Below are 51,166 nucleotides of genomic sequence, written 5' to 3'. Positions count from 1 at the left end.
TTGAGGTTAAGGGAGAAAAGGTGTTTTTTCTTCTTCTTTTTTTTTTTTTTTTTTTTTTTTTTTTTTTTTTTTTTTTTTCTTTTTTTTGTTGGGGTGAGGGGGTGCAGCAAGGGGGGTTAAAAAGGCCCGTGAAGTGGGAAATATGTGCAGAATTTGATGTATGAAATTGAGGAGATAGAGGAGTCATCCAAGGAGAAGAGAATAGAGATAGAGTTGGCATTGTTTTGAGTTATGAGGATCCAATGAAAAATATGCAGAGTTGGAGTCTCCGAGCTCAATCCATTTGACTCTCAATTTTTGGCTCAAGAATTTCTCCTCATGGGTCGAGAAGAGACAACTCCAATTGAAATGTACTTCTCTTCAATAGGAAGAAATTAAGGGGTCATAAACTGTGCAACATGACTAACAACAAAGGTAATATCTAGTCATGTATTGGCTAAGTATTGTAAGGCACCAACTGTGTGTCGATATTCAGTTCCATCCACCAAAGGAGTTCCATCCACCAAAGGAGTTCCATCAGTGAGAGATAATAAAGCACCAGAAGCAAGAGGTGTAGCAATAGACTTAGCCTCATGCATCTTTGTATGAGTAACAAGATCAGTGATATACTTTCAATTCGTTGAGACAAGAATAAGCCATGTGAAGTACGAAAGGCTTCCAAACCAAGAAAGTAATGTAAACCACCAAGATCTTTAATCGCAAAAGTAGTTGCCAAGACTTCGATGAGAGAAGAAATGGCTGAGATATTGTTTCCGGTGACCAAAAAAACATCCACATAAATAAGAAAATATAAGGTCACATCAGCAGTGTTGTAGAAATAGAGAGATGTATTAGTTCGCGAGCCAACAAATCCTTGAGAAAGCAGAAAAGTAGTTAGCTTGGTATACCATGCTCATGGGGCTGTTTTAAGCCATAGAGAGATTTCTTAAGTAAACAAACATGAAAAGGCTTAGCCATGTCTACAAAACTAGCAGGTTGTTCCATAAATACTTGTTCTTGAAGATCCCCATGGAGAAAAGCATTTGAGACATCGAATTGACAAATTGGCCATTTATTGGAAATGGCAATGGAGAGAATAATTCGAATGGTAACATGTTTAACTACGAAACTATAAGTATCACCAAAATCAAAACCAAGACGTTGATGAAAACCCTTAGCCACTAAACGCGCTTTGTAGTGGTCAATCGTTCCATCAAGTTTTCATTTAATACGAAAAATCCACTTACATCTAATAATATTTTGAGAAGAGGAAGGAGTTAAAACCCATGTTCCATTTTGAATGAGAGCATTATATTCTTCATCCATAGCTTGTCTCCAATGTTCATTTTTAGCAGCTTGAGCATATGTAGTAGGCACAATAACATCTTCACGAAAGGACAAAAGACTAAGAGGCAAACGAGGTTTTAAAGAGCCCATTTTTGACCTAGTAACCATAGGATGCTTAGATCCAGAAACTATGGTAAGTGTAGGCTCGGTATTAGTGTGAGAAAGCCCAACAGCTGGAAAATCTTTAGAAGACCCAACAGTAGTAGTGTGAGTAAGATGTTGACATCCTGTAGAAGGCCCATTAAGAGTTGAGGAATCAACAAATCCAGAACTAGGGGTAGGGAGATTTGTACTAGTAGGAGCCCGTGGGCCGAGATTACATAATAGATCATTATGAGCTCTACCCTCAACTTGAGTTCTTGTATCAGAATGGGCTCTACCCTCAACATGGTACTTACATCAGAATGGGCTGTACCCCCAACCTGGGTTCTTTCATCAGAACGAGCTCTTACACAAGCATGTGTTTTTACATTAGTGTGAATATCAACAGGAGATTCAACTATGGGCTCAATTACATCATTATGGGCTGTTACATGTGTGCCTATAGAAGACTCAAAAGTAGGACTAATAACATTAGATGAAATATTCAACCATTGGGCAGCAGAATAACATGAAGAATTTGACTTTATCAAATGCTGATATGGAAATTGATCTTCATCAAAAAAACACATGCCGAGAGATGTATGTCTTCCCTGTAGATGGATCAAAACATAAATAACCATTGTATGTTGTAGGATAACCCAAGAAGACACAAGGGTTTGACCGAGGATGAAGCTTCGACTGTGCATAAGGCCTCAGCCAAGGGTAGCAAAGACACCCAAACACTTTTAAATGCTCATATTTAGGTTTATGTCCAAATGAGACCTCTATAGGAGATTTAGAACCCAACACTTGAAGAGGAATACGATTCATAAGATAAACAGCAGTTTGAACAACATAAGTCCAACATGATTGAGGCAAATGAGCTTGGAACAAGAGAGCAAAACCAGATTCCTAGACATGCCTATGTTTCCTTTCAACAACTCCATGTATAAGGACAATAAATTCTAAAAGTAATACCAAGCTTAGCAAACACTTTAGTCAAACCCAAAAATTCAATACCACCATTTACTTGCAATGAACAAATCCTTGTTTTAAAGTGATTCTCAAATAAAACTCTGAATCTATGAAAAACAATTGACAAATCTGATTTTTGTTTTAACGGATATAACCAAGTGTACTAGTGAATTGATCTACAAAGACAACATAATATCTAAAGCCTTCAAGACTAACAATAAGAGTAGGTCCCCACAAGTCACTATGTATAACATCAAGAGGACCTCGACAAGAAGTAACTGCTATATGAAACGGAAGACGATGACTCATAGAGCATTTACATGCATCACTAGTTGCGAATTTTGAAGATCTTGAAAAACCAAACTACTGTAAAACTAAATAGGTCTTAGTAGGTGATGGATGACCAAGCCTCCTGTGCCAAACTTCAGCAGACAGTAGATACATGACAGCAGTCTAAACACAACTTGAACAACTCCTAGCAGCAAGAATTTATCGAAACTTGATAGCATAAAGTCCATTAAAAGTCAATCCTCGATTCAAGATCTGATGACTCTGTTGGTCCTTGATTTCAAAGAAGTTTGAGTGGAAAACAAAAAACACATCATTCTCTTCACAAAATTTAGACACAGATAGGAGATATATTTAATATGAGTAACACACATAACTCCTGACAGTTTGAACACATGATCAGCACATTTAACATTCATTATACCAATATGAGTAATATGCAAGGCATGTCCATTACCTACAACAACATTGCGTAAACCAGTATATGGTTCTTGAATTGCTAAGTGAGCAAGATCTGCAATGACATGGCAATTAGAGCTAGAATCCCAAATCCAAAACAAATCATCCAAAGACTTCAAAGAAGATAACACAACGGAGCAAACAACCTTACCCACATCTGTCACATCCACCCAGCCGGTACCCCATTTGGAATACCCGGGATGTGATCCACAGTCCAAGGATCAATGATCTGAGGTCCATGCCTCCCACATACACGGTAACATAATCATGAACATTAATAATCAATGATAAAAACAATTAATACTAAGTATCATGAATAAGATAAGATTAAATAAATCAAAGTGCAGAAGACAATAACAGTAAAGTATGAACATAATCATAGGGGTGAGAGAATGTATGATAACCACTCTCTCAGGAGCAGCGGAAAAGAAGTGTGATAACGTTAATTACATGTCCAAGTATCAAAAGATAATCCCAAAGATAAGTTAGTTACAAGACCAAAGGTTCCATAAATACACCAGGGGAATGGGGCACTAAGCTAGGGTTTCTTCTATACTAATGGTAGTCTCATCAACAGTACGGATGAAGTAAACCCAACGCTGCCGCTCCCGCACAACTATGGGGCTAACCCTGGTGCGGATAGTAATCCTCCTCGGCTCCAATATACAAATCCTCACCGACGCCACTACCCGGAGGGTAGTATGTGGAATCATAGTCCGCCTCAAAGGAGGTGCCATCGTAGTCCTCGGTACCTGGAATGTAATCTAAAAACATTTGCACAAAAAGGAATGAGTTCGAAGAACTCAACAAGGCAGTTATTCCATAATTAGAAATCATACACATTCATAACATAGTATGATGCAATGCGATATGGAACATATGATGCAAATATGAGTCCAACTCTATGAATGCTAGTCTCTAGGGTAGACATGCTTTAAGTCATAGCACCGTACTTCTCTGGGTCGTCAGTCACTCTCCCATTTCCATATCTTGGGAATGCCTGGGGAAGATCGGTAAAGTCATCAAAAAACCGTGGTAAGGGGATCGGTCACCGCTCTCTCACATCACCATTTGGTCAAGTACTGGCGCATGTCATAGTAAAGCCTAGCCCAGTGCAAGTCATCTACTCAGTCGGTCAAGTCAGATTCAGATACGTCCATTCCTCGCCCTCGGCGATCCTTTCCGGTATCCTTCACACTAGAGTCAGCGAAATCCCGGATTTCGGACTCATCAACCCTATTGGTCATCCACATATAGTAAACGGGAAGCTCTCACGTCCTCTCATGGATTGGTTACCGGTCTTGAGCGTCCGTGAGCCCAAGTCTATCCATATGCAACTCTACCAATAAATGGCCCCTTTCAGGTATCCGTAGCATGGTTTATATCCCCTACCGGATTGGTTACCGGCCTAGAGCGCCCATCCAACCATACACTACCATGGGTTGTTCGGTCTCAATGCCCTTCCGATTCAGGTCTGACACGACAAGGATAGACCTAGCCAACCAACTAGACAGTCCTATGTATGTCATCCAATAACCCGAGAGAGTGTCGATAGGCACCATCGGAGAACATCCCATACTATTCCCTCCGATGCCTAAGGACAGAAGTGTCAATAGAACACTCCCCAATCCCAAGTCAATACGTAAGCAATCACATATTCAAATTCATCATCTTTCATGCATCCAATGCATATCCATAATAGTAATCAAATCATGATATTGAAACGAATCATTATAAACATAAGCAAGTCAAAATGATACAATAACACAACAAGAGTATAAAGATTTAAATGCTACTGTTCTAACACATGTGTAACAGTCTTATAATGATTGAAAGAAAATCAAAAGATTTCATTATTTAAATAAAACACAATTCAATATTTGATGACTTAAATGTTTATGGAGATAACCATCCTTACCTTGGGTTGAATTGATGAATAATTGAGAGTACCAAGAAATAGTCCTAAATAATTGTTAAGGCTCTAAACAAACATCAATAATAAGTTAGAGAAGGGATTAAGAAGATTGGATATCAATTTGATCAAAACCGGCCAAGGTTGCTGACAGCAACAAATTTGGTCGATGGTATCGACCAAAATTCCTTCGGGATAGAATGATGGATTTTGGGTGTTTTCATCCTAAATTGGTTTTCCGGTGTTTAGATCAATCTGAAACTTGGAGGAACACTTAACAACAGTAGTAGGACACTATAAGTCAAGGAAATTACCCAATCCAATGGTCCAAACAAAAAGCCCCAATTTGAGATAACAAGTTCAAGTGATAAACATCATGGCATGAGTTGGAATTGATTGCATTGATGAGGAATGACATGTAATAGTTAGAGGAACTAATAGAAATCCAATTGGAATCATATAGAAGTGATAATCATGAACATAGCATGCCCTACAACTCAGTTTGGTATAAAATGACATGATGTTAATAGAAGAATAGGAGAAAACATAAGCTAGGCATGAGGTGGAGGCATAGCATCAATGGATGGCTAAGAAACTCATAGGTTAATCATGTGTAAACACTTGGAGTGGTGGTTGCAAGGTTGCAGCACCATTTCCAATGTCTCACCAGCAATAAAGGAAAAGAAAAGAGTAGAATATGGTAGGGTAGAGAGTGGAATGGTGATTCATACCTTAGTGTGGAAGAAGTAGACAAGAATCAATAGTAAACAATGAGTTTTTGATGAGGTGCCCTTCACATTAGCCAGGGAGGTGCCTTGGGAAGCTCTCCCCACGATTTCAAGGGAGAAAAATGATTACACAAGGCTCAAGGCTCGAGGTCATAATAAATAGAATAGGAATATTCCATGGAATCTTTAACTTGGCAGACTGGGAAACTTTGGTCGATGGTATCGACCAAAAGGATCGACCAAAATATTTCTCAGCAGAAAAACAGGTTTAGTTTAGCAACTTCAAGTAGGGATTTGAAAGGCTATACAAGATCAATTTGAGTGAGGTTTTCTTCCACAATTCAATCAAGAAGTCTAGTTTCGGGGAATACCTTCGGATTGTGCACAGGAGGTCATTAGGTACATCAACGAGATTAATCTTCTTCGATGCGCAGACTTTCCTTGAACACTGATAATGCATTTAAGCAAGGGTATCATCATCAATGTTCATAGGCTCAGTCTCCGAATCATGATCATCAATCAGAATGGTCCATAGGTCTCTTCTACCACCGCTTCGGGTCTTCGGACCTGAATACAACAGTGGATCCGGGTTAGGGTTAGGGTTAGAACAGGGCTGGATATTACAACATATGCAAGATTAAATCTTTGAGGGCACTGAGCACAGAGATGACCCTCACCTTTATAGAGTTGACAAATGACTCTAGGTTCATTAATAAAAGAAGGTAAAGCACCAAAATTATCAGAACAGAGACCCATTCGAAGGGGTAGAATACCCATTCGGAACAGAGACAGAACCACGTTGAACATAATTTTTAAAACGAGAATTATTGCCAAAGCTAGGAGACTAAGAATTAGAATGATACCTTGACTGGCCACTTGAAGAATTTCCAAAGTACCATAATGACCTCTCTTAGAAAAATCTTGATAATTCTGAACATTATCAGAACTTCGAATAGTGACATTTGCAGACAAAATAGGACTCACTAATTCAGTAGCAGAAGCTTTCATGTGCATTTCTTGAGTGAGGAGAAGACCTTGAAGATCATCAAAACTGACTGGATCTAGCACAAAGAAGGACCGAAGTACTAAAATCACGAAATTTTGTACCTAAACCTCTTAACGTCATTAACACCAAGTCTTCATCAGAAACAGGGGCATTAGCTACAACCAAAGTGTTTGCAATAGAAAGAACTTCAAGAAGATAGTCTCCAATCGATGAAGAACCTCGCTGAATTCGAAAGAGTTGATTCTTTAGCTCCAAGATTCTAGATCTTGAACTGGAAGCAAAGACACGATTCAGCTTGTTCCATGCTTCAATCGTAGTTTTAGCAGCAACTATATGAGGAAGAACTCTCTCAGATACAGAAGCAACCAACCAACTTAAAATCAACTGATCCTGACAATTCCAGAGTTGGTCCGGTGATGAAGAGAACACAGATGCATCAGAACTTAGGGTTGCGGTAGGGCGGGGCAACGAACCATCCAAAAACCCCCCAATAGATCATAGCCTCGCATGAGTGGTAAGAACTGAGCACCCCATAGGAGAAAATTGGACGAATTGAGCTTCAGAGGAAGAGTAGCATGAACGTTGATGCTCACAATTGGCGATGGCACAGACGGCATCGCAGGATAAGAAGAGGAGAAATGAGCGGAAGCCATACCAGGAAAGATTAGGGCAAATGCCCGAAACTAAAAAAACTAACACCATGTAGAATCTCTAATTTTCCATATATGTAAGTACAATTACAATATGTATCCATAGAGTAGAGTATACAAGATATGATACTATGTATCAGAAGTATATAACTAATCATGTATCTTCAACAAGAAGAATAACTCTCTTGCATTTTATCTTGTTTTTTCAGAGTGGTAATGGCACCATTGACAAGATCAAGATCTTTCAATGCAATTCCTCAACCACATGCTATCTTGTATTATTCTCAATTTCTCAAAGAGCCACCAAAGGTGGGCTTATCATAAGCGAAACCACTGGTGTATCGGATACTGCTCTTTCAGAATAAATTCTCAAGACTTTAAAATTTCTGTATGTTATTTTTATTTTCCAAATATAATTAATTATTTCATCTTCTTACATTTCTTATTCTCTTTGTTTGAAGTTACCCGAACACACCAGGTATCTGGACAAAAGAGTAGGTAGAAGCTTGGAAACCCATAGTTGAAGCTGTTCATGCAAAGGTGGTGTCTTCTTTTGCAAGATTTGGCATGTTGGAAGGGTGTTGCACCTGGAATATTCTTACCTGTTGTGGTCGCGAATATCGCCGAATTTGACGGATAAGTTCTGGGCCCGGACCAAGACAATTAAAGAGGCCTCTAGCCAGCTCATCCAGCTCTTTCCTTACAAATGGCCTACGTGGCAAGGGGCCCATGTGCTTGAGCCGGTTATCCATGCAACCTCAGTAGCTAGGATGATTCGAAGCCTCCTCGAGCCCATACACGACAAGATCTTTGTCAAAATCCTGCACGTCGAGGGACGGTGGCAACGGCCAGAATCCTTGTCGCGCGTAGTTGCCAAGAAAGGAGGAAAGGATCCATGATATATTTTGGCCTCATGAAGGAGAGGGGTAAGCTCTACACACTCCAGCCTTCATTATCTTCAGCTTTCTAACCCTTCAAGAGGATGAGCTTCATCATCTCTTGGGGTCTTGACTCCACAGCGGAGTCCCTTATTTGCTGGCCAGAGCTAACTAGATCGTCGGAGGTGGCTTCTCGTCCTCAGAGGCGGCCCACTTTCACATTGCTTTGGTCTCAGGAACAAGGGCTGGATCTGGAGCGAACCAAGGAGCCAATATAACATTTCTTGCACCAACATTACCTTATTAGTTTTTGGTCACCATTGATGGTCCGGTTGTAATCCATTTCATGAATTGTATGTAGAAAATCAACCAAATGGCCTAGCTCCAATCTCTTCCACAGACAAGCCCTTGAAAAGAGAAAATGTCACACCTCCAAGATGGTTGAACACCGATGAAATCCCTCCAATTGTCAATGATTTTAGAGTGGCTATTAGGAATGCAATTGAAGCTGGTAAGGTTTCAGAAATAAATAAATAAAAAATAAAAATAAAAATAAAAATTAGAGTTTCAATGCACCAAGTTCACTCAAGGTTAAATTTCACTTGTTGCAGGATTTGATGGAGTTGAGGTCCATAGGACTCATGGCTATCTACTAGATCAGTTTCTGAAAGATCAAGTCAGAGGACCGAACGGATAAATACGGTGGAACTCTGGAGAATCGTTGTCTGTTCCCTCTGGAAGTAGTTGAGGCAGCTGTTGATGAAATTGAGCTGGCAAAGTTGGAATGAGGCTCTCTCCTTTGGCAAACTATTCAGATGTTGGGGACTCAAACCCAGAAGCTTTGGGTCTTAATTTACATGGTTAAATCCCTTAACAAATATGGGATTCTATATTGCCATACGGTGGAGCCAAGGATGAAGACTTTTGGGGAGAAGAGTGAAACTCGTCATAGTCTTCTACCTATGAGAAAGGCTTTCAATGGTTCTTTCATTGTTGCTGGAGGATATAGTAAAGAAGATTGAGAAAAAGCTGCTGCTACTAATTATACAGGTCTTGTTGCTTACGGTCGTATATTCATCGCTAACCCAGATTTGGCAATAAGGTTTGAGCTTAATGCTCTTCTCAATAGGTATAACAGAGAAACATTTTACTTACCTGATCTTGTTATGGGTTACACTGATTATCCATTTCTGAAATAAAAAGGTCATACACAGTACACAAGGCAAGGCTAATAAATGTAATGTTCCTTGATTGTCCCAGGTTTTGAATTTATTTTGTGAATAAAAATTTGTCTTTCATTTTTTTGAGAGAAGAAGTTGAGGAAGAAATGTATGTGATATTTTTTCTTTATTCCTTTTGTTTATAGCATTGAGTATGCTTGGGAAATGTTTATTTTCGTTATCCAATTAAGGACCTATTTCAAAAATTAATACATTTCAAACCAATCATCCTTTATTAAGGATAAAGAAATCCTTGACAACCCTTCAGCAATAACTCCTCCTATCCCCAAATAGAGAAAACTCACAAAGGCAATGGGTGACTTATAGATATTGAAACATAATAGGTTTGTCGATCATATAGACTATCTAACTAGAGAAACTTTTAAGCATAGGCATTTGGGTTTTGGGAGAGGTATTCTTCCACCAGCTTGAAGGTTCCAATGGCCATTTCTTTAAACATCTGGGTCTCATCTTCGCCCATCACATAATCTCCAATTATGTAGAATTTAGAAGTAGCCTTGCAGGTGGATCCTCCATCTCCACATGGGATGAACTGAACTGTATCTACAACCTTCTCACCGGTAACAACACCTTCAATCAACGTAAAATTTATCTTGAAATTCTGTTCATCAAGTTCTTCGATCCGATGCTTGATGAAGGGAAAAGGGCCATCTGCACATTAGACAAAGATTTCTTTTTAGATCTTCTTATATATAGAAAACCTCAAGAACTAATATTAAAAGTGACATTCTTGTCTATGTATATAGAATTTATGCAAAAAGAGATAAATGAAGAGACAAACCATCACACAAGTTGATCTGTTTGTTGGATCCAGCACCACCATCACCATTAATTTCAATGCTTTTGATCTTGTCAGGAAGGATCTTGGGAAGTAAGTTGTGGGCATCAAGGATTGCAGCCTTGAAAATCCTTGCGGCAGGGAATGGGATATTGAACTCATTGGTAATAGTGGTCACACCCATGTTTTGCTAATAATGCAAGATGATTTGAAACCTCAAAAGGAGTGGTATGTATTGAGGTAGGGTGAAAAATCCATGTAGTTAACACAACTTGAAGGGAATAGTACACATTGTTTGAATTTTGACCTTATTACATGTTGGGGGTGGCAAAGCAAATAAGAGTAGATCAAAAATTTTCCCCCTTTCGGTTCCAGAATGGGAATGTATGTGGATAGGCAAAGACTAAAAGCACCAGTTCCAGCCTCATATTCTAGAAGCCGCCTGACTTTTTAAATAAAATATGAATTATTATGAAATGTTTATGTTTGACTGGAAATTTTGATTTATTTTTCTGCCTCGTTCATTTTGTTCTAAACTGGATGGAAATTTTGGTCATATTCAGACTATGTATACTCCCCAACTTGAAGGTAACCTGGACCTCACTCATCTACACAATTAAGGTCATCTGAACATCAAACAGTTAATCTGGGCCTCACTAGTCTATAAATATCAGACTTCAGTTCCCATCATCACACCATCCTGGGTTCATATATTTCTAGTAGTATTTCTTCTGGCATCTTTAGTTTCCCTCTGAGGTTTCATATTTTCTTGCATTATTAGCAAAATATGGGTGTCACCACCATTACTAACGAGTTCAATATCCCATTCCCAGCCGCAAGGATTTTCAAGGCTGCAATCCTTGTGCCCACAACTTACTTCCCAAGATCCGTCGTGATAAGATCAAAAGCGATGGTGGTGCTGGATCCATCAAACAGATCAACTTGTGTGATGGTTTGTTTTCTCTTCTCGTTAAAGAGATCTTGCTCATGTTATGGAATTGTATGCCCTTATTTATTATTGATAGCGTAACTGAGATTTGGTGGCTGTGCGCATCAACCCACGGGTTTTCGGGGCAGACAGTGATGCCCTTCAGCTTGCCTCAACTGACAAGTAACTCTCGGTTCATTAAGAAAGGAAGGCGAAGAGCTAGATGCAGAACCGCTATGAGTAGAATCCCTCAAAGCAGATACAGAAGCCCTTGCATCATCAGAGTCACAACAAGCATTACTTGAGTTCCTAGACCGATTAATATATAAGAACCAGAACGATCATTATAATTACGCTTGTTCTAAGGACACCTACCAGAACTAGAACGACTTTGAGAAAAGTTTTCTTGATTATGACGAGGAAAACTAGAAGAAGACCTGCGATCTGGAACACCTCTCATTGCAAGATTCGCAAACACGATGGGAGCAGTAGCTTCAGAAGTAGAGGAACGCAGGTGGCTCTCTTGAGTAAGCAAAAGACCTTGAAGCTTGATGAACACATTTACGTGTGAAATCTTAGGGCATAAATCATGCATTTTTAACACTTTGAGTGGAGCTACCTTGGGTTTTATGTTGTTTCTGCAGATTTTATGAATTTCTAGGACTTTAGCGAATATCTGGAGTTTTGGGTATTAAACATGCGGTTTTACTCATCAAGAGGTCCGTTCAAATTCTCAAGTGCGAAAGTGGGCCTGATTTGGAGCATGATAGGCTAGAGATGTAATTATGGGCAAACTCCAGAATATCTTGTAAAATTAGATTAGGATTTTTATTTTATTTTTGTTTATTGTAATTGAGAATTGTATGGGGCCCACAAGTAGTCAAAGACTAGGATTTTCTATTTTTTTAGAATATTTTATTTTGTTAGATTTTATTTATTTCTCTAATTAGTTTTTTCTCTTTCTTCCCACTTTCTATTTTATTTAATTTCTTATTTCCTTAATAACCAACCCACCTATATTTTTGTTAACAAAATATATATATTTTTTGTTTTATTTTATTTTCTTTCTCTTTCCTTCTTCCACTTTTCTTTCTTTCTTCCACCTTGTCTCCACGTGAACTTCAAAAGCAAGTTTTTATTTTATTTTATTTTATTTTATTTTATTTATCCACTTATTCTCTCTCTCTCTCTCTCTCTCTCTCTCTTTCTTTCTAACGAATTTTTTGCTCCTCTTATTTTTTTCTCATTCTATTTTCTCTTATTATTATTATTATCATTATTTTCCTTGTTTGTAAATTATTCTCATTCTTCTATAAATATTACCTTCCTCTTAGGTCTAATACACTTGATTTTCTCTTTAGTTTTACACTTTACTTCTCTTTAGTTTGCTTTAGTCTTGCACTTCTATTCTCTTTAGTTTGCTCTAGTTTTCTCTAGTTCTTTGATTAATTTGTGGGCTCTAGTTCTAGTTTTTAGATTGAATGTTTAGGAAGATTGAAGTTGTGTAATTTTTCTTTATGCAAGTGTAATTCCTTTAGTTTTATCAATTCAATTTCAAGTTCAAGTTCAAGTTTCAAGAGGATTCGCTTCTCCGGGTCTATCAATTGCGATCTAGTTTATCTAGATCGGTTGTTAGGGTTGGTTGAGATTCGAATTGTTTATTCAAGTTGCAAGTAAGTAAGATTCTTCAATAGTCTTCTCCCCTCCATTCCGCTATCTACCCCTCCATATTCTTAATTTAGGATTTAAATTTCAGCATTTACACCGTTCTCCCTTCCCTAGACCTTGATCGAGATGCCTACAGGCCTCCTTTGGTTAATGCCCTTTCCTTTTATTGCTTTGTTATTTACTGTATTTACTCCTGTCATCATTATCTCGAACCACATAACCGAGCAAGCACGTCGCGGTGACGGTGGTGTTGCATCCGCATTTTTTTGCTATTTATGCATTAGTTATGTTTGCTTATTGTTCAATCCATTGCATTAGATGTATGGATTAGGATCATTGGTTTAGTTTAAGTAATTAGTTAACAAAAATTGAACACCACCTCGATTATTATTAAGAAGTTGAATTAGGTGACATACCCGAGACGACGGCACGATCGTGGCTTGGTTATTTTATTTTGCAAACAAAGCTCCAAGAAAGAAACAGGTTTTGCTATCACCAAAACAGAGGTTGAGAACTCTCGAAAATCCTCTCCTAGCCCCCGCAAAGCAGTAAATACCAAATCTTCATCTGCAACTGGGGTATTGGCAGCGGCAAGCTCATCAAAGATTGAAAGACTTTGGAGAATTGATAGAGACGAGAGGAAAAAAGAGGGTTTCAAAAAAGATGTTTTCAGAAGACAGGGTTTAGATCTAGAAGAATGTGCAATTCAGAGGGTTTGGATGAATATTCTTTATTCTTCTTTATGCTTGACACAGTACAGCTATTTATAGCTGAAGTAAAATTGAAGTAAAGCTAATAGAAACTACTAGAAGTGACACCTAGAACCCATACACCTTTTACCCAGTGACTACTCTTTCAATTAAAATCTCATTACATATTATAATCCTTCAAAATGCGGTGGACGAGATATCGGAACTCGCGCACGACCTCCCAAGCCGTGAGTCATCAAGCACCATCTCTCCCTCTTCCTAGGCGTAACATACCGCCGGCAACCAAAGGAACCTTGTCCTCAAGGTTGAAGGCGGAAAATATCGCTCAAGGTAGAGTCGTCAACCCATGTTGCATCCTCCAAAGGTTTATCTTGCCACTGGACCGACGACTGAGAAACACGGTGCTGACCACGAAACAGCAAACGACGACGAAGAATTACCACAGGAACAGGGGCATCCGGAGGTAACAAAGAGAGACTAGGCAGCACCGTTGGCGGGTCGCCAACAAAAGATTTAAGTACCGAAATGTGAAAAACGAGGTGTATTTGAGCCCCATCCGGTAAAGAGAGTTTATACGCAACCTGCCAACACGAGCGACAATTTGAAATGGCCCAAAAATTGCTCGCAAGCTTATGATTCAACCGCCTAGCAATGGAAGTTTGGCGATATGGCTGCAATTTAACCCACACCCAATCTCCAGTGGAAAACTCCAAATCGGTCGGTGCTTATCGGCCTGAATTTTCATCCGCTCTTGAGCCCGAAGCAAACTCGCCCGAAGATGGTGAAGGATCTGATCACGAGTACGCAGGGTATGGCCAACCGCCTCATTCGCGGTGCTCCCAGAAACAAAACGAGTGATGGTTGGTGGTGGCTGCCCATACAGAGCTTCATAGGGAGACATCTGAATTGCAGAATGAAATTGGTGTTATACGAGCTCGCCAACCCAAAACTTCACCCACCGAGATGGTTCGATCTCCACAAAAGCTCGCAAATACATTTCCAAAGTGCGATCCACAACCTCCGCCGGCCGTCGGTTTGAGGATGGTAAGCAGAGCTATGTGCCAGAGTAGTGCCTTGAAGGCGAAACAACTCTTTCCAAAAATTGCTAAGAAAGAGGGGATCACGATCGCTGAGAATCGTTCGAGGCACCCCATGAAGGCGAACAATTCACAGCAAATACCTCCGCAACTCGAGTGCTCGAAGTTCGCCGGAAGCGCACAAAAATGGCTATACTTGGTCAAATGATCTACAACCACCAGAACAGCGGATTTGCCACCCGAAGAAGGAAGACCAGCCACAAAATCGATAGAAATTTCTTCCCATGTAGCTGCGGGAATAGGAAGGGGCGAACAAACCAGCAGGAGCAGCGGTTGTGAGAGGCTTAACTTGTCGGCAAATTGCACATTGAGCCACAAAACACTTAACATCTTGCTTCATTCCTTTCCGAAAAAATTAGCAGCTAGACGTTTGTATGTGCGCAAAACACCGGAGTGACCTCCGACTAGCGTGGAATGAAATTCGCTCAAAAACGAGTCTTGAGAACAGAATCAGGCGGCAACAATAAACAATCTCGGAAAAAATCACACCATGACGGACCCGATAAGCTGGAAAGTCATGAGGAGAATTTAATATGTCGCACTTAACGCGCATCTCCGGCGAAGAAGCCAACTCGGAACGGAGTTCATCCAAAAATCAAATTGAGGTGTAGAAATCAAATATTGCTGCAAAGACACCTCAGGCACGAGATAAGGAATCGCAGCATTATTCTCCTTTCCGTGCAGATATTCAATATCAAAAGAATAGCCCAACAACTTTGTCAACCATTGATCCGCTCCGGCGTCCGAACAACCTGAAGCGTGAGCTCCCCGAGGCTCTTTTGGTCGGTGCGTATGATGAATCGCCGCCCAAAAGGTATTGTCTCCACCTTGCCACCGCCGTGTGATGGCGAACATCTCCTTACGTAAGTGGAGGCGCCGCAACCTTGGAGAAAGCTTTCGACTATAGAAAGCAATTGGACGGCCTCCCCGAGAAAGAACAGCCCCAATTCCCCGCTCGGATGCATCTGCCTTCAACAATAAAGGGTTGGTCAAAATTGGGAAGAGCTTACACCGGGGTTGGGCCAATACCGGTGAAGGGCAATGAAGGCATGTTGGGCCAAGTCGGCCCATTCAAATTGCCCAGTGCGTAACAAATCCGTAAGTGGAGCCGCCAATTTTGCATACCCTTGAATAAAACGTCTATAATAACCTGTTAAGCCCAAAAATCCTCTAACCTCTTTAACACATGTGGGTCTGGGCCAAGACAAAACGGCATCCACCTTAGAAGAATCCACAGCCAACCCATGGGCTGACACGACATGTCCAAGATATTCCATAGATGGGCGCCCAAAGCTGCATTTACTACGCTTGGCATATAACTGGTGAACCCGCAGTGTCTGAAAGACCTGCTGCAAATGCGCCATATGATCCATCAAAACAAACCGGCGAAGAAATGGTCTAAACACCGAGTTCATCATAGACTGAAAAGTAGAAGGTGCATTCGAAAGGCCAAAAGGCATAACCAAGAATTCATAGTGTCCTTCATGGGTCCGAAAAGCCGTCTTGGGCACATCCTCAGGTCTAACCCGTATTTGATGATATCCAGCCCGTAAATCCAATTTGGAAAAAACTGTAGCCCCATATAATTCATCAAAAAGCTCATCAACAGTGGGTATAGGAAAACGATCCCGTATAGTAATAGCATTCAAAGCCCGGTAATCCACACAAAAACGCCAAGTTCCATCCTTCTTTTTAACCAATAAAACAAGAGAAGAGAAAGGACTATGACTAGGCCGAATGGTACCAGCATGCAACATTTCGATAACTTGTTTTTCCAATTCATTTTTTTGAAAATAAGGATAGCGATATGGCTTTACCGTAACTGGTTGGCTACCCTCTTGCAAATGAATCTGATGGTCATTCTCAAGAACTGGAGGCAACCCTTGAGGCTCAGAAAAAATGTCCTCATACTCTTCCAATAATTGAAGCAATTCCGGAGTGTTAGAGTCTGGAACTTGGGAATGTAAAACATTAGCTTCAAGCAAAAAAATAATAACATGCAAATGGGCCTCCACTGTTTTTTTTAATCCTTGATATTGTAAGGGCTCAGGATCGTGGGCCTTATTACCCTTCAAACATATGTGATCCATGCCTTTTCCAAAGGAAAGTAAGAGTTGGTTATAATCAAACAAGACGGGCCCAATTGGGCCAACCATTGGACTCCCAAGATGAGGTCCACTCCAACCAAAGGTAAGACATAAGCACTGACTGTAGTAGTATATTGTTGAATTTGCAAGGGTAGATGTGGAATTTCACCCTCACTTTGCAAACGGGACCCACTACCAACCATAACAGAAATATTAGGAGAGGCCATCACGGTTAAGCCCAACTGGCGTGCCACCTGTGATCGGAGAAAATTATGTGTCGAACCTCCGTCAACAAGAACTTGAAGCGGATGACCATGCACACGACCGGTAAATCGAAGAGTAGTAGCGCTAAGTTCTCCGGTCAAGGAATGATAAGACAGAGCCGGTGTGGTAACCTCCGTCAACATCTTCGAAAGTTCCATCGTGGGCGTCCGCCATTAAAGGCACACAAGGGGTCTCCTCATCATACTCCAACGAAGGAGATGACGCGTTACAACGATGACCGGTACATAACGTTCATCGCAATTAAAACACAATCCGCATTCACGCCGTTGCTGCATTTCGGCAGGCGATAATTTCTTAATCGGAAGAGAAGGCGGCGGTAACGCCAATAATGGTGCCTTCAGTGGCAACACAGGTGTGTTAGGCGTTGGTAGCAGAGGTGGTCGCATAGAAAGCGGAGGTGCACGTAGCCATGGTCGCCGACCGTCGCAAGTTTAGCCTCTGCAAACGAGCCAAACCAACAGCTGTGACATGTCGGAAGGGTGGAATGCCATAACTTCGCAGTGGATATCAGAGCGTAGTCCAGAAACAAAACAACTGACTAAAAATGATGGAGGAATTCCTGTTGTTTGATTAGCTAAAGCCTCAAATTGACTCTGATAATCAACTGTCGAAGTTTGCACTAATTTAGACAAGGAAGCTTGAGCATCACGTAATCGGAAGGACCAAACGTGTTTGCAAGGCTTGAATAAACACCATCCAAGAGGTGAATAATTTCGCAAACGCCATTGAAACACCGAGAGCTATCCATCCATATGAAACGAAGCAATTAACAACGTTGATCATCCGCGCCATGGAAATAAAAATGCTTTAAAAATCCAGCCAACAGGATCGGATCCAGCGAAGCGAGGAAACTCGAGACGAACTGTGCGAGTCTGGATCGTATTCGATGCAGTCGGCAACAACGACGACACAGGAGAACCACTAGTGCGATCGCGTGACTCCGATGCCGTAGAGTTCAACCTCAAGATTTGCTCCAATCGGCCATCCAACAACGTCAATCGAGTCACCATCTCTGTTAGAGTGTGGCGCTGTTCGTCCAAAGCCGAGCGGTGATCCGTCAAAGAGATCTGGATCGAACCGAGACGATCACCATGTGCTGCTACAGTTGTATTCAAAGCTTTAACCGATTCATCAACATGCTTGAATCGAGTTCCATCTGCCATGGCAGGTCGGACCAATGATAGAGACGAGAGGAAAAAAGAGGGTTTCGGAAAAGATGTTTTCATCAAGCACCATCTCTCCCTCTTCCTCAAGCTGTGAGTCATCAAGCACCATCTCTCCCTCTTCCTGGGTCTTAACAAGAATACAGTCAGAAATGTGGAGGATCCCCCTCTGAATAGTAACCAGGCGTTTCTTGAGCTCAAGAATCCTAGAACGAGAGCTTGGTGCAAAAAATATCCCAGAGCTGTTTAGAGGTTGCAGAAACTATGTGAGGCAAAGCTCATTCAGAAACAAAGTGTTGCGTCTAGAACTTCTTCGAGAGCCGAATATTGAGATGACCACCTTAAGAGCTCTCCAACCAAGTTGGAATAACTGAGATGCCTGCACACACAAAGAAAGCAAGAACGATCCGGCCTAGTTTTGGCCGGGGAACCGCCTCCGACTCTCAAATCAGCCTAGGTAACAATAATGGTTCTTGAGAGAGTTCTCAAGAACGTAATGAGTAAGTACTCAGTTGAAAGTTCTCGTTACCTTTCTCCATGTTGGAGGTAGGTTTATATAGAAGTTACCTGGAGGCGGCGATTCCTTAGATTCCGGATCGATAGTTGAGGAGTGAGTGGAGTAGTGGAATAACGGCTCCTTCTTTGTCGAACCTGATAACGCCGTTACGTTGACTCACCTCCCCAATTCTCGGAATAGATATGCTGAGTGTTTATGCGTAACTAACTCTTCTTGACTTAGTCAAGAGAGTCTTCTGAGAAATGCTAGAGTTGGATATTTTTCCCAAGTGTGGCACTTCTCCAACGAATAAATGAACCTGCCCAAGGGGGAGGTGTCTCTCCCGAATGAGGCCCTCGGGACCTTCTTTAGGGATGAGGTGAGCCATCTCACATGGGAGGAGTCTCTCCCGAATGAGGCCCTCGGGACCTTCTTCAATGAAGAAACCAGATAACAAAGAGGGGTGCATCCGTCCCGAGTGAGGCACTCGGGACCCTTTATGAGGGAAGGGATGCACCAGCCCGAGGGAGGTACATCTCTCCCGAGGGGGGTGCATCTCTCCCGAGGGGGGGTGCTTCTCTCCCGAGGGGGGGTGCTTCTCTCCCGAGGGGGGGCCATCGGGACCTTAGTTCCCCACAACACAAAGGAAACCAGCAAGCTCAAATTAACTGGTCTTGACTATCACATGCAACAGATGGTGAAATTGCCGAAACAGATCCATCGGAGGAAACAGAAACAATAGAAGCAGAAGGACGAGAGAACGACCATCAACATAACCCATCATATCATATCCCTTGAGGAGAGGCACAAATTGTGCCCTCCATGAAGATAATTTGCAGTGGTGAGATTAATCAGTAAAGCAGCAGCCACATTAAGAAATATAAGCGGAGAAGATGAAGGAATAGAAAAAGAAGACGATGATGGATTAGGGGGTGTTGCGGAAGCCATGGCCAAGAATCAGAGCTCGCAACAGCGAGAAAAACTCGATGATACCATGTAGAGATTAGGGTAAAGTGATTTTCAATAACTATTCACAACACAATACATGTACTTATGGAGATGTGACAAAAGCCAACTGATTATGCTATATGCTAAGATACGCCTTAGTGCACTGTCCAACTATAGATCAAAGAGTCAAGACGGATTCACATCTTCTGTAATTCCTTTTCCTACAATTTCCTCATAGGGTTGATCCATCTCGCATTTAAGTAATTTAACGGTTACCTAATTTAAACTAAATTTGAATTTTATTTAAACCCACCCATGAGTAACAACTGCAGCTAAAAATATTAGGTATTAGTTGACCGGTAGCTGGTATATTTTCTTTAGATGTCCCATGTAGCTACTCTTCTCTATCAATCACATTCAAAGACAGACTAGCTCGTTCTCTGATAAAAACGAGAGAGAGAAATTAAGAGATCCACAATTAGAGGGATAGAGGAGAGAGAGAGAGATGAAGAAGGCAAAGCTGGTTTTCTTCCCTCTGCCTGAAGTTGCTCATCAAGTCTCTTCCTTAGAACTTGCAAAACGCTTATTGGAACGAGAGGATCGCTTGTCCATTACCTTCATTTCCATCGCAACACCATATGCCACGGTAAGTACTGAATCACTAGACACCTCCCACCCCAGGATCCGATTCCTCCAACTCCCCCGAGTTGATGATGACCCAACCGAATCACAAACCCAATCACCAGAGTCCACCTTATTTGCCTTCCTAGAAAAACATAAACCCCATGCCAAAGCTGCCATCTCCAAATTCATCAATTGCGACGACTCCTCTGACTCAGTTCAACTCGTCGGCTTTGTCCTTGATTTCTTCTGGCTCAGCATGATCGATGTTGCCAAGGAGTTGGGTATCCCAGCCTACATGTATTACACTTCTGGTGCAGCTACACTCGGTCTTTATCTCCACCCTCCAAAGGTTAATGTCAAAGGTGAGTTAGCAACACCGAGTTTCGTAAACTCAGTTCCTCCATTTGTTTTGCCTTCAGTGTTGCAGGACGAGAAGACTGATGGGTATGCCCAGTTCCTCAATCACGTTAAAAGAGTGAAAGAAACAAAAGGTGTTATTATAAATACATTTGCAGAGCTTGAAACCCATCCATTATCGAGCTTACTCTCTAAGGCTGAAACTGGAATTCCCCCGGTATACCCAGTTGGACCTTTGATGAATTTCTCATCAGCTTCAATGGCAGTTGATTATCAGAACCAGCATGAGAGCATAATGAGATGGCTTGATGATCAGCCTTCTTCTTCAGTGATTTATTTATGCTTTGGAAGTAGGGGTGCATTCAGTGCAATACAGGTGAAGGAGATTGCAACTGGGCTAGAGCAAAGTGGACACAAGTTCTTATGGTCCTTACGTCGTCCACCAAGTGAAAGCCATGATCTTCCAAGTGACTATATGGATCTCAAGGAAGTCTTACCAGATGGGTTTATGGATCGGACGGTTGAGAGTGGGAGAGGAATTGTGTGCGGGTGGGTCCCACAAATGAGAATCCTGGCTCATCATGCGATTGGAGGGTTTGTTTCTCACTGTGGATGGAACTCTATATTGGAGAGTTTGTGGTTTGGTGTTCCAATTCTGGTGTGGCCACTTTATGCAGAACAGAAGCTTAATGCATTTCAGCTGGTGAAGGAGTTGGGTTTGGCTCTGGAGTTATGCATGGGAAGAAGAAGAATGGAAGTTGATGATGTGGTGACGGCTGAGGAGGTGGAGAGAGGAGTTAGGTCAATAATGGATGGTGGTGATGTTACTCTGGAGGTGAGGAGGAGAGTCATGGAGATGACAGAGAAGAGCAGGAGAGCTGTGATGGACGGTGGGTCTTCATCTGCTTCACTGGGTTTGCTGATCAAGGATATCATGGATAGTTTCTGATACAGTATAATATCATATGCATGCGTGTAGTTGATTAATATCATATTTCTAGAGAAAAATTATTGATGGCTGCTAAGGAGTTCTTTCCTTACTTTTCTCATCAGTAATTTACTGGGCTTGTTCTTATTAATAAATCTACGTACGTCAACCAATATTCTTATTTTTCTCATTTTATCTTGTCGTTTTTTCCGCTTTTAGTGCATCACTTTAAGGACATCTCAACTGCTCTTGACTATCTAATGGGAAAACCCGGATTCATTCGGGTATGTGTCGGTAGGTTTGCTCTCTTTTTATGTTAAATACCATTTCAGTGAGTTGTACGAACGATTGGTTTTTAGAATGTCTTTATCATCAATGGGGAATCCTTTAACATGATTTTCAAGTCTTTTCAGCATATATTCTAGAAAAAAAGCCCACTTCGGGATGCTAACAAGGAATGTCCCCGTGGATATATAGGTGGGAAGTGGTAAAACGTCATAGAAGCCATTTTAGAATGTCCAATCAAAGTCATGTAGAATCCTTTGTCATCTCTTTGATATGTGACATCTATGACTGTCATCTCGGGACAATGTAGTCTTTGGATGTCACAATTTTCTAGGTTCTGATCATCAATCGATTTTTTCTTTTTTAATATTTGTCTATTACTTTTTGGAGATAGTCTATTCCTAAGCATAGACAAAGTGGATCAGAAACCTTTCTGTTAAACATTTAGTAAAAAAAATGAGAGAAAAACATGATCATCTACCCTCTTGGATGGAAAATCCCAATCCTAAGAACGAGGACAATTATCATGCACAAATAATTTAATAATAACTATTAGTCATAATATGACCGTTAGAGATCTTTGGAGAATATAACCGTTGGAGATCTTGGATAATATGACCGTTGTAAATAATTTTATTTTCTTATGTACAATATGTCACATTTATTTTATTATTTGTTTGATTGTATTATATATACACATGAAGAGGTAATACAAAATCACTTCTACACAAAATCTTCTTAACATGGTATTAGTTTAGGACGATCCATACCTCTTCAAGTGAAGCTAAATTTTTTTTTCAAGAGCACTAAAAGATCCCTACGTTGTTGTTTTCTTTCCGTTCCCTTTACAGTGACAGATCCGTCTCTTAATGTTCTTATTACAACTGTTGTTGCTTCCAATAACGTTGTTTCCATCCATTTTGATGGTTTATCTCCATATTTTTTACATCATTTAGATAATCCTGATGCTATACTTGTCACGTAGTTTTTACGTGGCGACAATTATTCCACTTGGAAGCGTGCGATGCGGATGGCTCTTGAGGCCAAACATAAGCTTACCTTTATTGATGGCTCATTGCCTAAACCCGTTGCTGATTCTTTGTAGTTTTAAGCATGGACATGATGCAACAGCATGGTCCTTTCTTGGTTGCTAAATGCTCTCTCACCTGATATTGCTAATAGCATTCTCTACATCTCTACTACCCACAAGGTTTGGGATGATCTTCATGATCATTTTTCTCAAAAAAATGCTTCTCGAAATTTTTAGATCCGGCGTAGCATTTCTAATTATCATCAAGGAACCTTTTCTTTGGTATCTTATTATACTATTCTCAAGAGTTTTTGGGACGAAGTGGACTCCTACAACTCGTTCCTGCCTTGCACTTGTGGTCTCTTGTCAAAACACACTGATCTTCAACAACAAGATCGCTTACTTGAATTTTCAATTGACCTCAATGATTCTTATTCTTCTGTTCGGAGTCAACTTTTTTTTATGGAACCCTTGCCTAACATCAATTGTGCTTATTCTCTTCTATTGCAAGAAAAACGTCCTCGCTCCTTCCATGAGTTACCGAATCCATCATTGCATCAATCTGCCCTTGCAGCCACTGCTCCTTGTACACATTCTAAAAATAGTAAGAAGCTTATGTATCACTGTGATTTTTGTGGCATGGACGGACATTTGGATTCCCGTTGTTTTAAGAAACACGGTTATCCTCACAAAAGCAACAATACATACATTAAATCAACATCACTTGAATTCTCTACTCGATCCTTTGCAGCCATCAACCCAGGAACAAATTTTGCCCCCTACTTTACTTCAGCACAATATTATCAATTATTGACATTGATCGAATCTGGTAATCCCACTCCTTTAGCAAATGTTGCAGGTAATTCCCCTTCCCCATGGGTTATTGATTCTGGGGCAAATTTTCATATGGCTTCTACGTTACATTTCTTTAACACTGATACATTGGTTCCTTATACATCTCTAATTACATTACCCAATGGTGAAACAACCCCTATGTCCCATTTAGGGATTTGCACCCCCACCCCTTCCATCTCTCTTAATAATGTCTTATATGTTCTTTCATTCCGTTTTAATTTATTATCCGTTAGCCAAATCACTAAAGCTCTCAATTGTTCGGTAACATTTTTTCCTCATCAGTGTGTCTTTCAGAACTTACCAACGAAGAAGATGATTGGATTGGGTAAAGAGCATAATGGCTTATATTTTTTGGAGTTGCTTCTCTCCATTATTGCAGCCTCATCTACTCATTCCCACTCTTTTGATGTGTGGCATTGGTGCTTAGGCCACCCATCTCGCAATATTACTATTTCTTTATCACGTTTTAATTCTTGCATTTCAGTTTCTAATAAATGTGTTTACACTATTTTTCTTTTGGCAAAACAAACCCGGCTACCTTTCCCATTTAGCTCCATATCCACTTCATCTTCTTTTGATTTAATATATTGCGATATTTGGGGTTCTTATTATATTCCTTCTATATGTGGTGCTAAATATTTTTTTGCTATTGTGGATGACTATTCTCGTTATACTTGGGTTTTTCTAATGAACTTCAAATCTGATGCTTGGTCTTATTTGCATGATTTTTTTGCAATGGTCAAAACTCAATTCATTTTTCAAATAAAAAAATTCGCACTGATAATGCACATGAATTTTTTAATCACTCCACCACCTCATTTTTTTCAACCATGGAGTTATCCATGAACATAGTTGTGTTGACACTCCACAACAAAATGGTTGTTGAACGCAAACACCGGCACCTACTCAATGTTGGTCGGGCCCTTTTATTTTAAGCCAAACTTCTATAAGATTTTTGAGGTGATTGCATTCTTACGGCCACACACATTATTAATAGGTTGCCTACCAAACTATTAAAAGAGAAAACTCATTTTGAACTTTTTTTTAATAAAACCCCCATATATGCTCATCTTCGTACTTTTGGTTGTTTTTGCTATGGACACAACCATTCCACCATTAAGCACAAATTTGACCCCGTGCTTCTCCAGGAATTTTCATTGGGTACCCTTTTGCTCAAAAATGTTATAAATTTTTTTATTTCACTTCTCACAAGGTTTACACAAGTAGAGACGTTGTTTTTATTGAACATATTTTTCCTTACCACCTAAAGACTTCCCCTTCATCTATTAACCCTACCCTCCTTGTTTCAGTTCCTAATTTTGAATCCTCCTCCATCCCAACCAACCCAGTTTTTCCATCTCCACCACTGGACCCGCCTACCCCACCACACAACCCCTCCCACCTCCAGTTGTGTTGTTGCCACGTCGCTCCACCTGGTCACATCATCCCCCCTCCCATTTGAATGACTACATATGCTCAGCTACTCACGCCACATCATCTTCTTCAGATGCCGGTAAACTTCTTCCTATTGATTCTTCTATATCTTATAAAAATGTCTCACCTTCTCATCTTAAGTTTATCCGGTCTCTTTCATCTTCTGAAGAGCCCACTAGCTTTGCCAAAGCAATGTTGTCTCCTGACTGAAAAGATGTCATGCAGTCAGAGATTGAGGCTCTTGAAACCAATAACATTTGGTCACTTGTTCCTTAACCGTCTCAAAAGAAAGCCATTGGTTGTAATGGGTTTACAAAATTAAACGACACTTTGATGGTTCTATTGAACGGTACAAAGCATGTTTGGTGGCCAAAGGGCACCCAAACTGAAGGTGTTGATTTTCATAAGACTTTTGCTCCTGTGGCCAAATTAGTTATTGTACGAATCTTGCTTGCTCTTGCCTCAATTAAAAATTGGTCACTTCACCAACTTGACGTTAATAACGCTTTCTTACATGGCGATCTTGACGAAGAAGTATATATGACTTTACCTCCTGGTTATCATCGTAAAGGGGAGAATGTTGTTTGTCGCCTCCACAAATCTTTCTATGGTTTAAAGCAAGTTTCTCGTAATTGGTTCGCCAAATTTTCTACTGCTTTAATGAGTGTGGGCTTCATTCAATCGATTGCAAATTATTCCTTTTTTTCTAAGGGCCACGGGAATTCAACCATCTTTGTCTTAGTATATGTGGATGACATCCTTATTGCTGGTTCTGACGCTTTGGCTATTTCCACCTTAAAGGGTTTCCTTCACCAACAATTTTGTATCAAAGATCTTGGGCCCATGAAATATTTTCTTGGTCTTGAATTGGCTCGCTCCCAAAAAGATATTTTCCTTAATCAACGAAAATACACTTTGGATATATTATCGGATGTCGATGCTCACCCAACTTCATTTCCAATGAAACAAAATCTCAAGCTTACAGACTCCGATGGTGATATCCTTCCTGACCTGCATCTTATCATTGTTTGATTGGACGATTGATTTATCTCACCATCACTCGACCGGATTTTGTGCACACTGTCAACATTCTTAGCCAATTTATGCAACAACATCTTAAACCACATATGGACGCTGCAACTAGCCTTCTTTGATACCTTCACAGCTCACCTGGCTAGGATATTTTACTTCCAGCTAATAGCACCTTATCACTTCGTGCTTTTTGTGACTCTGATTGGGCCAGTTGTCCCATGACTCGCTGCTCCACCACCGGTTATTGTGTTTTTCTTGGTTCTAGCCCTATCTCTTGGAAGACCAAGAAACAACATACAGTTTCTCAATCCTTTGCTGAGGCAGAATATCGAGCCATGGCAATGGCCACTTGTGAGCTAATTTGGTTAACTTCGCTCCTTCAAGATTTTGGTGTTCATTTGAAGCAACCAATCCCTCTTTTATGTGACAATCAAGCGGTCATCCACATTGCTGCTAATCTTGTGTTTCACGAACGCTCCAAACATATTGAAATTGATTGTCATGTCATCCAGGATAAGATACGCTTTGGCCTCATCCGTACTGTCCACACTTCTAGTTCTACCCAAATTGCTGATATTTACACCAAATCCCTTAGCAAAGATTCTTTTCTATTCCTCAAGAACAAGTTGGGAGTTCTTGATATTCACTCTCCAACTTGAGGGGGAGTATTAGCCATAATATGACCGTTGGAGATCTTGGATAATATGACTTGTAAATAATTTATTTCCTTATGTACAGTAGGCCACACAATAACCATGTCATGCTCAATCACCAGCGTTGCCAAATATTAGAACAAAGTTGAATTGGTTCCAAATTGACCCAAATAATAAGACTACTAAAATTTATAAATTTAGGATGATGTTAACAATAACTGATGTACACAAGAACAATCGACAAATTACCAATTTGGTTATTTTTGTCAAACCCTAAAATTTTGGGTTTTGAATATTAACATGATGCATATGCATAGACAAAGAAATAATTTTAAGAGTAGTCGAATTTGCAAAGATAATTACTTAAGGGCCTGTTTGGTTACATGAGTCTACAGGTTTCAAATATCTAGAAATCTCAAATCTATAGATTTCAAACCTATGGAATCATAATTCATAAAATTAACTGTTTGATTGTGGAATAAAATTTGTGGATTCATTCTAAAAAAATATTTGGTCAATGTGATTTTTGTGAATACACAAATGTGTAGTGTTTTTATAATGGCAATGAAATCTTTGGATTTCATCCCATACCCATAAATCTACAGATTTACGTTTTTAGTGTAAAAAGATGAATCTCTAGATTTCATGAATCCAAAGATTTTCACAACCAAACGGGTATAAATCTTAGATTCATGAATCTAGAGATTTGAAATCTCTGGATTCATGTAACCAAACAAGCCCTAAGGAAATGTGAGGTCGTGAGTGTTCAACTTCTCGAATGGGAATATTTAGTGTTGTTCCATGCTGAAATATAAGCTATATAAGAGGAGGTGAAAAAAGGTGAGGCTCACCAAAATTAGAATGGGCCAGAGATGGGCTTTGGCTGGACTTGGACATGTTTTAGGATGCCATTGCCACCCACCTCAGGTATATGCCCTTGTATTTCGTACAATTATCTATTATTGATTTACAAACTATTATTATAATCTTATTATTTTTATTTTATATTTTAGGGAAAATTTTTGGGAGACTTGCAACTCTATAGAGAGTGGAACCCACAACATACCTAGACAATAGGGTGCAGATTTGGGGTGGTCTTGGGCTTAGTTTTGTTGAGGCTCAAATTGTTCAAATCCATTAATTCCTATATAGAAAGTTGTTATGTGGTAGATGTTATTGATTCTTCAATATTTTTATTTCTTGTAAGTTGTAACCCTTATGAAACCTATTAAATAACATCGAGTAGACTTTTGTTGACCTAAAAGAGAAAGAGGTATGTGAGTAAACGATCCTATACTACATAATAACAAGCAGGCACTGTTGGTCAAGGTGGCGTAGAGATTATGGCATGACCTGATCAACTCTTTGATTGTGTACTGTTTTTACGAGAGCTATAATAACTTCTTTGAGGTCAGGGTTGAATTGGGAACCATTCTTTATGGGACTGTGGGACTGGAGGAGCATATATTGTCGAACTTTCGTGCACTAAGTCAGGGTTGGGATTTGTTTTGCTTCACAATGGTGCTTTGATGGCGGCGTGTTCAGAGCCAATTGGCGTCGTGTGATCCTCTTTCAATTTGACGATTAGGGACATCCTAAACCTGGCAGCTCACTTCTTCAAAATGACTGAATTATCCTTGTTTTCATCCCTTTAATCGACGACCACAGTAATTTTTTTTTGTCTCAACTCCTCAAATGGAACAGAATGAATAATAATTAATATCTAACGTAACATCGATATAGTAAAACCGCAACATAAAATTTAAACGCAAGACAATTTGATAAGATATTCATTAACATATAAATAAAATATTTCTAATGATGAAATAGATACCCAAACTAAAAGTTTAAGGTTTTCACAAAATTACATTACTCAAGAAATGTCTGAATAAACTCCTATCATAAAAAAAAACTTACTAAATAACTCTAAACATCTAATCTACCAAGTAAGCCCTGCAAGGCATTTGCCTACCCATCCACTGATACAAAATATCATATGTATGTGGAGTTGATTAATATTATATTCTAGAGATCTCTTTTGTTATCTCTATCTAATAAGAAAATATTTGGTGGCTGTTGAGTTCTTTTCCTTCTATTTGTTCTTATCAAAGCAACCCACGCCAACAAACATTCTAATTTTCCTGATATTCTCTACTTGTCGTTTTTCTGCTCTTAGAGTCTTAGTGCATCACTCTTAAGGACATCTCAACTGCTCAAGGCCATCTAATTGGAAAACTCTTCATTTGGGTTTGTTTTTGAGATTTTGTTTTAGTCCTATGTCTTTAATGTGTAGAATCGTCTAGCAGAACATTTATAGCTGTAGGATCAAAATTTTGACTGAAATTTCGGATCCAACGAATCAAATTTCACTTTGACGGTAAATGCGTATGACTGAAACAATTTCGTTGATTTTGATAAGTTTGCAATACCATTTCTATGAATATTGGCTCTTGAATGTCTTTGTGAATGCTTACCCAAAAAAGAAAAGAAATAATGACTCCGCTGTGCACTCAAATAAAGGTTTGAGATTCTATCGAAAAGAAAAAAAAACAATATGCATTATCGTACAATGTATATGTATAAAGTTTTGAGAGAAATCTAAGGAGAAAAGCCATTTTAGAGGAAATTGCTTGGGTGTTGCCCATTATATGTGCATTATCGTACAGTGTATATATGATTGAGATCAAAATTATGATTGAGATTTTGATTTTGATCGTTTATTTTTTTAAAAGTTGTTTTCTACCCTTGTGCTAAACAAGCAGTCGAGATCGAAATCTTGACCAATGTTTTGATTTCGACCGTACACTGCGTAATGTTGCGCATTAATTATTCAACATCCAAGCAAAGACCCGATCTTAGAATGACCAGTCAGAGTCATCTAGAAATCTTTGGGTCATCTCTTGGTATGTGAAGTCTATGATTCTCATCTACACAATGTAATCTTAAGATGTTACAAAAGGTGTTAATTTTAATGCAAATCCAAATCAAGACCAATTACTTGGACTTGAGGAAACCTAATTAAAATCGATTTATCTGATCAATGAATTTGTATTTTAAGTGGGTCAACTCGATCGTATCCGGGTTAGAGGCTAGAATCCTTAGTTCTAATTGAACCAAACCGAATTACCAAATTAAGGTCACATATTTTAAGGGAAATAGAATGCAATCAAGGTGTGTAGCATACGCCATTCCATGGATAACCCGGTTTGGTTCAACCATTCCAGGTTCGTTGAATCATTTTGGGTCCAATTACACGGTTCAAAGTGAAACACTCCAGGAAATAGATGAATCTGGATCATTATCACTGACGGGGAGCACTCTGTGCTTCCCGACGGTTTTTCCACCACAAAATGGTGGGCCCCACCCTGAAAAATATATATAAAAAAAAACTCCCATCACCACCCCTGCCCCCCCCTGTTTTTTGTGGTGGTAAGCCGTCGAGGGATCGCTGATCTGGATTCGAAATAGATCAATGGTTCCTGAATTTTGTCTGACAAGTGGCGGCATCAGATGGCCGCTCACTTTTGCGATTTCAGCGATTTAAGTTTTCAACTCAACGTGCGTTAACACTTAACACCTCTCCGTATCTATCTCAATGCGCTCCTATAAGATGGCATATCCACCCTTATATAAGGAATCATATAGAATAATTCTGTATTTACATATGTACCCCCGCCTTTTGATGTTACACCGTCCGATCTTGTTTTGAATAAGTGGCCAAATCTAGACAGCAGCAAGCAGTTACTGCTGCAAAAAATCCCTACTGTCTCTGCAAGGCTTGTTATTTTTTTTTTGTTTTCTTTTTTTGGTAGTGGGTCTTGTTACAAATCACGAAATTATAGAAAATGATGTTGTAAATATGTTTAAAACTTTATATAAATATTTTATTTATTTTAATTGTGTCTTTTATCCATGGTTTTATTTAGTCCCACATCGGGTTGAGATGATCTGATTATATGGTTTTTATATAGTAAGAGCCCAGGTATTATTAATTTGCCTGAACCCTATAGTGACCCTGCCATGATATTTATGACTTGGGACTTGGGACTTAATGGTATTTAAGGAAACTAAGTGTAAAACACTTGAGAACATGGGGTTGTTTGGTCAAAGTGGCCATTCCAGAACCTAAGAAGTGAAAAGTTGGTCCTAAAACCATTGACTGTGTGTTTTTAGGATATGCAGTACATAGTTCTACATACCGTTGCATGGTTATAAGAACCATTGAAGAAATTTGTGAGGAAAATTCAATAATTGAGACAAGGGATGCTGAATTCTTTGAAAGAATATTTCCTTTTAAATTTAATAGACCTGATAGTGAGTCTGGAAGTAGTAATATGAATCATGGAAATGATTTGGCTACAACCGCTGATTTATCTCATGAATTGACACAAGACAGTGGAAATGAGATAATATTGATTCCAAGTGGAAATGAGAATCCTATCCGGAAAAGCAAAAGACAAAGGAAAGCTAAATTTTCATCTGATGAGTGGATAGTCTATCTTATAGACAATGACCCTTTCACTTATAGTGAAGCAGTTACTTCTCCGGATGCTGTTTTTTGGAAGGAAGCTATAAAGAGTGAACTAGATTCCATCATAGCTAATCACACTTGGGAATTGGTAAATCTTTCTCAAGGTTCAAAGGTGTTAGAAACCAAGTGGATATTTCGAAAGAAATTGAAACCTGATGGTTCCTTAGATAAGTTTAAAGCCAGCCTTGTAGTCAAAGGTTTTAGGCAAAAGAAAGACATAGATTACTTTGACACCTTTGCACCTGTAGCAAGAATAAGTACAGTGAGAGTTCTCATGGCTATTGCATCTATCTACAATTTGGTGATACACTAAATGGATGTAAAGACAGCATTCCTAAATGGGGAATTGGAGGAAGAGATCTACATAAGACAACCAGAAGGTTATGTATCTCTTGGTCAACCTAATAAGGTTTGTAAATTAGTCAAGTCATTGTATGGGTTGAAGCAAGCACCCAAGCAGTGGCATGAGAAATTTGATACTGCTCTCATTTCGAAGGGTTTTAGTGTCAATGATTTTGAAAGGTGCTTATATAGTAAGTTTCATCAAGGGAAGGGTGTTTTTATTCTACTTTATGTAGATGACATGTTGATCATGGGAACAAGCCTAGAAATAGTTAATAAAACTAAGAAACTGCTAGTGTCTTTATTTGACACCAAAGATTTGGGCACTGTTGATGTAATTCTGGTAATTAAAATCATCAGAAAAGAAAGAGAAATTATACTCTCTTAAGCTCATTATGTGGAAAATATGCTTAAGAAGTTTGGTTTTTATGATTCTAGTTCGTTCAAAACTCCTTTAACTATGGAAAGTAATTTTCAGAAAAATATTGGAGAACCAGTAAATTAGAAGAGATACTCACAGATTATTGGATCTGTAACATATCTGATGAACTGTACTAGGCCAGATATTGCTCTAACAGTTGGAAAATTGAGCCAGCATACTCATAATCCTAGTAAAGAGCACTGGCTTGGAATTGAACGATTACTTCGGTATCTTAAGGGTACTATGCATAATGGACTTCACTATAGTGGAATCCCTCTGTCTTGGATGGACACTGTGATGCTAATTGGATCTCAGATTCAAGAGAAACACTAGCTACAAGTGGATATGTGTTTATGCTAGGTGGAGGAGCAATCTCATGGAAGTCAGTTAAGCAATCATGTGGAACATCTTCTACAATGGAAGCAGAATTTGTAGCTTTGGAAAAGGCTGGAAGTGAAGCTGAATGGCTTAGAAACATGATTGCAGATATACCTCTATGGCCCAAACCAATGCCACCTATATCGCTGCACTGTGACAGTAAAGTAGCTATAGGAAGAGCCAAGAATCGGATATATAATGGCAAAAGAAGACACATACGTCTTCGACATAATCTTGTAAAACAATATATTGATGAAGGAACAATTGCAATTGATTACGTGAAATCAGAAGAGAATTTAGTTGATATGTTCACTAAAGCTATGCCTACTTTTAATGAAGCACTTATGGGAATGGGATCAAGACCTGTGACATAGGTCATGTGATGGACACCCAACCTATGTGAAGAGGTTAAATCCTGAATTAGGTTCAAAGGGTAAGCAACGAAGTCACTAGATGACCAGTTTGTACTACTATACCCATTCTGAATAATTATAGTAAAGTAGTACCGCCATATTGTTGATAGGATGAGTAACTGACTCTTAATCAAGCGTAGCTCACGAAATGTGGGAGTGTGTCGAATGTGGTGCACACCTAATGCTGACCTAAACAGATATAAAGGGTGAGGCCGCCTTCAGTTGGAAATATTACACAGGTAAAGTTCCTTAAATATCAGTGAGACCAAGATTCGAGACAAGGCCGATAAAAATGTCTATTTTTCTTTATAAAGGGGTTGTTAAGAAGGTCGACCAATTGGATATGAATGGTGAAGTAGCCAGTTACACTGAAGAGGATAGGTTCAAGAAGTCAGACTTCACCGGTACTCTGTAGCATGCTTTATCATATCTAGCGTAGATTCAAGTCCAAAAGACATCTACAACGAAGTGTCCTATTGTGTCTAATGTGTTCACTGCTGCTTGAGTCTTCAGCCTTTGTATTTGAAGTTTTAACCATTGTGGGGGATTGTTGTTAATATGTTTAAAACTTTATATAAATATTTTATTTATTTTTGTTGTGGGGAGCTAGAGTCCCGAGTCCCCATCTCGGGAGAGAAAGGCACCCCCGTGGGCGGGTGCATCTCATCCTTGAAGAAGGTCCCGAGGGCCTCATTCGGGAGAGATACCTCCCTCTTGGGCAGGCTCGTTTCTTCGTTGGAGAAGTGCCACACTTGGGAAAAATATCCAACTCTAGCATTTCTCAGAAGACTCTCTTGACTAAGTCAAGAAGAGTTAGTTACGCATAAACACTCAGCATATCTATTCCGAGAATTGGGGAGGTGAGTCAGCATAACGGCGTTATCAGGTGCGACAAAGAAGGAGCCGTTATTCCACTACTCCACTCACTCCTCAACTATCGATCCGGAATCTAAGGAATCGCCGCCTCCAGGTAACTTCTATATAAACCTACCTCCAACATGGAGAAAGGTAACGAGAACTTTCATCTGAGTACTTACTCATTACGTTCTTGAGAACTCTCTCAAGAACCATTATTGTTACCTAGGCTGATTTGAGCGTCGGAGGCGGTTCCCCGGTCAAAACTAGGCCGGACCGTTCTTGCTTTCTTTGTGTGTGCAGGCATTTCAGTTATTCCAACTTGGTTGGAGAGCACTTAAGGTGGTCATCTCAATATCCGACTCTCGAAGAAGTTCTATACGCAACAATTTGGCGCCGTCTGTGGGAAACGTCACAAAAAGTCATGACGAGACGTACCACACCTCGGGTGGCAAGTTCTCAAATTCTCACTCGAGCGAGAGAAAGGGAGACGAGAAAACGAACGTGTTGAAGAACAAACTCTCCCTTCTCTAGATCGACAAATTCCTATTCCAGAGGAAGGTCAAGAAGGAGTTCCGGAGAATCCCCCGTTAACTATTCCAACTCCATTTGGAGAAGGCGGTTCGAGTCAACCTCCTATTCCAGCGACAGTGGCCGATTTGCAGAATATGCAAAGAGAAGTCCAACAACAAATGTTGGAACTCCAAGGAGTTGTTCGAGGCTTAGTCCTTCAGATCGGGGTACCATCTGGACCCCCCAGAAATTCCCAAGAGGGACGAAGGCGTGAAGCCATCCGTCAGACTCGGGATAGGCAACGTCCGGTGAATGAAGAAAGGAGAAATCCCAGAATACCAAGAAGGCCAGCCGAACGAGTTGGAGAAAGATCTCAAGGAGTGCATATTGAAGAGCCACGTCCCCGAGAGGATCGGTCGAGGGGAAGTGTATTCCACCGTTTGGCTAGGCTTAGACAAACTCAAGATTTACCTAGAAAAGGGCGCAAAAAGGAAGGAGTTCGGGAGCAAGAAGGAGAAAGTCACGGAAGAGGCCATTCTAGATCTAATAACCCGAGAGGGTCGGTTAGTCAATATGGATCTTCTCATGGACCAACTTCCCAATATTCTGATCTCGGAAGTGTTCGGTCTCCGCAAGAGCGTCAAGAGGCGCATGGTCTCGGGAGAAGATTAGATGCCATGGAGAGACGGCTTGATGATCGGGACCTCGATGACGACTATGATGTGGTTGATAGAGAACCCTTCTCAGAAGAAGTCATGAGAGCACCTCTTCCACCGAACTTTATCATGCCGACATTCACACCCTATGAAGGTAAGTCCAATCCTCGAGAACATATTAGTTATTTTAAATCGGTCATGGCTGTTATTGGCCGAGAAGATGAGCTATTATGCCGAACTTTCCCGGCATCTCTCAAAGGCCCGGCGATAAAATGGTTTTCTAGCCTACCGCCAAGATCCATCCAAAACTTTCGAGAACTCGGAAGAAAATTTATTGCCCGATTCCGAAGTTGCATCGGGAGTAAGAAGACAAAGCAGATAGCCTTTTTGCCATCGAGCAAAAAACCAAATGAGTCCGTTCGGGACTTTCTCTCCCGATTCGATAAAGTGGCTATTGAGGTAGAAGAGTTGGATGACACGGTGGCGTACAATGCACTATGGAGCGGAATAACCCAAAGACGTTTGCTCGAGGTATTGCTTCAAGATAAGCCGAGGACTTATGGAGCACTTCTTAAGAAATGCCAAAAGCAAGCAACGGTTGCAGAAGTTATCGAAGCCCGAGAAGAGTCTACGAGAGGCGTAAAGGAAAAGAAGAATTATGGAGAAAGAGGTTAGAATTCAAATGCTCGGGCAAGAGATGACAAAAGGGAGTTTGGAAAGAAAGACTCGCCAATGGAGACTTTACACCTCTTAATACTAAGAGGTCAGAAATTCTATTACAGATCAGAAATAACGACAATTTGAAGTGGCCGGGCAAGATAAGAGCCCGACCCGAAGATAGGAATATGACAAAGTATTGCCGTTTCCACAAAGACTACGGTCACCATACGGATGAGTGCAGAAATCTAAAGATCGAGATCGAGAAGCTCATCCAGGCAGGGCAACTTGAAAAATATCTTCAGAAGAAGCGACAAGATCGAGAGAAGTCCCCACCTAGATCAACTAAAAGACTCAGATCCAAAAGTCCCGAGAGGGCGGATAAGAATCCCGAGAAGAAACCCGACACTCGGGAGTTTTCCCCCATTTACATCGTTTTGGGAAATCCGACGGAAGAATCCATTAAGAAGGCGAAGCAAAAGGCACGGTTCGTTGGATCGATGCAATTGCCAAGAAAACGAAGAAATGACTTATGCCCAGATCCAATAACCTTCACCGACGAAGATCTCAAGGGCGTCACTTCTCCTCACGACGATGCTATAGTTATCAAAGTGAAATTGGCAAACCGAGAAGTTCACCGAGTTCTTGTGGACACGGGATCTTCCGCCGACTTACTATCTTATGAAGCATTTAAGAAATTGAAGTTTGAGGACGAGATGATGACTCCATGCGGGACTCACTTATATGGGTTCGCCGGGTCGTCCGCCATATCCGAAGGGACTATCCAATTGGATCTAAGGATCGGGACCTCCCCTCGGGATGCGGTCGTCCAAGCAACATTCATGGTGGTTCGGGACCTTTCAGCTTACAACGTTCTACTCGGGAGGCCAACTCTTAACGCCTTAGGGGCGGTGGTTTCTCCAACACATATGAAGTTGAAGTTTCCAACCACAGCGGGAGTCGGGGAGTGCTCTTCGGATCAGCGACTCTCCAGACAATGTTATGTGAATTATCTTAAGAAAGTCAAAAAAGCCGAGAGATCGGGCAATACAATGAGTATTGAAATTCGGGATGACCGGGATGAAGAAGCTATGCAGAGAGCCGAACCAGTTGAAAAGCTTGAGCGAATTCAACTTCATCCGGATCTTCCCGAGAGAGGGACTATGATCGGGTCCGAACAGCCTACGGAATTCAAGGAAGAGCTCACCGAGTTTCTCCAAAACAACCTAGATGTATTCGCATGGTCAGCCGAAGACATGCCCGGAATAGATCGAAGAATTGCAGAACATAGCTTATGGATAAGGGACGATGCAATTCCAATGATCCAAAAAAGAAGGAATTTTTCGCTCGAGAAACATGCTGCCATCAGGACCGAAGTGGAGAAACTAGAGCAATCGGGTTTTATAAAACCCATAGAATGCCCAACTTGGTTGGCGAATGTAGTCATGGTGAAGAAAGCCAACGGCAAATGGAGAATGTGTACAGATTACACGGACTTGAATAAAGCATGCCCAAAGGATTGCTATCCACTTCCTCGGATCGACCTTTTGATCGATGCTACAGCAGGACATGAAGTATTGAGCTTCATGGACGCTTATTCGGGATATAATCAAATTATGATGAATCCCAAGGACGAGAAGGATACGGCCTTCATGACGGATCGAGAAAGTTACTTTTATAAAGTAATGCCATTCGGGTTGAAGAATGCTGGGGCCACTTATCAGAGAATGGTAAACAAAGTCTTCAAAGACCAAATAGGAAGAAATATGGAAGTATATGTGGATGATATGCTCATAAAGAGTATCGTCCGAAGAAGTCATTTGGAAGATCTTGAAGAAGTTTTTGATACTTTGAGAACATACCAGATGAGGCTAAATCCGAAGAAATGTGCTTTCGGAGTTTCTTCCAGAAAATTCCTTGGGTTTATGGTATCCCGAAGAGGAATTGAGGCAAACCCGGAGAAAATCAAAGCCTTGCTCGAGATGGAGTCGCCAAGGACGGTTAGAGACATCCAATGTCTAACCGGAAGAGTAGCAGCCTTAAACAGATTTATCTCACGATCGGGTGAGAAATGCTTGCCTTTCTTCAAAGCTCTTAAAGAGCTCGGGAAGGCAAAGGATACCTTATGGACCGATGAATGTCAGCAAGCGTTCGAGAAATTGAAGGAAAAGCTCGGGACTCCACCTCTCTTAGCCCGACCTTCAACGGGAGAACAATTATTCACATACTTAGCCATTTCTCCAGCGGCAGTAAGCGCGGTCTTAGTAAAAGAAGAAGATACTACAGAAACCAGACTTAGCCAGAAGAATGGTCACATGGGCTATTGAGTTGAGCGAGTATCAAATTGAGTATAGAACTCGTCCAGCCATAAAGGGACAAGTTCTTGCCGACTTTATTCTTGAGAATAGCATGCCTAGTTCGGGAGTAGAAAATTCACCCGGTCCAGAGTTATGGACTTTGCATGTTGACGGCTCGAGCAACTCTTCGGGGAGTGGAGCAGGACTAATGCTTATCAGCCCGGATGGATTCACTATTCATTATGCTTTAAGATTCAACTTTAAAGCCTCTAATAATGAGGCCGAGTATGAAGCCCTCTTAGCAGGACTAAGACTTGCCCGAGCCCTAAGAGTCCGAGAATTGGAAGTCCGAAGCGACTCGCAGTTGATCGTGAATCAAGTTCGTGGCGTGTACGAGGCAAAGGAAACAAGAATGGCAAATTACTTAGCCAAAATTGATGATTGTCGCCATTATTTCGATCATCTTGAGATAAAGCAAATTCCGAGAAAGGAAAATGAAGTAGCAGACGAGTTATCCAAGTTGGCTTTATCCAAATATTCGACCTTAGGCTCAGCCGTTTATATTGAACAGTTAGAAATTCCTAGCATTCGGGAGGCCAAGGCAATGGATATTGAAGAAGAGCCTAGTTGGATGAACCCAATAATATCATATTTGAAGAACGATATCCTTCCGGAAGACGTCAAGGAGGCTAAGGCAGTTACAAATCAAGCAGCGAAGTTCACCATTATTGAAGAACAACTTTATAAAAGATCGGTCACACTGACCTCTTCTAAAGTGTGTTGGCCCTTCTCAAGCTCAATATGCCTTAGCCGAAGTACACGAAGGAATATGCGGAGCGCATATGGGAGGTCGTGCTTTAGCCCACAAAATAATACGCCAAGGCCTTTATTGGCCGACTATTCAGAAAGATGCCGTGGACTATGTCAGAAAATGCAAGCAAGTCGAAAGACCATTTGATTCTCAATAAAGTCTACGTCTCCATTTTTGACATCCTTTTTCTTGAAAAGAAAGTTATAGCGAAGAAGACACAAGCATTTCTTACAAAGAGCCCAAGAGAGTTCTTAACAAGTTTAAGAACCCAGGAGCGCTCTTCAAATCAACGAAACCCAAGAGAGTTCTTGACAAATTCAAGAACCCAAGAGCGTTCTTAAGAAGAGCCCAGGAGAGTTCTTAACAAGCTTAAGAACCCAAGAGCGCTCTTCAAATCAACGAAGAACCCAAGAGAGTTCTTAACAAGTTCAAGAACCCAAGAGCGTTCTTAAGAAGAGCCCAGGAGAGTTCTTAACAAGCTTAAGAACCCAAGAGCGCTCTTCAAATCAACGAAGAACCCAAGAGAGTTCAAAGGCGTTACACTCGGGACCTCACTCGGGTAGCCACTCGGGAGTTTTCCCCACCTCTTATGAAAGTCCAAGTGAGACTCTCATGAGATGGAATTATTCAATGGCGTTACACTCGGGACCTCGCTCGGGTAGCCACTCGGGAGTTTTCCCCACCTCTTATGAAAGTCCAAGTGAGACTCTCATGAGATGGAATTATTCAATGGCGTTACACTCGGGACCTCGCTCGGGTAGCCACACGGGAGTTTTCCCCACCTCTCATGAAAGTCCAAGTGAGACTCTCATGAGATAGAATTATTCAATGGCGTTACACTCGGGACCTCGCTCAGGTAGCCACACGGGGAGTTTTCCCCACCTCTCATGAAAGTCCAAGTGAGACTCATGAGATGGAATTATTCAATGGCGTTACACTCGGGACCTCGCTCGGGTAGCCTCTCGGGAGTTTTCCCCACCTCTCATGAAAGTCCAAGTGAGACTCTCATGAGATGGAATTATTCAATGGCGTTACACTCGGGACCTTGCTCGGGTAGCCACTCGGGAGTTTTCCCACCTCTCATGAAAGTCCAAGTGAGACTCTCATGAGATGGAATTATTCAATGGCGTTACACTCGGGACCTCGCTCTGGTAGCAACTCGGGAGTTTTCCCCACCTCTTATGAAAGTCCAAGTGAGACTCTCATGAGATGGAATTATTCAATGGCGTTACACTCGGGACCTTGCTCGGGTAGCCACTCGGGAGTTTTCCCCACCTCTTATGAAAGTCCAAGTGAGACTCTCATGAGATGGAATTATTCAATGGCGTTACACTCGGGACCTCGCTCGGGTAGCCACTCGGGAGTTTTCCCCACCTCTTATGAAAGTCCAAGTGAGACTCTCATGAGATGGAATTATTCAATGGCGTTACACTCGGGACCTCGCTCGGGTAGCCACTCGGGAGTTTTCCCCACCTCTCATGAAAGTCCAAGTGAGACTCTCATGAGATGGAATTATTCAATGGCGTTACACTCGGGACCTCGCTCGGGTAGCCACTCGGGAGTTTTCCCCACCTCTTATGAAAATCCAAGTGAGACTCTCATGAGATGGAATTTCTAAGGCGTCACACTTGGGACCTCACTCGGGTAGTCACCCTTAATAAAGGCAATGGCATCTCTCGGAGAACCAGGCTGGGGGCTTCTCGACTCGACGAGACTTTAGAGAAATGATGGCTATCATTCAAGACGACGCATTGGAATTTCTTCAAAAGAAAAAACCTTCAAAGAGGTATGAGAAAAGCATTCCATACACTCGAGAAACCGATCGCACGGAATGGGGGCTCTGTTGTGGGGAGCTAGAGTCCCGAGTCCCCATCTCGGGAGAGAAAGGCACCCCCGTGGGCGGGTGCATCTCATCCTTGAAGAAGGTCCCGAGGGCCTCATTCGGGAGAGATACCTCCCTCTTGGGCAGGCTCGTTTCTTCGTTGGAGAAGGTCCCGAGGGCCTCATTCGGGAGAGATACCTCCCTCTTGGGCAGGCTCGTTTCTTCGTTGGAGAAGTGCCACACTTGGGGAAAATATCCAACTCTAGCATTTCTCGGAAGACTCTCTTGACTAAGTCAAGAAGAGTTAGTTACGCATAAACACTCAAGCATATCTATTCCGAGAATTGGGGAGGTGAGTCAGCATAACGGCGTTATCAGGTGCGACAAAGAAGGAGCCGTTATTCCACTACTCCACTCACTCCGCAACTATCGATCCGGAATCTAAGGAATCGCCGCCTCCAGGTAACTTCTATATAAACCTACCTCCAACATGGAGAAAGGTAACGAGAACTTTCATCTGAGTACTTACTCATTACGTTCTTGAGAACTCTCTCAAGAACCATTATTGTTACCTAGGCTGATTTGAGCGTCGGAGGCGGTTCCCCGGTCAAAACTAGGCTGGACCGTTCTTGCTTTCTTTGTGTGTGCAGGCATCTCAGTTATTCCAACTTGGTTGGAGAGCACTTAAGGTGGTCATCTCAATATCCGACTCTCGAAGAAGTTCTATACGCAACAATTTTAATTGTGTCTTTTATCCATGGTTTTATTTAGTCCCACATCGGGTTGAGAGGATCTGATTATATGGTTTTTATATAGTAAGAGCCCATGTATTATTAATTTGCCTGAACCCTATAGTGACCCTGCCATGATTATATAGATAGATATATTAATATTAATATTAATATATCTATATCACTTGAGACTTGGGTCGTGGGTTGTGGGCTTTGATCCGGAAGGCCCAGTTTGTCATGGGCCCTATTCTGGAAAGCCCACTACTGGGTGAATACGTGGAGATGCCATTTGAGTGGCACTCTCCTGTAGGGAGGTCAGCTGGAGGTACCTTGCTGAAGAGAGTTGAGCTGAAAGGTACCCTCACAGCCTTACCCTTTCACCCACAGCCTTTGGGGGCTCTATATAAACTCAATTTCGTGCTCATTCTTGACACACAGAATTCCTCCTCCTCCTCTCTCTCTCTCTCTCTCTCTCTCTCTCTCTATCTCTCTCTCTCTCTCTCCCTGTTATTCTGGTTAGCAGTGAACATAACCTGATTATACCTTGAGTAAACCTTTCTGGGGTGCAACCTTAAAGGTTTGGGCTGATTGATTTTGGGGTGAAGACACTTTTAGAACCCGTATTGCACAATTCGGGGTGTCTAAATACCTTAAAGAAAGTACTTCATGTACGTTTCAGCTCTAAAGGAGTATTGTGATTACAACAATAGTTCTGGTGTGCGTGCAGATCCTTCAATCGTCTACAACAAATGAAAATCTAATCTAATTGGCCTACAAATAAAGCCCATCACATGCTTTACCAATAATAATACAAAGTAAAGGGAAAGGAAACCCACAAGCTTCCACAAATAGCTTCACGTGTTTTTCAACAAAGTTAGCTTATCATCTACTGATAAATCAAAGAGATCAGAATAATTAAACCTGACTTAGCCAAACTTAAGCTATTTTTTGTATCAATTATCATTTTCAATTATGAGATTTTTTTCATTATTTTAAATAGTTTGACATTTTATTTTTTTCATTAGTTTTAATAGACTTTTTGTCTATTATGGATTGGTGAGAATTTCATTTTCTTCATTTATGTGCAAGTTTACTTAAAATTTTATAGTTAAGATGAGGGTAAAATAGTCAATACACATTCTTTTATAAAAAACATACTTTTTCCCTCTTTTCTCACTTGTTCACTATCATTTTCTAACAATTTTTTATTTTAACACCAAACTTATTTTTGACAAAATTCACCAAACTATTTTTCATTCTTGACCAATAATGAATTCTTATACTTATTTATTTTAAATAGGCATAATAGAGAATGAGAATTGATATAAAAAAGAGCCTTAATTACATCCAATTTGAAGACGAATTAATTGGACCTAACCTGAATCCAGGGGCGGACCCAGGATGGAATATTGGGGGGGGGGGCGAAGAATGAAAGCCGATAACCTTTCCGGTTGAAGAAGCACTAACGTTTTTTCCACATATATTTTGTGGGACTTACATATATTTGAAAAAATGATAAATTATTGATAATGATATTTTTTTTTGGACAAAATATAGGTAAGATTAAAGCAACAATATAAAAAATATATATACACATGACTTCAACCCTAAAAAACTAGATGCAAGCCAAAATTTTCTTTGGTAAGAGATGTAAACCAAATTTTTATTTTTTTAGGTAAGAAATGCAAACTAATGATAGTTAGTTAATAAGCATTTTATTCACAATACAAAATCAAATAACAAAAACTGCAGAAGAAATAAAGAAACATATAATATAAAATCAAATAAAAAAATAACAAAAAAAAAGAAAAAAGAAAAAAGAAAAGGAGAAACGATAAATGAATTGAGAAATAGAAAGAGTATTTAATTGTAGAATAGATCTTTTTCAAATTTTCTTAACCCACGCTTATAGAAAGGGAAGAGAATAAATAGGAAGAAAAGAGGAGAGAGGAGAATAAATAGGGATTGAAGAGTTAGTTTCTAATTAGGAATGACATTTTGATTTTTAAAAACTTAATAAGATGTTTTTTCAAAAATTTCCTTTAACCCACGTTTATAGAAACTAAGGGTGTCAATTGCGTACCGAAACCGTTTAACCGTACCGAACCGCGCCGTCTAAAACGCATCGTACCATACCATTCAAAATTCGGTACGGTACGTACCGAAACCGAAATTCTTCGGTATGGTTCCGGTTTTAGTTATTCATACTGTACCTTTGGTACGTACCGAAACCGTACCGAATTGGTACCATACCAAATTAAGGAATATAAATTGTAATTTTACAATTAAAACACTTTACCTTTACCCTATCCCTAATTCCTTATTTCAATTTTTAGTTTCATCATTCACTACTCTTCTTAGATTTACTTGTTTTGTCTCTATTAATTAGATTTACTTACTTTATCTATTTTAATTTCAAATTCTATCGATTGGTTGATCACAATTTCATTAAGATCTTAATGAATTAATAACAAAAGTGGCATAAGTTCATTCGTACCAAAATTTTACCGCACTAAATACCGTATTTAAACCGTTTTCCCGTACCGATTTAATACCGAAACCGTACCATTTAAATTTGGTACTGTACGGTTCTGGTTTTCAGTATTCAAAGTTGGTACCGTACCGAATTACTGAAACCGTACCGATTGACACCCTTAAAGTAGAAACAGAAGAAAATAAATAGGAAGAAAAGATAGAGAGAAAAGAAAGGGGAGAATAAATAGGGATTGAGGAATTAGTTTTTAATCAGGAATGACATTTATATCCATCATTTTACCTTTAAAAATTGTTCTCGATATTGGGGGGGGGGGGAACAACGACATTTCACACGTCGAAAGAGAAAAACTGGCAAAATTAAGGGAATTTATATAAAAATTTAAAAAATCCGGGGGGGCCATGGCCCCCCGGCCCTTTCATAAGTCCGCCGCTGCTTGAATCCGAGTTGACTTGGACCAAAGAATTGGCATTTTAATTGGATTAACTTGTATCCGGGATAGAGGCTAGCCACACTAGCTCTAACTGAACAAAACCAAATAACCAAATTGATGGAAAATTTCTCTCTCCCCCATGCTTAATATTTATTTACTCTTTCTGTCACGACCCCAGCTTTCATAGGCTTGGTGGGGCCCACATTATAAACATTCAACTAGGGCACGTAACAGTTCCTCTCATTATCAACCCGTTTATAACTACTAAACAAAATGCTAACTAAATATTCTCAAGGGCAAAACAGACAACCTACTTGACAGTTTGACTCAAAAACATATGTATACAATCTAAAGTCTTATTATGTTTACATTTGACCTTTCAACAATATCTAGTTAAGTACATACAATTTCAAAGAAATAAATACATTCACTGTTCAGTTAAACCAACATCAGTTGTAACAAAAGAAAAAGAGTTTCCATCTTTTACTTTAAAGGTACTATTAAGTGGTAGCACCCTTGCCCTTATCATGTATCTGAGGATCTGTTAACATTTATAATAATGAGCTTTACGGCTCAGTAAGCAATATAGACAACCATGTAAGTAAATTAGGCAGTTCATCATGCATCATATATCACATTAAAGTCATATAAAATCAATGCATTCCAATTTTTATTTTTATTTTTCATTTTCCTTTCCTTTTTCATTATTAAACCCGACCTAAGCGCTACTTGTAGAGAGAGCACCATCAGTCTAAACCACAAGTGGTATCAGTCTCAATCTCAGTCTTAGAGGTTCTCATTAAGAGATTCTCTTTTCAGTCTTTTGGCACATGGCCATGTGTTATCTACAGAAGGCCATCATCAGTCTAGTATATATTTCCACTTTTCAGTCTTGCTTCATGCCCTCCCATTTAGGTACACTAAGTACCAGGACTTACAGAAGCTATTAACATTTTATTTATTTTTACTTTTCAGTCTCGCTTCATGCCTTGGTACATTAAATACCAGGACTTACAGAAGCCATTACATTTTATTTATTTCTTTATTCTTATCATTTCCTCTCTTTTCTTTCCACTTTTTCAGTCTTGCTTCATGCCCTCCCATTTAAGTACACTAAGTACTAGGACTTACAGAAGCCGCTTCATGCCTTCCCATTTGGGTACACTAAGTACCATGACTTACAAAAGCCATTAACATTTTATTTCCTTTTCTTTTACTCTTTTTATATTTAATTTTAGTATTGCATTACCATGCTCTGTCTATTTCAATGTACATTTTTCATTTCAATCATCATTTAGTTTCATCAGAATAAAACTAGACACAATTCATACAATTCAATTATTTAAATATGAGAGCACGATAATTCTACATTTAACAAGCATAAGCATAATTTCACATTCATAATTCAACATCTCAAGAATATTATCGACATTTCAATTCAAACAATTCAATCAAGTCATTAAGCTATCATCCGATCCCATGCATTTCTATTCCATTCACTAGACAATACATCATGCATTTTCATAAATTGCGTAAGTGAATCAATAAAATTAATTCTATGTTAATATGTGAATGCTACTTGTCTACTAAATGGAATCACCTATTTATAAAATATATGGGTTGGTCGATATCACTTACTTGTTCATGTTCCATGTGTATGTGTCTTGACCGTGGTTCAATTAAAAATCCACTCTCCCTCTTGTATCCCGAACAATTAATGGCTATTTCGAATACGCGGGGAACCAACGGGGGGTTTCCCCCTTTTTGTATTTTTTTATTTTATTTTTCTCTCTCCTCCTTTCTCTCTCCTCCCCACAATCTTCCTCTCTCTCCTCTCTTGTCTTTCTCTTCTCTCTCCACTTCTTCTCCACTCCACTCCTCTCCTTCTTTCTCCTCTCCTCTCCACTCCTCTCTCCTTTCTGGATTTTGCTTGGTAGCAGTGCCCACGTGGCCTTGCTCCAAGCAGTGAACGGTTCAAATAAAAAGTTGAGTCCTTAATTAAATCATCGTCGTTGATTTTTCCCATGTGCAAGAAAGCAAATTTTAAGTGGGAGCAGGCCGGGGGGCGGGGGGGGAAAAAAACAAAAAAAAAAAAAAAAAAAACAAAAAAAAAAAAAAAAAAAAAAAAAAAAGCTTCTTCCTTTTTAATCTTTGTTTTTTGTGTTGGGGGTTCTCTTTTTAAAAGGTAAGACATTTTTTTTTTTTTTGTAAATATGTTTAAAACTTTATATAAATATTTATTTTAATTGTGTCTTTTATCCATGGTTTTATTTAGTCCCACATCGGGTTGAGAGGATCTGATTATATGGTTTATATATAGTAAGAGCCCATGTATTATTAATTTGACTGAACCCTATAGTGACCCTGCCATGATTACATAGATAGATATATTAATATTAATATTAATATATCTATATGACTTGGGACTTGGGACTTGGGTGAATACGTGGAGATGCCACTTGAGTGGCACTCTCCTATAGGGAGGTCAGCTAGAGGTACCTTGCTGAAGAGAGTTGAGCTGAAAGGTACCCTCACAGCCTTACCCTTTCACCCACAGCCTTTGGGGCTCTATATAAACTCAATTTCGTGCTCATTCTTGACACACATAATTCCTCCTCCTCTTTCTCTCTCTCTCTCTCCCTGTTATTCTGAGCAGTGAACATAACCTAATTATACCTTGAGTAAACCTTTTTGGGGTGCAACCTTAAAGGTTTGGGCTGACTGATCTTGGGGTGAAGACACTTTTAGAACCCGTATTGCACAATTCGGGGTGTCTAAATACCTTAAAGAAAGTACTTCATGTACGTTTCAGCTCTAAAGGAGTATTGTGATTACAACAACAGTTCTAGTGTGCGTGCAGATCCCTCAATCGTTTACAACAAGTTTTAAGGTATTTAGCTTTTTCTACTATGGCTACTGACAACACTGACGTAGTCAACACAACCGTTGGAAAAGAGACCAACATGAAGGACTCTGCAACCGTAAGTGCACATGAGAAAGTCACTGAGAACATCACTCCTCTTCCATCTCTGCAAGCTTCACAACCACCAACCAGAAAGTCAGATTTTGACAAAATCGAGCAGTTCAAAGGTGAGAACTTTAAACGTTGGAAGCAAATGCTATATTTCGCACTTATGGAGGCTGGGATAGCATTTGTGCTGAGTGAACCCCAACCTGATAAGTCAGGTGATCCTACATTCGATCAGAAAATGATCGAATGGTTCACTGCGGATTTCAAATGTAAGAATAGCATTCTAAATGCGTTGTCAAATGAGTTATACAATGTGTATAGCTCTTTTGAATTTGCTTATGAAATCTGGGAGGCATTAGTCAAGAAGTATACTATTGAGGATGTCGGTAACTTAAGGTTTGTGGTTGAAACCTTTCTGGAGTTTACGATGGTCGATGGGATTAGCATCTCTGACCAAGTAAACAAGTATCAAGTGCTGGTGGGGAATCTGGCAAACGAGAATATCATTCTGCCAGATGCCTTTGTGACCAGTGCCTTGATACATAAGCTTCCTTCCTCTTGGAGTGCCTTCAAGGTCTCAATGAAACAGAAGAGGAAGGACTGGGCCTTTGACAGTGTTGTGGTTCGGATCATAATAGAAGAGAGGTACCGACTTAGGAACGAATCTAGTAGTTCCAATAAGCCTAAGGCCAACTTGGTAGAGACTGAACAGAAAAAGAAATTTAATAAGTCTCTGAAACCCAATCAAGATGCTACCTTCAAAAAGAAGAAGAGAGCATGCTTCAAGTGTGGCAAACCTGGGCATTTCATTAAGGATTGCAGGGTAAAGAAGATAGGAGGATTAGAGAAAGCAAGGGCTAATCTGATTGCTTATGAGATCTACACTGCAATGATAACAGAGGCTTTTGTAGTTGAAAAGTCAACATCTTGGGTGATAGATACAGGTGTTACCAGGCACATTTGTGGAGATAGGAGTTTCTTCTCCAAGTACTCTGATGCTGTTGACAAGATCTTCATGGGAAATTCTCAACCATCCAATGTAATCGGAAAAGGACAAATCACCCTGAAGCTTACCTCTAGAAAAATTCTGAAGTTGGAGAATGTTCTCTATGTACTAGATATAAGGCGAAATCTGATCTCTAGTCTGCTCCTGAATAAAGCTGGGTTCAAACTGTCCTTTGAAGCAGACAAAGCAGTTCTCTTGAAAAATGATGTATTTATTGGAAAAGGTTATCTAAATGATGGCCTCTTTGTATTGATTATTACTGAATTAATAAATACTTCGATTCTTGCTTATGTTTTTGATTCTTTTGATTTATGGCATGGTAGACTAGGTCACAGTAGTGCACCTTATATATCTCAATTATGTAAGTTGGGCATTATGCATAGTGTTAAACCACCACTGACTAAATGTCAAATTTGTGTTGAGGCTAAATTTACAAAGAAACCTCATAAGTTAGTGGATAGGAAAACGAATTTGCTAGAACTAGTGCATAGTGATTTATGTGACTTCAAATCACAAGAATCAAGAGGTGGTAATAGGTATGTTATCACCTTTATAGATGACTGTTCTAGATATACTATGATATATCTACTGAAATATAAGAATGAAGCCTCCAATGCCTTTCTGTCTTATAAAGCAAAAGGGTCAGAATATTTCAGCCTTAGTAAATTCTTTGAAGAGAATGGCATTATTCATGAAACCACTGCCCCATATCAACCAGAATCTAATGGGATAGCAGAAAGGAAAAACCGTTCATTAAAAGAGATGATGAATGCAATGTTAATCAGTTCTGGCTTACAACTTGACTTGTGGGGGGATGCAATATTAACTTCGTGTTATGTTTTAAAAAGAATTCCCCACAGGAAAACTAGAATGATACCATATGAACAATGGTATTTAAGGAAACCAAGTGTGAAACACATAAGAACATGGGGTTGTTTGGTCAAAGTGGCCATTCCAGAACCTAAGAAGCGAAAAGTTGGTCCTAAAACCATTGACTGTGTGTTTTTAGGATATGCAGTACATAGTTCTGCATACTGTTGCATGGTTATAAGAACCATTGAAGAAATTTGAGAGGAAAATTCAATAATTGAGACAAGGGATGCTGAATTCTTTGAAAGAATATTTCCTTTTAAATTTAATAGACTTGATAGTGAGTCTGGAAGTAGTAGTATGAATCATGGAAATGATTTGGCTACAACCGCTGATTTATCTCATGAATTGACACAAGACAGTGGAAATGAGATAATATTGACTCCAAGTGGAAATGAGAATCCTATCCGGAAAAGCAAAAGACAAAGGAAAGCTAAATTTTCATCTGATGAGTGGATAGTCTATCTTATAGACAATGACCCTCTCACATATAATGAAGCAGTCACTTCTCCGGATGCTGTCTTTTGGAAGGAAGCTATAAAGAGTGAACTAGATTCCATCATAGCTAATTACACTTGGGAATTGGTAAATCTTCCTCAAGGTTCAAAGGTGTTAGAAACCAAATGGATATTTCGAAAGAAATTGAAACCTGATGGTTCCTTAGATAAGTTTAAAGCCAGACTTGTAGTCAAAGGTTTTAGGCAAAAGAAAGACATATATTACTTTGACACCTTTGCACCTGTAGCAAGAATAACTACTGTGAGAGTTCTCATGGCAATTGCATCTATCTACAATTTGGTGATACACCAAATGGATGTAAAAACAACATTCCTAAATGGGGAATTGGAGGAAGAGATCTACATAAGACAACCAGAAGGTTATGTATCTCTTGGTCAACCTAATAAGGTTTGTAAATTAGTCAAGTCATTGTATGGGTTGAAGCAAGCACCCAAGCAGTGGCATGAGAAATTTGATACTGCTCTCATTTCGAAGGGTTTTAGTGTCAATGATTCTGAAAGGTGCTTATATAGTAAGTTTCATCAAGGGAAGGGTGTTTTTATTCTACTTTATGTAGATGACATGTTGATCATGGGAACAAGCCTAGAAATAGTTAATCAAACTAAGAAACTGCTATTGTCTTTATTTGACACCAAAGATTTGGGCACTGCTGATGTAATTCTGGGAATTAGAATCATCAGAAAAGAAAGAGAAATTATACTCTCTTAAGCTCATTATGTGGAAAATATGCTTAAGAAGTTTGGTTTTTATGATTCTGGTTCATTCAAAACTCCTTTAACTATGGAAAGTAATTTTCAGAAAAATATTGGAGAACCAGTAAATCAGAAGAGATACTCACAGATTATTGGATCTGTAACTTATCTGATGAACTGTACTAGGCCAGATATTGCTCTAACAGTTGGAAAATTGAGTCAGCATACTCATAATCCTAGTAAAGAGCATTGGCTTGGAATTAAGCGATTACTTCGGTATCTTAAGGGTACTATGCATTATGGACTTCACTACAGTGGAAATCCCTCTGTCTTGGATGGACACTGTGATGCTAATTGGATCTCAGATTCAAGAGAAACACTAGCTACAAGTGGATATGTGTTTATGCTAGGTGGAGGAGCAATCTCATGGAAGTCAGTTAAGCAATCATGTGGAACATCTTCTACAATGGAAGCAGAATTTGTAGCTTTGGAAAAGGCTGGAAGTGAAGCTGAATGGCTTAGAAACATGATTGCAGATATACCTCTATGGCCCAAATCAATGCCACCTATATCGCTGCACTGTGACAGTAAAGTAGCTATAGGAAGAGCCAAGAATCGGGTATATAATGGCAAAAGAAGACACATACGTCTTTGACATAATCTTGTAAAACAATATATTGATGAAGGAACAATTGCAATTGATTACGTGAAATCAGAGGAGAATTTAGCTGATATGTTCACTAAAGCTATGCCTACAAGAGCTTTTAATGAAGCACTTATGGGAATGGGATCAAGACCTGTGACATAGGTCATGTGACGAACACCCAACCTATGTGAAGAGGTTAAATCCTG

At 39.9% G+C, this 51,166-nt stretch overlaps 2 protein-coding genes and 1 pseudogene across 2 annotated transcripts; 2 read left to right on the top strand and 1 right to left on the bottom strand.

The window, feature by feature from the left end:
- Positions 1 to 7,556: 7,556 nt before the first annotated feature.
- On the top strand, positions 7,557 to 9,502 carry LOC149024047 (putative 12-oxophytodienoate reductase 11; annotated as a pseudogene).
- Positions 9,503 to 9,905: 403 nt separating this feature from the next.
- On the bottom strand, positions 9,906 to 10,542 carry LOC149024046 (major strawberry allergen Fra a 1.08-like). Its single transcript, XM_089142873.1, has 2 exons — positions 10,326 to 10,542; positions 9,906 to 10,195 (listed from the first exon to the last, which is right to left on the bottom strand). Exons 1-2 carry the CDS (start codon positions 10,504 to 10,506, stop codon positions 9,906 to 9,908), a joined length of 471 nt encoding a protein of 156 aa, XP_088998999.1. The 5' UTR covers positions 10,507 to 10,542.
- A 9,223-nt stretch (positions 10,543 to 19,765) lies between these two features.
- LOC149024045 (UDP-glycosyltransferase 71K2-like) lies at positions 19,766 to 21,873 on the top strand. Its single transcript, XM_089142874.1, has one exon. It carries the CDS (start codon positions 20,210 to 20,212, stop codon positions 21,632 to 21,634), a length of 1,425 nt encoding a protein of 474 aa, XP_088999000.1. The 5' UTR covers positions 19,766 to 20,209; the 3' UTR covers positions 21,635 to 21,873.
- Positions 21,874 to 51,166: the final 29,293 nt, after the last annotated feature.

The sequence above is a fragment of the Hakea prostrata genome, chromosome 2 (genome assembly GCF_041222555.1).
Source record: "Hakea prostrata isolate BN-2017 chromosome 2, UWA_Hpros_2, whole genome shotgun sequence".
In the NCBI taxonomy this organism is placed as follows: domain Eukaryota; kingdom Viridiplantae; phylum Streptophyta; class Magnoliopsida; order Proteales; family Proteaceae; genus Hakea; species Hakea prostrata.
Note: the sequence above shows the minus strand (reverse complement) of the source record. Positions and strands in the feature narration are given on the sequence as shown.

Excerpts from the sequence above, each read along its gene's own strand:
- LOC149024046 (XM_089142873.1), bottom strand. The coding sequence starts at position 10,506 with ATGGGTGTGACCACTATTACCAATGAGTTCAATATCCCATTCCCTGCC. Across the intron at positions 10,196-10,325 it reads ACAGATCAACTTGTGTGATG|ATGGCCCTTTTCCCTTCATC; the intron begins GTTTGTCTCTTC and ends TCTAATGTGCAG.
- LOC149024045 (XM_089142874.1), top strand. The coding sequence starts at position 20,210 with ATGAAGAAGGCAAAGCTGGTTTTCTTCCCTCTGCCTGAAGTTGCTCAT.